We start from the raw sequence: 72,089 nt of genomic DNA, 5'->3' as shown, positions 1-72,089 counted from the left end.
CGTACTGATGTGCCCCAAAACTGAACACAATACTTGATGTGTGGCCTCACCAATGCCGAGTACAGGGTCAGGATGACTTCCCTAGTCCTGCTCACCACACCATTCTTGATACAAGCCAGGATGCCATTGGCCTTCTCGGCCACCTGGGCACACTGCTGGCTCACTCATTTCATTCAGCTCCAGGCCTGCATTTTGTTTTCCAACCATTGGTGGTTTTTTGTTTTTTTTCTTTGTTCAAATCTCAAATCCTTTCCCAAGACACTAGTTCTGCATTTTTTTTATAGTGAGTTATTGTAATAGATAAATCATAAAACCTGGGTGGCTCCACACAAAGATAAACACAAGTAAATCAAATTAGCCATAGCCAGATGGTCAGTTAGAAAAATTGCTGCTGCAGCAAAACCAAATGTGACAAAGCTGTAGACAGGTCTGAAAAAGCTCATACGGAGCAATACCCAGTCATAAGCCTTGCAAACTCACTATAAAGCCCATGCTCTGTCATAAGAAATGGCAATACATATGGCATTGCAATACATGCAGTGTTTCAGATTAACCACATTGTCAACATAGATGAAGTTTGGCATACTTTACTGGAAAAGCTGGAAGATATGCATGGGTTAAATCACGTGACAAAATTTGGAAATTACACTCATATACGCTAAGAATAAAACGCTTGTTTGTAAAAGCTGGGACTTTGCCAGTCGCTTTGGGAAGAACAGATGAAGGGAAGGGATTTTGAGTAATAGTTATTAACAGGAAGAAAGCCACCTGCAAAAGGCATATGTGATATGCTGCACATGCTAACTTCAGTAGGGTTAAGAAAAATAAGCATTGCTGCTCATTGATGGAACTTCATCTGAAATTGCCTGTTTTGTTCTGGATGGTCTTGTTGAGAAGAAAATGTGCTCTTATTGGAGCAGGAGAGGAAAGTTGTTATTGTAAAATTAGATCAGGAGGCAGTGAGGGATTTGGAATGGAGGCTCAAGCTCCACTCAGAAGGTCTTTTAAAATTGCAGATACTGTGTGATTTTTCTTTGGCTCTTTCAGGTGCTCAGTATAGGTATTTTGATCCCGCCTCCACCCTTTTTCTGAATTTTTCTTTATTTTTTTTTTCTTCCAAGCAGAGATTGATTGTGAAATCATCTGTAAGATAGAAGTAATTCCTGTGCCTCAGTATTGTTGGGAGAAGTCATTTGCTACAGCGCATCTCAGCTGGACTTCAGTTCTCACCTCATTACACACTTCATGTTTTCCTAATGTCTTCTTTTTCAGTGTTTAACTCTCATTAACCATTTATCTCTTTTCTCATTCTTGTTTTAGTGCTCTTTTCATGGTTTTAGTGGTGTCATTTCTTATTTATTCTCTTTTTCTGATCTTGTTCCAAGTCATCATTTAAACTGTCCCGAACTCTCTCTACCCTTTCTTTCCCTTGATTCTGCAGCTCCTTCTACCCCAAATGTCTCATTTCTTTCTTTCTCTTTTAATTTTGACTCTTCCTATTGTCTGTATATATCACTACCATTTGCTTATATTTTGCTATTTGTTCTGTTTAGGGCCTGTCGTATAGATTTCTAGAAATACTTCCCCTTAATGAAGGTACTTTCCCTTACAGATCCTTCACTGGGTCTGTAGTTTCCACTGGTATAAATGGAAGTTTCATTATGAAAATCAAAACATCAAAAGTGAATCAATTTGCTAGAAGAATTTTTGGAACTTCTTTAAATCAAATGTTGAATTGGAAATATTAACACAGAATCTAATGAAAAAGGAAAAGCTTGATATAAGAAGGAGCTATTTTCAGTGGAACATGATGTTTTCAAAATAAGTACAGATTGACAGATTTTTCTCCTCATCCTTTTAATGCACAAGTGAAATATTTGCAAGAAGAACGGAAGATTCATCTTGAATAACTATCGATGAGTGTGATTTTCTGTCTTTTTGAAGAAATACTTAATATTTAATAGATACTATATATAGGTCATAGGAGATACTTGTAATTTGATGGGCGTATGTGCCCTTGCTGATCTATCATGTATAAAACAATGATGTAATTTGCTGTAGTCTCACACATTACATCAGATTCTGTGTGTTTGTGTAGTGTGAAATGAGGCATCATTCTGTTCAACACCATTTTCCACTTCCTTGTAATTAATAGCAAAGGCACTTCAGGGAACAGCCTGTCTCTCTGCCAGAGAGATACACATATCTGTGGGTTCAGTGTTTCCTTAAACAAATTGGCAAGGATTTCAGTTGCAGAGGAACCTGGAGTCTTTGGCAAATATGCTACACTGGGGCTTCATAGGGTTTTGTTTATAAGGCTTGGGGAATTTTTCAGACTCTACAAAGTAGGTATTTTTCCTGCCAGTTTTGTGGAAAATAATACTGATGAAATTCGAATTTTAGTCTCTGGGATGTCTCTCTATAGCCTCTCTATAGGGAAGGCATCTACCCTATAAAAAGATATTTACAACTCTTGGTTTTTCTTGCAGCATAAAAGGTTTTGTGTTACCACTTCCGAAGTCCCTGGGGCTAGCAGCAGTGATGTAGGAGGGAGCTCTTTGCCTCCCTGGCACATGCCTCTCTGGCATGTGGTGGCATCCTGTGGTACAAAGCCCCTGTGCTACCTTGCTTCATCATCTGATTGGTCTTGAGATTACAGACCTGTTTGTCCTTTCCTATGCGTTTCCACATGAGCTGTTAATACTCCAACTAGGGAGTTGCTTATTTGGAAGAGAGGAAGTGAGAAATTGTAGTGGAAATGGGATGAAAGGTGAGATGTAGTGCTACTGATGATGAAGTTTCTCCAAGGAATAATGGCTGAAGGGAGAAAGTTGAAGTCAAGGATCAGTATGTGTCCAGGCTCTGTTTGAGTTCCCCGGTCCTTTCTTTGTGATAGGACTTGTTATTTTCTGAAGTAAACCAATCTGGTGTTAGTAACAGCTACTTCAGGCATCTGAGTGCCAGGTATCTTGCAGTTTTCATGTGAAATTAACTTAAATAAAACAATTACATTTTCTCATTTGGCTTCGAGCATGATATTAAAGCTGTGTACTTAAAAACTTAAGTCCTTGTGCAATGGATTCCACTCCTGTTGTTCATGTCATTTACAATTATGTTGCTTTTGAACAAGATTTTTTGCCAGCAGGGAATACTGAAAAGTGCCAAATTAAATTTCTGATGCATTTTGTCTTTAGTTCATGGTGAGAATTATTTCTCCCATAAATTTACTATGCTTCGCTGAATGAACTCATATTTCCTCTAAAATGTCTGTGGTGTCAGATTAGTTTTCAAAGCCACCATAGTGGCACTGTTGATGCCCCCTCCTATGCTGTGGCATAGCACAGGCCTTGGTTTGAAAAAAAGAAGATGGAGAAATGCTCCATCCAAGCTGTATCTATTTCACCAACTTGGAACCTGCTGCTTACTAGAGATGTCTCTGGGAAAAGGAAAGAATGATGTTTTCACATATAGAGCTGTTGTGGCCATGCTTTCAGGTAAATGATACCAAAATGTGCTAATGCAAATTACAACAAAGTGAAAAGGAAGTATGTGTGTAAGCCATTTACATCATGGTGTCTGGCTAACAACTGATGCTTCACCACTAAACAAAAAGTTTTATTTTGTTTTTATATTGGAATATGTTTTCTAAATCCAGTTTTTGGATTCATTAGAATGCTATGAATAGTCTCTGCATACTCAAGCCCTACATCTGTGCCCATTTTGCATTCCAGGAAATTAGCTTAATTGATATTAAAAAGTGACACTAGCTGTAGGGGAAGAAAATGATAGGTAGGAACATAGCAATGGCAATTATATACATCATATTTACCTATACATGTTGTTTTCACGAACAAAGCTCTTTTGTGTTGTGTTGTGTAAGCTTAATAAGAACTTGAAATCTTGCAAGGTAGACAGTGTTGGATTCTCTACTTTGTATTAATTGGTAAGATGGAATGCATGTGAAACTGTACACAATAAATCACAGCCAGATGTCATGAAAGATAAAAGAAGTTCCGGGCCCATCACAAGTCTGGATTCTCTGACAGAGAGCAATAATTACTGACTATTCTGTGGCAAAACCCATCCATAGCATCAGTGACATTATCAGGCATTTGGTGCAGGGACTGGAAAACAAATGTTAAAAATCTTTATATTTTTTTGTAAGGAGATAATTGTGTTTGACATGCACGTGTCTTCTGTCCCTGAAGCTCAGCTTCCTAAAAATGCTGTAGCTGCCATTTTGATGGGATTCCAACTTTTGCAATCTAACCAAGCCTATTTTCTTTTATCTCATTTTTCCCCAGAATGCTACATCAACAACAGCAACGTCGAATGTTCATGGCTGCTCTGCTGGCGCTTGTCTTCATTCTGGCAGCAGTGAGTACCACTGAAGCTGGAAAGAAAGAAAAGCCTGGTAAGGTCTAGTATACAGGGTTAATCCCTGAGGCAGACTGCATGTGTGGGACAATACAAAATGCTTTTGGTTTTGTTGTGAAATTCAAGGCATTCATTAACCTTTTGACATGCATGATAGGTATTTGTGGCAGTGACATTTTTTCCTGTGCTCAGTTGAAAAATAGAAATTAGTTTTCATGAAAGCTGGCAGCTTGAGAAAGAAGAGACTAAGTCCTCAGTTTATCACAGAATAGGTATTGCAAGACATCTTTCCTTAAAATTTGCAGAGAGTAGGTTCCTACTAGGCTTAGGGAGAATCACAATGAAAGCGTAGTTCTCACATTACTCATTTTGTGTGTTATATGTAATTGCGACACCAGTGCCATGAGAGTTAAAATCTTCCAGTAAAGGACTAAATGGACTCTGTGCTGAAAACAGACAACCAGACATCCAATGGTAATTTCTTTTTGCTAGTGATGAACTCAGACCCCACTGAAATAGAGAGAGGCATGGAGTAGAAAACTGACATCTATCAGATTGATTTTTGATGTTTTTTAAGAATTGCATTTTATGGTGTTTTTCTTAAGATCTTATATCTTTTAGGGTAGTGTGGTTAGGTTGCAGTTTGACTTGATGATCTTTAAGGTCTTTTCCAACCTGAGTGATTCTATGATAATTCTATGATTCTATGAGAGTTTGACTTGGCTATTAGGTGTAGTGGAACTGACTTTGAGTGATCGTGCTTTGGAGTTAAAGCTGAAGAGGTTGACATGTTTGCAGAACTGTGAATGGCATGCCAGATCTTTTGCTTGTGAAGCTGTTTTACAGACATCTTCCTTATTTTCTCTCTCAGGCGCTGTGGCTGTTCAATGAAGAGACATTTCTCTATCAGCTGTGAGTACTGACCATTTATCTTGTGTTTGCTTCCTTGTCTTCTGCCAGAGAAAAAGGCCAAGAAGTCTGACTGTGGGGAATGGCAGTGGAGTGTCTGTGTGCCCACCAATGGAGACTGCGGCCTGGGGACACGTGAGGGCACTCGCACTGGAGCAGAGTGCAAACAAACCACCAAGACTCAGAAGTGCAAGATTCCCTGCAACTGGAAGAAGCAATTTGGAGGTAAGCATCACACTTTCAAGGGACTGTTTTTTCTCTTTACTTAAGTATGATGAAGAAAGACTATATTTTCTTAGCTCTGCAAATAAGGTGCTATCTACCTCCAAATTTCAAGTTTGTTGCAACTAACAACATATGTATGGCTTTGACATCAGTGTGACCTTTCCAAAGCAATCAGTGCAGCACTTTCAGCCTTGACAAGACCATGGTTGCACATACTCTCTTGAAACTATTCAACCCTCCTCTCTTAACCTTTGTCATCACACAAATGGAGGAACAATCATACATAACTTGAACAAAGTTTTCATTTCTCTTTCTTTTTTTCTTTATTTATCTTAATAGTTCAATATATTTTCATTTTATTTACATTCTGTATTGACAATTTAAAAAATTTCTCCTGGGATTCTTTTCTCCAGTTGCACAACCCTTTTGTCTAGGAGCACCCTCTGGCTTTGATGAAAGTGGTTATAATGTTACTCGTTCCTACTGAAGTGATAACATTTTTGTTTTCACTCTCAATCCTTCTATTTTAAAAATTACCATTTATTTACTCATTGCAGCAGAGTGTAAATACCAGTTCCAGGCCTGGGGAGAATGTGACTTGAATACTGCTTTGAAAACTCGAACTGGGAATCTAAAGAGAGCTCTTCATAATGCTGACTGCCAGAAGACTGTCACAATCTCAAAGCCCTGTGGGAAGCTTACCAAACCCAAACCTCAAGGTAAATTCAATTTGCTGAAAGCTGCATACTAGTTCATTTAGTTTGTTGGAATTGTGTTGTCTCACATGCTTCAGTAGGAACAGGATATTGTACTCTCATAGCCTCTCCTGTCTCCCAGGCAGGCAATATTCCTGCATTGTATAGTAAATGAAAAGTAACAGACAAGAGGTGAAATGAAGATTAGGACTACATGTGTTGCCTCCAGTTCGTTGATGTGCAGTAGACCATCGGAGTAAAGATGTGTTGCATAACTTACTTGTCAATGAGAACATCCCAGTAATAGCATGCAAGAACATGTCTTGTTGAGATAAACATACCTTTCATATTGACACTTGGTATTGAATAATGATGAGTTGAAAAAGGAACTACTTTCCTTCTGGACACGTAGTGTTCAAGAAATGTTTTGCTCACTTCATGCTGAAAAGAGGGCATGCAGGTGTTCTGCACCTTTTGGGTTATATATTCTTTATTCAAAGACAGCAGGGATGAGTCCACCTATTGTCTTATTTAACTGAAGGCATATGCTCGTTTTGTTTCCTAGTTCTCTTAGACAAACATTTTATTTTTAGTTATTAAGGCCTTTTAATATACTCTTTCATTGGAATAACATGTTATGCGCTTAAGATGATTTTCAGTGAAAGCTAAAGCTGTGAGGTCTTGTTTAATCAACCAAAGTAATATTGTTTTATGTAAATGATACAAGCTATATTATTCTGACATTTGCTGCTGAAAACTATGTTAAAAAATTTCCAGGCTTTGAATATTTGGATAATTATAGAAATAAATGTGATTAGAGGTGTCAGGTGGAACATGGATGAGCAGTTTTCCAATTGTGGGTAGTGGTGCACCAGTGATCTATGGAGCACTCTGCCTGTGCAAACTTGCACACCTTCAGTGGAGCTACCAGATAAGTGCTGAGTCTAGAACCTGTGTAGATAATGCAAGCTGTGAAGCAGAAAGCATACAACTGGATCTCCGGAAACCAGCTGACTTGGTTGAGTTAGCAGCAATAAACATCTTCATTTGGGCGTGGAAGTGGATGAGGAGGAATAAAAGTAGGAATAAATGCAACAAGGGCTTGAAGCTGTGTAATTTTATTGCTTATTAGTTAGAAGGGAAAGATTTGATTTCTTTACTATTTTATTATTTTATTCTTTTGCAAATTTCTGTGCATTTGGGAGTTTATTGAATAAAGTTTCTTCTTGTGCTGCCAGAAGGGCTTTGTTGCTTGAGCCACCCCCAGCATTCTGCCTAGTCCTACCTATGTGAAGTCAGTGGGCTCTACTGATGGCTGCTGGAAGAGAGAGAAACAGTGTCCTAGTAGAGCAAGTGTAATTTCTGCATTGGAGTTTCTCTAATCCTGAAAGTTGGATTGTGACCACCTGCAGCAAGATAGTTGTATGCTGCTAGTTAAACAGGGAACCTGACTTCATTAATTTGAAATAGGTACAAGTGTAGATTTGTGATCATAATAAATGTGGGCAGAAATTCTGCTTTCCTGTCTTGTATTAGAAATCTTACAGCGTCTTCCTATGAACCACTTGCTCGTTCATATTCTGTTGGCATTAGGAGAAGCAGCAAGTCTAGAAGTCAAACACTTGCAGTGTGCCTGAGCCCTGAGCTGAAGAGAAGTAGTCCATATTGCAGATCAGTGTGTATGACTGCCTAGGAACTGCACTGGTCAGTGTGTTGAGAGCAGTAGGGGGAACTAGAGGAAGAAATTAGGTCAAGCAGTTGAATACTGTATAAAATGTTGTGCCCTACTGAACTTCATTACTGAGTTAAACTCTGAGTGCTGAAATGAAGAATATTTCGTTTTGCTTCCTGAGGTGAGGGAAATTCCAGGCTGGAGGTAAGACCCTATCTGTATCTCGATAAAGGAAAAAATAAACTGTATGCAAGCTATAGTTAGAATAGAATAAATTTAATTCTTCAGAACCAATAAATAAGATCTAGGTACTGCTTGAGCACTTGAAATGGGCTACAGATACGTATTAGGCTCCCTTTTCTTCCGTAGCTTCACATGAGCAACTCAGGACTACAAGCGAAGAAAGCATATAATACATTATTTGGAAGCAGCAATCTTTTTCTTGAGGTATAGTGTTGTTCGAAGTCTGTATTCATATGCTGCTAAACCTGTAAATGCTGCTCAGCTGCCATCAGTTGCCACTGTGATTTTCTGGAGTAGAAAGGCAGTGGTTCCACAGCATTTGTGGGCATTGACAGCAGAATTGTAAGTGAGGGTCCCATAGATGAAAGAAATCTGTTCTACTGCTAAACTGTTACGTTTTGGATTAGTGCAGGCTTCAAGAACTTCATCATTGAGAACATCTATGACATTGGTAGGCTGGGAATACCAGAATTGGATGCGAGATGACTGATATTATTTCACTGAAAAGTAGCAGTATATTCAGAAAGAAGATTTGCTTTAATAATTTTCCTGACTAGCCCTCTTTCCCGTGCCCTGATTTTTTTCCTTTTATTAGGTTGTATTTGCAACCTCTCCATTGCACTGCTTTTTTTTTCTTGTGATTTAGTGTTATTACTATGGTAAGTAAAAGCCTCCATTTAGCTTCTCCAATCAATTGCAGCTTAATGTGTCTTTTGTTATTTACTGTAATTTGTCTGCTGTTAAAACTAAAATTTCTGACGTAAGTATTTTGCTGTATAAGAATCTGTCCATGCTAAAAATGTTTTCTAATGGACTTGCCCAAATTCCTTTTATTATTACTAAATAATTTCTGAGATGAAGCGACTGTATGTATACAGCGTTTCAAGCCTGTCCTCTACAGATTTTGCTGAAAAAGAAAACAGCATTATCTGTTGTTGCTTTTCAGCTCGTGAATGTAGCAAAGCGATGCTGGTAGCATAAATCCTGTTTTTCTCTCCTCTCACCAAACTACTTTAGAAGTTGAGTGCTGTTTTCAGGGAGTTTGAGTGATGTTCAACAGACAAATGTATATATATACATACAGAAAAATCTGAAGGGTTGTTTGTCAGATTCACTGACAAAAGTATGGGTTTTTTTTTTTGTTTTTTTTGTTTGTTTGTTTTTGTTTTTTTGTTTGTTTGTTTGTTTTGAGGAAGTTCTTTGGTCTGCAGGAAGACTTCTGCTAAATTAAGTCAGGATATTCTCATTAGCATTAGAATTACTGATAAAATGTTGATCTAAGAATTCTCATGGGTTTATCATTAGCCAGCATTCATGGAAAAGCCTTAAAAGCTTTTTGAATCTTTTGAAGTTTGGAAAATAACCTAACTTCCTGGATATTTTTTCCTTTAACTTTTGTATGTTTTCCTTATTAGCAATTCCTCTGTCTCAGTGTTTTTCTTCTGAACAGCTGACTCTAAGAATGGATTGTAGTCTTAGAAATCACTGCTTGCAAGAGGAGAATTATTAGAGAACCTCTAATTTTTTTTCAAGAGGGAGAGCAGATGATGAATTAGGAATCTGAATTTTATCTGGATTTCTAATGAGTTCTTTTTTTTCCCCATAGTTTTGATGAGATGCTCTTGGATTGGATGACAATAGCTTGGTCTTGGGCTGCTGCACTGAAATAGTGAAAACTGGTGTACATTCTTGAATGGTATCAGTTTTGACAGAGAGATTGTCAGTGCTGTGACAGTGATATCCCAGACACCAGGGTTTGTTTATTTAGTACACAAATGAAGTTATGAGTAAGCCTGTCACAAAGGCTGGAAAGGATGAAACAATAATTTTTATCACAGGATTTTGGCAGAAGCAGACACATCTCCTCTAATACATACGACTGCATATTCTAATCAGTGTCTGAAGTGCCAGGGATGTTCAAGTTCGCTCTAAACTATCTTGATGGATGCAAAAGAACTTTTGTTGAGCAGCTGCTCTGATGGCCAGCTTGCACAGAAGAGTAGAAATCACATCTGACAAACTCCATCTGGCCTACTTCACGGCCACCCAAACATGATTGTTGATTGTTCAGGTTCCAGCCAGCCAGAGAGGAAAAGAATGGGATATTGTCAGGATTCAGGAAACATTTTGGTTATACTGCTGAGAGAGAAGGAATTTATTTTTACTCCTCTGGGTAGCCTGGTCAGTTTTCTTTCTTTTTTTTTCACTCAGGCTTTCTGTCACTCTCATTTTTCCTGTCTCTCTCTCCCCATAATTCCTGTACTTTGAACAACTTATAACTTTGATAAAGATAAAACTGAATAGGATAAGCAGTTTACCTGGACACTTAGGAAAACAATTTTACTAAAGCACGCAAACATTAATACTGCTTATGCAACTGTTGTCTTTAATAACTGGAGTGTTATCTAAAGACCGTGTTATCCACTACCCATGTTTTTAAAGACTGTTCAGAAGAGGGCAAGACTTGCAATAGATTATAATGGCTACAATGTCTTTTCTGTAATGAATCAGGTGTAGCATTAGACTGTAGCAGTACATCAGAGCATTGCCTGTCTGTGGTGGTGTATGAGCTCCTACAGTGATTTTACTAATTTCCTGTTGTTTGAAGAGCTTTATTTAAGAGTTAATAGCAACATAAATAATCTGTACTACATTACTTTTTCTATCTAGGAAACTTTATGGGAAGAATTTCCAGAAAATGATCAGGTAATCCTACTATAGCTCCATAGAGCTGTGGAAGTACAATGTAAACAATAATAATTATTGAAAGTCAGAAAGGTTAAATGATTTTTCAGGGTCATACAGTTACAGTAGCAGGTGCACATGCTCAATTAGGAGCTGTTAACTCCTGGCTGCATGTTTTTACTAGCAGCAATTGCTCCCTTTTTTCCCCTGTCTGCAGTTATATGAATGTGACAATTTACTTCAGGGTGTCTGAACTACCATATTTAACTCAGGTCTCATTTTGGTGTTATCTCAGTGGATTTATGACAGTGTTTGATATTAACTTACTATGTGTCTTCTTAGGAGAGCTTGCTGTCAAAACATAGAGCTGGGCTTTTGTTAATGAGCAGATATATTCCTGTACCAACTTCGTTGCCAGAAACAGAAATGCAACATGTGGTTTCTGGGCACTACAGCTTTGATTCCTACCTGCAGAGAGGACATCTGACTAACAGCATTGCCAGGGCAGACTGTCTGCACTTTGGCAGAATGACTTGGCTGTTGGTTGTTGCAAGGAGCTCACAGTGACAATTTCTGAATGAATTGCTCACCTGATATGCAGCTACTTGTTGCTCAGACTGTGTGCAGCACTGAAAAAGAGGACTGGCTGTTTGTGACCCACTTTGTTTTACAGGGTGGGCAATCAGCTTTTTCCATAGTGCCCTCCCTCAAGTTTGCCTTTGAGCAGCAAAAAAAATAGCCTTCTTCTGAAGAGTAGCTGGAAGAAGTGTAAGGGGAGAACAAGTGATTTGTTAGGACTGTGATTTTGTTTTATTTGAAAGATGCTGATGTGTCCTGTTTTGGCATCATTCTCTTCTTGTATTTCTTTCTGAAGGTTGCAGAACTCCCTGTCTTTAATGTAACTCGTTAGTCATGCAGGCATGCAGCTAGCGTAATAATTAGTATTACAGAAGGCAGAATAATAGGATCTACTTAAACTAATTAGATATAAAAATGAGGGATTTTCTTATATTAGGCAACAGCTGCTATAGTTAAACAAAAACCTGAAAGGTAAATTGGAAAGTTTCTCTCTTCTTATGAAGGCATGAGGCAGCCTCATTCAAGAGTGTTCCCTGGCACTGAGTAGGAGCCTGCAGTGAAGTACAGTGATCTGAGCTCTGTGGGACAGACACTGGCAGTGGATGCCCAGCGGGAACAGCATGACTGACTGTTATTATTGTTGCTATCATCATGATTATTTGTATTGCATGAGTGCCCAGAGGCCCCAGTTGAAAAAGGGTGCCATTGTACTAAGGACTGCATTGTGAGAGGCAGTTTTTCCATGAATAATTTATGTCTCATGGAGCTGAGAAATGTGAAAACCAAGAGGAGAAATGGTGGTCCAGAGGGGTGAGACTGGATATTAAATTCTTGGTAGTATTTCCCTTAGTCTGAGGATGAGGCTTGTTATTTCAAGATGAAGTAAAACTCAACGAGAACTCTGTGAGTGTCTGAGATACATTTCTGTGTCTTGGCTCCTTGCTACTGTAACATGAGGAAATAAGATTTTTCTCATTAATTTAAGTGTGAACAAGAGTAAGCCATATAAGAAAAATAAAACATGATAGTGCCTGTGGCGTGGATCAGCCTCAAGCTGCTAGAAAGCTGCCATTGCAGGCCTAAGCAAATGAAATTCTGATGTCTTCAAATGGAAGTGTTGGGTTTTTTTTTTTGTTCAGTTTCCTCCCTTATGCTTCTTGAGAGCTTTCTCCTGTAGCATCTCTCAAGACTGCTTTTGTACCTTTGGAAAATGAGTTTCTGGATGAATAATTTGAGCATTTCATCCAGTTGTACTCTCATTCTGATTCACACATCCGTGATTCCAGGGAGCAGTAAATGCATGTAGGAGAAAAAGAAAGATAAAGATATTTTTAAAAGAAGTATTTTTCAATTTTTAGTTGTTCTGCAGATTTAACAGGTGATTTTGAAAAGAACACAGGGAAATTTCATGGGAAACCTGACCCTCCATGTTTTCTGACCTTCTGGTTTATATTCCAGATGACTTTTTTCTGTGTTAGCACTCAAGACGAAAAACTGGATGTGACAAATGTTCTTGTTTAACCCTCTTGTGCCTGCAGAAGTTTCTTTTAGTACTTAATACTGACCTTTTGGGGAGGAAGTTTAAATAGCCCAGTGTGCCAATTCTCTTACATGCTCATTGTCTCACTTTCCTGGTTTGGAGGAGCCGGCCAGCCTCCTTGGCATTAGTCACTGCCATTGAGCTGTGGAAATGCCTAAAGCTGTGGGACTTACTGTGATAAAAGATATGCCATCAGCAAATGTTTACACTCATTACTGTTCCCAGCAGTGAAACAGAGAGAGAGCTCTGTTCCTTCCTTTTTGTCCTCTCCTTTTCTAGTTCTTCACTTCCTTTCCTTTCAAGTTTTATTTTCCTTCTTTCTTCCTCCATCTCATTTTCCACATCACCTTCCCTATATCTGTTCTCCTATCTGGACTTACTGCAAAAGTTTTGTAGGCGACTCCTCTGCTTGGAACACTGGCCAAAGCAAAGGCTGTACCTTTTGCCCTGAGGGTAGACTAGGCTGGGGCAGATGCACAGAGCACACTGAGAAATGTGCATGTCTGCTTTTCAAAAGCCAACTACACTAAATGAGGTTTATATTCACGGTACATAGCAAATAATTTTCTGTAAATAGCTGTTTACTGCTCTCAGTTTGACGTACGAACTGCTGCAATGTAGCATTTTACTTCTCTGTAGACGTAGGGAAATGCAGCTCCAAAGAGCTTATTACTACATTTTCTTTTCAGCAGTCTCCAGCAGTCATGTGAATGCAGAGAGTAAACTCTGAGTGTATCACTCTATTCCTGCACCTGTCTCATGAGTATTAAGATGGATCTTGTGTACCACTGAGACAGACAGCTGAAGAGCCAGCCGAGATGGGGTTGTGTTGATTGTAGAACATGACAAAGAACAGTAAGAATGTCCTTTCCCTAAATCAGCAAAGTGAATACACCAGATGATAAGAAGCAAACAGAAGAGCAAAGTGACCCACTTCTGGAAACCATCTTCCAGTTAGACAGACCTCTTCAGCAGGCTCCAAGTGCAAAATAGACGTTGCTTGAAAAGTTTAGCAGTAACAGTCTTCTGAATAACTTAATGGATTTAGTGCATGTGATTCGGACTAAAAGAAAATGAGAAGAAAATTAGAGATCCATTTTCCACAAATGACACTCTTGTCCATTTCTTTTTTGGATATATTGTTTGTAACAATCATGAATCTAGCTGTTCCCCTATAGATATCACATTGTACACTATCCTTCTGGCATGTGTCTGCAGCTTAGCCTTTCAGTTTGAATGTGTTCAGCTGTGTTCAGCTGGGAACAAATACAGGGATATCCTGAATTTAAGTTGAGAAAGTGGGAATCAGAACAAAACCTGCTTGGAGAAGAGTGACGTGGAAAACCTGAGCAACACAAGTCAAGAAAAGGCAGTGATTAAACAACGCAGAGCTTACATGCAGGGGATACTGTCAGTTGTAATACATTAAAAAAATAAAAATCACATAAAGGTCATTAATTCATTGGAGAGTTACTTTCTATGGTGTTTTAGTTAGTGGAGTATTGCTTTTGCTTCTATCCAGTACAACTCTGTTATGTTCAAAGAGCATCTTAAGAAGAATTCATTTTGGAACAAAATTGCCATCATAGGTATTTTTAATGTTTGTTTATTTCTTTCTTTGTTTGTTTTTACTTAAACTGATTTGGAATAAGTAAATGCTTCTCTTTCTATAGCAGTAGAAGAAATACCATGTTTAAGTGATATTTCAGAATCAGCAGATTTTCACCTGTAATCGTGGAAACCATGAGGTTTCTACTGCTTCTGAGAAACTACTGCTTCTGTTCCTATGGAGCAGGGTGAAGCCCTGTACAGTGATACCTGTATTGTGGGTTTTTATTTTTACCAAGGGACAAAATCCTTGGTTTCATCAAAGTTGAGAACTGCCTCACACCCCCATTCCCAATGACCACTACCACAGCAATCAAGTGCTCTGAGATACATCTCCCAGTGTGAGAGGGAGAGCCCTTTAGGAAACCTGTCTTCCTTGTACTGTGTGGGACACATCACTAATTTCTGTGTCCCGAACACGTGGTGCTGAAATGCTTTGCTCTAAATGCTTTTGAAATTTTGAACGGGTTTTTACAACTTCTGGGGGCACTGTTTGATCTTGTGTATAGGAAAGTTCAGCAATCCATGAGTGAATTTTTACCTTCTTCAGAACAAAGGAAAATAAATGCATGCAAGTCCTGGCTTTCTGTGCTTGGCTCCCATTAAAATGCAATTACTTACTTTTTGTACCTTATTCATTAATAGTGGCTTCACAACGTACGTGGCTTCTGTTCAATATAATTACTTTCCTTTACTGCAGGCGCAGTAAGAATGAAGCTTCAGAATGAAGACAGTTATTTAAGGAGAATTGCTGCCGTTTCAAATTGCTTATCAGATTAATTTGTTTACTCAGTAAAGTCCTCACCTTAAATTTGCTGCATTTTTGTTCTTGATCTTCATGCAGATTTGGGCCCGTGACAATGCAGCTTTTAATCCTATCAACAGTTCTTAAAAATAAGGCTGTTCACGTTGCTGAATGATTACAAAATCAAATTTGCGTGCATCAACACAGCTGGCTCTTGCAGGGCTATTTGTACTACACTACGTGGGTGTTTTTATCTCACTAGAAGTGCTCTGAGTTCTGGGGGGTGCACGATGTCTGTGCAGTGCTTGATTGCTGCTCTCTGCAGGAACAGACAAGTATTCTGAATTTGCTCTTTGCATTTGCCCAGTACCAAGATTCTAGCCTCCAGCTGTGCAAGAGCTCTCTCACTGTGAGACAGAGAGAAGGGGGAGGGACAGCAGAAAGCACATGCAATAAAACAGACACAAAAACTGAGGATGGTTTTTACAATTCTCATTAATATTCTGGACTATGCATAACTCACTCTCCTGGTCCATTTGTTTTGCTGCAAGGATATATAGGGGTGGTAAAGCTAAAGCTAAGAATTTCCTTAGTGTGAAGGAAGCCTGGATGGGTTATAGCTAACTGTTGCTTTCTTCAGAGTGGTTGTGTGCTAAGCCATGCCAAAAGTGCAAGGATAGTATGGCTGGGGCAATATCTCATAGTGCCCTCTGTGCAACTGAGTGTGTCCTTCCTGCTTTCTGCCTTGTTCCCTCCTCTATTGCATCCTGAATTCCCCAGAGGTAGCTCATAAAGACACCTCCAGTAAATGTCTGACTCGGTACTAAATGTTTCAAACTTTTGAAGCAGGTAATACAGTGTGGAGATTCAGATTAAAATTAGAATTTCAGATAAAATATTTAGTATGCTCTGGTATGAACCTAGGTTTCATCAGTTTTGATCACCACATTTTAGTGACTGCATATTCTTGGTAACACCTGTCTGTAGCAAATACATTTTCTGTAGCTAATACATGGCCAATGCACAGAGTCATAGCTTTGTCTTCACAGATTTTACTTTAACTAGGTTGGTAAGGTGAAGGGTTCTAGCAGATGGTAGTGTTTTGCTCAAGGTAGGCTTTGTTCACTGTGTTTCTTTTCTTGCTTCCTTCTACCTCAGCCTCGAATCATTGAAATCAAACTGCCTTGTGATGTCAGTGTGATGTAGAAAGTGGCATTGTGGCTTTCCTATCATAAAGTCTATTTTCAGTGTGCATAGCTTGAGAAGTTACTGCAGATTCTGACAGCGGGCAGTGATCAGATTGAAAAACCTGAAATGAAATTTCTGGGGTGGTCTTGCATTCAGTCTGTGCTAAAGTGAAGTTAATTTAGGTAATTTACTTTTATGGAATAGGAATCTGAGTTGGATTATTGGTGGTGGTGTATCTTGGAGATCTTTCCCCCCCTTAGCTGGTAGATGCCTATAGCAGGAGTATGGGACTGTTGAGCTTTGAGGTAACTGGCACTGAACTCTGAACTGCTCAGGGCTTCCAAGCATGTTGTCAGGGCTGGCACTGCTGGCAAGCGGACCCTTTCAGTATGAGTGGCTGGCATCCCTGGAAAGAGAAATGCTGGCAAAGTGATCAGGGTAATATAGATCCCAGTGTGGCTTGTGAGGTGACTTTAAAGCATATAAAAGTTGAGACAGCAGTCTAGGGTGAACAAAAATGAGGACAGTGAAAGTCTAAGTAACACAAATGTTAGCGTAGATCTGAGCAGTGAGAAAACATGAACAAAATATGTCTTAAAAGCAACTTTCTGCAGTCACATACTGTTGTCTATAGCCTGAATGCGCAGTCAAAGCAGGTGGAGGGTAGCTGTGAGCAGAGTTGTTCAAGACATTATGAACAACAACATTTTGATACATAATTGAATGGGTATTGAAGTACAGGATATAGTTTTTAAACAAGCCTAAGGACTGGGAAATATTTGAGCTGTTTTCTTTTTTATATCGCCACAACTCTGAGGTTACGTGTCATTTCATGGAGGAAGTGTGCTTTGCATCAGTACAACTTAACTGTCTGAAAGATTAAGCTCTGGCAGTGTGAGTACTTTTAGTGTGAGAGGAATTACCTCCCAGGTGGGAGCATTTTGTTATCCTGAAGCATCAAGAAGAAACAATTCCCTGTGTAAGTAGATGGATTTGGCAGTTTGTGTGATATGCAGATTGATTACCACAAGATGGACAACAGGGTGAGTTTAGTTTCTCCCTTTCACTGAGAAGTAGATACAGACATCTGGCTGGGACCTTAAGTCAAGTGCAAGATATAGTCTTTGAGGCAGGGAACTGATATGATCACATAATGACTGCTGAATAAAACCTTCTCCTCTTAATTAGTAACATCATCCCAAAAGCGAGCTGCACATTTTTTTAATTTTAATTTTAATTTTATTATTTATTTATTTATTTATTTATTTATTTATTTATTTTTGTTGGCAGGTTTGAATAGATTAATCCAAGTGCTTGTCTTGATAAAATACTGTATTGATAAAATGTTTCTTTCTTGGAATAGATACAAAAGGGAGAAAGAGGCCAATCAATACAGTGCACAATCCGGGAGGATCAGTGATATAATGGAAAATTTAGATAAAGATTTGAGTAAAAAAGATTAGAAGGGCAGACAGAAAAGTAGTAGGGGAAAAAGGAAGCTTCAGCCAAGTGCAAATTCTGTATTAACTTAATGAAAAATGGCATTTCGTAATGATAGTTTGTAAAATAACAACAGGTTCTGTGAATGGCTGCAGGCTGCAGGCATGTATACATGTACACTCACACAAACCGTCAGAGAAATAATGATAGCAATAATAATAACAATTTTCACATTTTCAGACTGAAAACAGTTACTTCTTGTTCTAAGGTATTTTAGCCTTAATCGTATCTGAAGGATATCAAAAAAGCTTCCTTGGCTTTAATGAAATACATTAGTTTTACCAGAGTTGATGGCTATTTGACTGTCCGTGTTACATGAACCAGGCAAGGAGAAATTAATCATATTCACAAAGAAGACCTCCTTAAAGACCAAATACTTACCTTTTCATTCAGGGTGATGGATGTTACTTTACCTCTTCACCTGAGATGGAGTTTCTTTTTCTTTTTTCCTCTGAGAAGGAAGGAACAAAGGCATAATTCAAAGGTGGCAAGTGTCTATCAGTGAAACCCATGTTAAGGCAAACATGAGTCTACTGCTTACTGTTTTCTTTTCAGACAACTAATTCACAGAAACTCAGTTTCCATCTCTTTGTAGTACCCGTTTTTCTACATTTCACAGCAATATTCAGAGGATTTATTCATTCTCACGGAGTTGTTAACTGCCCTATTACAGGATTGTAAGTGGGACAAAAGTATCTGACCCCCTTAATTTCTTATTCATTTTTTTAGGCTTCCTTGTTTATTTCTTCTCCCTGTAGAACGCAGCATTAACACTTACTGTGGTGAAAGTTACTGTAGATAACTGTTGGTACAACATGCACACTTTCTCTTGTATTTTCACATCATTCCCTTACACACTACACATTAGTTAGAGCAGCAAATGCTCTCTTTTCCCTTCCCAATCCTATTGGTACTAACCAGCAGAACAGTTTACGCCAAACTTCTGCTGCCTATCAACTGTGCATAGGTGTTTGTCCCAAACAAATGGGGAAGGGCTGGCAATGGAGAAGCTGAAGAAACCAGTGAGCTCTCTCACCATGCTCTGGAGTTGCCTTCATATTCAGAGAAAGCCAAAGATAAACAATGAAATAGAAAGGAAGCAAGGGAGGGGTTTGTGTGTGGGTAGTGTGTGCAGAGCTTTATTCCAGCTCTCTGCTGAGCCATGACCTGGTTTCTCCAGGAGCCACTTGCTGCTTTCTTGTTTTTGGAACAAGTTCCAGACACAGTGCTCTGCATGCCAAATAGGGTCGGTGCTCAGATAGGAAAGAACTGAATTAGACGTGCACCCCGTTCCCATCCTCTCCAGCTTCTCAGTTGTTCGTTTTATATTCATTTCATTCAGTTTCCTCTTTCCCTGCTCAGGAAACAAAATCTGTTCTTATGTGTATAGAGAAATAAAGGGGAACTTTCAGGGATATTGGATGAAGTTTATTACTGGGACTTTTAGATGCTGACTGTTTGTGGTTATTGTCTTGACAGAATCCAAGAAGAAGAAAAAGGAAGGCAAGAAACAAGAGAAGATGCTGGATTAATGGAGCCAACTTGGGCAATGTGAGAAAGGGACATCAGCAAACATGATCGGTTAACAGTTTCATTTATACCTAGGCATTCTATCCTAAAATTATTTATAGCTTAATGGTACAATAGAAGGAAACAAGCAAACACAGACAAAAAAATATTCTTTTTTATTTACTTTAGTATTTTTGATGTATAACCCTAACAACAATTTTTAGAGGCCTGTGATAAAGGACTCCAAACTCATTTAGAAAATTCTGTCTATTGCATACTGAACAGTGTAGAAGTTTTTAAAATATTTTTTTTCTCAAGTCTTGCTGTAGGTCTCAGCCTTGTAACTACTCCATGCAAGCAGAATCTGAACCTGTGTAGAGCCCTGCTGAACCCAGTGGTACCCTGTGTGGATACAGGAGTCTGGTTGGACTCCTGCATTAGGACTGTATGTCTGAAACAACAAACAAATACTGTTTCTTAAGTTGTAACATCTGGATAACTGAAGTTATTTGTTTAAGGAGAGGATGGGGACATTTTGTTGAGCATTTGCAGGCAAAGAATTTTTTTCTGTGTGTGGAGAATGTTCATTCCAAACTGTTATAGACTGTATGAAAAACAGTAGCATTTGTATCTTGGTTCCTGGCAGTAAAAATTGTAAGATCATTCAGTGGTTTGATGTAGCAGGGTCTTCAGTTTTTAGGATTTTATAGAAAAGAGATTTTCTACAAAAATATCTAAGTGGAAGGATAGCAAAACTCTTTTTCCTCTTTTACTATGCTGACATTGGTGAATGATAATGTTTTACTTACAAAAGCTCTTTTTTTCTTTTCTTTTCTTTTCTTCCCCCCCCCCCCGAATGGAGAATATCTTTTTCACAAAAATCTAATTTAAATTGTTGCTATTCTGCCTGACCCAACTCTCTTTTTTATAGTGGGAATCTTCCTGTTGATTTTAACTATAGCTGGTTGAAAATAGAAATTATGCCTATGGGAAGTAACAGAACGATTCAGTTTGGAAACTGTCTAAGATGGCTCATATTTCTGACCAAAAAAGGGACATTTTATGAGACTTGAAATAAATAGGAATGAAATTATTTTTTAGGTTTATTTGTCTATCGGTAAAGTAGAATTGAAATATCAAGATGGTACCTTTCACTTTCTTCCATTTTTAAATAATTAAAAACACCTTGGAAAATCTTAGCCATAAAGGTAGATTTTTCTTTTAACTTCATTTTTGTTTTTAACTCAAAAAGGGAAAAGAAAATATAAAACCTGTTGGTTTTTCTGTATGTTTGATTTTACATATATCAAATGATAATGAGTCCTCAGAAAAGTCACAAAGGAGAAAAAAGATCTTGCAATGAGTTGGTATATCCTCAGGTAAAAGATTTTTTTACAAGCCAAACAACATTTAGACCAGATAAATTAGAAGAAACCTATGGCATTTCAGCTTTCAAATTCTTTTAAAAAACACCATTTAAAAATTATAAAAAATTGGTAAACAAGAAGTAAGCTTCACCCAGGCTTTGCCTGCTGGTCAACAGGAAGTCTCCCATAGTTTCTCTTTTGCACTTGCAGATACTCATTGACTTTAGTGAAGCTGCATCAGGGTGCAGTCATCTGGGTAAATCACAATGCTCTTTTGGAATTAGCTTATAGAAATGCAGAGTCTTTTACTGGTCTATCTATCTTCTCACTTCCCTTTTCTAAGCAGAAAATAAAAATTAAAAAAAGCAGAGCTTGTCCTCTTTTATTCTCTCACATGTGGACTTTAGCTGATCTGAACTTACAGTGAGGCAAGTCCTTCTGTAGACATTCCCAAACCCTTCTGAAGCCAGGCTGCATGTAGCTCAAGATAGACTAGTCACAAGTATTTCTCAGACTATTTTGGTGTGTTTTGCAGTCTTTGTTGATGTCCTTGTAATTTTAACTATACTGTTAGACATACCTGAGACAGTGATATAATTAATGTTCCATATATGGTGGATGTGCAATGACCAAACCCAAAATGATAAGTTGCAATTCAAAAAGGCATTTATTCGGGTGATGCTGGGTGCTATTTTTTTTTTTCCATTTTGTTTTTTGTTTTGTTTTATTTTATGATCTGATCAGGTCTGCCTATGCTTATGCCTCAGACTTGAACTAATGAATTGGTAGATCTGATTGACGACAAAGGAAGGAAGAAACTTTTTCACTCACCAAAGGTTTGTCTGTTTAAATGCTGCATCAGTTCACTTGAAGTGGTTCAACTTTGAGTGTAGACACTGTTGCACCATTTTCTTCTGTGAGCTAATCTCATCCACATTTCAGAGGGAGCTGGCAGGATTTGGGATTGATGCTGAGACTTACAGTATGACTCTCCATTAGCAAACTGTAGATATGACTTCTGTTTTTTACTTTTGTGAGTAAAAAGAAAACAAATTTTCTATGATTCCTCCATCACCTTTTGTCCCTTACAATTAGCTGCCCATCTGGATTGTAAAAGAAACATTCCTGACAGTTTTTGAAGGAGGTCAGTCAAATTTCCATTGTTACAGTGGTAGTGTATGGCCTCCATGGAGAGAGTTTACAGAAATCAAAGAATCAAACAAATATAATATCATGCTAGGACAAGCAGAAAGTACAACAGTCCTGTGAGCAAAGGGTGTGAAATAGGAAGACTTCCTCTGTACTTCTCAACAACACACATCTGGGTCTATATTTGCATCTTATTGTTAGCATGTGTACATCATACTTTACTCAAATGGCAACCATTTTCTGGGAGATCTAAGTGCTCAGAAAAGAGAGGTGAGTTGCTGAACACCAGAAAAGGGTGATTCTGCATCCAGTCTCTGGATTTCAGCAAGTTTAAATTTAGGGTAGTTTGAGTATAGCTCCCACTATTTCCTCTATGTAAGCTGAGCCATGCTTCCAAGCAATTAGGCCTGTCTCTATCTTGATTTAAATCAGTATTTGAGGACTGGAGCTTTTTAACACTTTGGCATGTCTCCTGGCAGAAGTGCCACTATTGAAAGAGAATCATTGCTTGTCAGCCTGGCGTATTTCACAGACTATTAAGTGCAACAAGACTATAGCATAAATTATGTTTTAGAGTAAGGCCCCAGCAGGGGAAGACATTTGCTGTACATTCAGGTAAATACTAATTTCTGGTTTTCATCTTCTAATTATACTACTACTTGTACTGTTTTTTCAAAGGAGAAAAATAAGCAGAAATACAGGAGTGATAATTATAAAACATATCAACAGACAGTGTAGCATTGATCACAGGGCCTATGTCAAGAAGAAGGAAATACCATCAGAAGCATTTTATGCAAACTTCTTTTTCTTGCTTCTTTGTTGATTAGAGAAGGCAGGATTACTTGGTGTCACATTTGCTTTTCGGCTTTGCTTTATTTGTGCCTTAATGAAAACTAGGCGACTATAGGGTGTTACTGAAAATATGGAGGATTCCCACTCCATCCTTAAAAGAAGGCATCCATGAGGAGGCAGTCTGGCTTTTCTTCAGTCTAGGAATTTGTTATTTCTTCCTAGGCATGAATATATTTTTTGTACTCAGTTGCTATTGAAATTGCACTGCAACAACATTAACAATGTAAAACTTCCGATTTTCCAAAGCTAAATATTGTTCAGGTACACCATTCTGACATGACACAATACTAATTTACATCTCCCAGATTCTCATGCTAACGGGAAGCATGTGAATGAGGGTAGACATCTCTTATTCAATCTTTTAAAACTCTCTAGGAGAGCATCCTATGCAAAATTCTGACTATATACTGTCCTGTATGGGGACAGATTGCACCTATTGCTGCCCTCCACCACTCACCCCTGATTTTGATATTATTAGTAGGTTTTCCAACAGATTTGCTAAGGAAATCTACCTCCCACCTAACCTCTGCAGACATTTTTGATCTTTCCTAATGCTAAAGGATACATTCTTCACTACTTGCTGACTAGTTGTAAAACAGTCCCAGCAAGCCCCTACCATCAGATACCTCTTATTGTGATCTTCTAACACAAAAAATAAATGAAACAGTGAATATGTGTTCATCAGAAGATGGCAGTGAACAAAGAAATATAAGAATGAGCAAATCAATTCTATCTGTTGGGAGGGTGGTTTGCTCTGTCATAGACCAACCTGAGTGAGGCTTCTTATGGAAAAGAAATGCATCACATACAGTGAAGAGTAGAGAGTGATGAAAGAATGGCTACTCTCAAACAGAAGAGCCCCTGAGATACGTAAGCAGAGCAAGAAGTTGGATCATTTCCTAATGCATTCTCTTATACCTTTTGGTTAAAATGAAGAAACATGGTGCATCGATCTTCATGTATAGGGAGTGCTGTCTGAGCAAATTAGAGTGTGGAAGGACCCTCTTATAATCCATGGATAATTGAATTTGGAGAAGGTCTAGATAGTGTTTTTCATAGAAACAGAAATGTTCATGTACTTTTGGATCAAAACTAAACAATGAGGTGTAATAATTCTTCTAATGCTCCCCTTCTGCCACTCTTCTGCCTTGTGGTCCCATCACTCTGACCTGAGAAGAAATGAGATATTTCAGGGAAAACATGAGAACTCAGCTATATTCTTTTTCATAACATTGGTAGGTCTGTGCAAGCCCTCTATAATTTCCAGAGTTTTCCATTTGAATGTGGAGTGTCTTGACATCATAAGTTGCTAAAAATAAGTACATATCTGAAATCACAATGAAACTGAAAGCATGAGTCCAATGTGTGATTTTTTCTGATGGAACAAAATAGAGACTCTCCAAGTATTCCTATTTTGGAAAGTTGTTCAAAGTTAAAGACCGTACAAAAGCTTTACTATTGAACACTGTGATGTAAAGCTAGGAAAATGAATAGCCTCTGCAGTGCTGTCTCACCCCTAGCCAACTTCATTTAATTAATTACACTGTTTGAATTCCCACAGCCTAATCTACTTGGCAACAAGACACTATCTAACTATTCTCAATGGGTGATTGATTACACTTCCTATATTATAATTATATAGTTCATCTAGGTTATTACAGCTGAAGAAAGTGGCTCTGGTAGTCCAGATTCTGTGGTGGTCACTGAAGGGATTTGCAGCAGATGCAGGCTACTACTGCTGCTTCTTGGAGCTAGGAACCACCTCATCAGGATGTTAGTCAAACTCAGCATCTTCAAATATACACTCATATATATTGAATATGTATGAAGATCCATATACAATGAAGCAAAAGTATATTTAAAAAGTGCATCCATAACTCAAAATGTGACTCGCAACTAGTGCTGCCATGTTTTAAAGCTAAAGCAGAAGTGAGAGAACTTTTGGCCTGTGTTCTGGTTTTGTTTTTGTTTTTAAAATAAAAGTGTAGTATATAGGTTGGAGAGTCATGTTTCTTCTCTTCCCCAGCATATTATTTTAAGGACAGCTGTGCCCAAGGAAAATGCAAACACCCACCAACAAACTGGCCAATAGGACTTAGTATCAAAGTGACATTCTCTTCTGTCACAGTAAATACATGGAAGGGCTTTATTCAAAGCTTCAAAGTTGAAGAACTGATTAAGTGTGAACATAAAAACCCAAGAAGAAAAAGGCTTTTTCTTTGCAAAGAAAAAGTGAGGAAAAAATAAAGAAATGAAAAAAAAAAAAATTAAAAATAAATAAAACAGAAATCCTCTTGATACCTGCGGTTTGGGTGCTAAGTAAGAGAAGAAATGAAAGTCAAAAAAAAACACAAAAAAACAAACAAATTAAAGCCTGAGTATTGTGTTCAATGGATTTCTAATACTGTATATATCTATTAAACCAGTTCTATATATCTTCTCATGGATTATGTTCTTTATGCTGTTCTTTTTCTTTTTTTCTTTTATTTTTTCCAGTTTGTATATTGATTTTGTAAGCTAGTAGTGTGTTACCTTTTCAATTTTTTAAAACTTGTATGAAAGCCATATATCCATATTATAGAATGAAAGCATTAATCCTGTAACATCCGTAATGTTTCCTTTAGCTCTGTGGGATTGTGGGAGGTTCTAGCGAATGTATATGTTTACCAATTGTATCAACATAATTTACTTGCTCTTAGTGGCGATAAAAAATTAAATAAACTAATACACAGGAACACGGTGTCATCATTTGGTTGTTGCACTCGTCATTTCTATAAAATCAGAAAGAGTTCAAATCTATAGGAAGAAATCTGCCAGCAACCAGTTCTAGCAGAAAATGTCTCTTTGATTTGGGAGTACTGAAAGCTGTCTGCCCCAAACTCACATGAGGTACCATTTCTATAAATGATTTTATTTTTTTTTTTTTTCACTATAGCTGTTTCATTTGGTATAACATAGGCAAAATAATGGGTTACATATATAAGGAGTTTGGAATCATTTAGTTTATAATTATTCTACCAGATAAGTGGTGGGAAAACTGTTCTCAGCCTCGTTGTGCTCAGCTGTTTAACAGTGGTTTTAATGACTGTACATTTAGTTAGAGATGATTAAACCTCAGGAGTAGAGCAAAGATATTAAATTATATTAATGGACTACAATAAGTGATGAGGAAACTCAGGTAATGTTCATTGTGTGATAATTTCTTCTCTTTTATTTTTTTATTTTAATATCCTTGGTTTTTGTGTATTTTTGTTTTTTTCCCAAATCTCATTTCATTTCTTTTCCATATCTCTTGCTGTCTTTTATTGATGTGTTATTGATATGTTGAAGCATTAGTTAAAATTTCAAAAGAACAAAATTTTCCTTATAAAGCTTTCTGTCACTCACTGTCAAAAGAGGGAGATGCTCCATAGCACTTACAAGCCTGGAGATTTACACAATCTTCAGAAATTGTTTGGGGGAAAGTAGGCTTTTATAAGATACAAAAACTGATAGAGCATCCTTCAAACCATTAATGGACTCAACAACATAAACCCCACCTTTGGAAAGAAGGCTGAGTGTTGTTGTTTAATTACAAAAGGAAAATCTGAATTCCCTTTTTATATTCTATGCTCTTTTTCTTAATTGAGAGCTATCTGGATCTTGTCAGTAAGTCAGAGCTGCTTGAAGACTATCTCAAGTCTTCCTCAGCTTTCCAGAGCTCCACCACACAGAATGCACAGGTCTCCGAATTTTCATGTCCTTACTTCCTAAATACCGACTAAGCCTTAAACAAGTTTTGCAAAGAGCTTTTGAGTCAGCTGTTTTCTGGTGGGTTGCCTTAGTTGCTTCTGGTGGGTCTTAGAAGGCCATCTCTGTCATAACATAGCCTATTTTTGTTATGTTTGGGGTACATGAATGGAAAAGATTTCAGGTAGAAGACAGTCAACTTCTGATGCTACCACTCTGTGCCCCAAACTTCTGGGAGTGGTGGTTCATTAAGTGGTTCTATGGATGCAAGGAGGAGCATCGGCGATGAGTGGGAGAAGATATGCCTTCAAAAGTACCGCTGGCAGAGTGGAAGCCTCTTTGAGAGTTGTAAAACCATAAGAGCTCAACTTATGTGCTACTACAGCTGAAGTAATGAGTTTTCAATTTGTTGTCCTTCTGGTGCTATACAGGGTAGAACTGTGATTAAAACTTTAATGCATAATATTCATATGTACACACACATAGATACAGTTCATCCATTGCCTTTTAAATGACAGAACAGCACCTGATTTTTGCACAGAATGGAGATTTTGACCAATAAAGTGTTCACACTCAAGATGAAGCTTTCCCACAGCTTAATTCATCTCTTTCCCTTTGTCCTCTGTCATGGTGATAAGGGAAGCCACCTTTGAAGATTTATTCACTCAGATTATCTTACCCATTAGCCTATACTTATCATCACTAGAAAAATCCAAACGAAAGACAGAACTCTTTAGTTTTATAGCAAAACACAAATCTGTTATAAATTCTCATTTTCTAAGAAGTTCCCTTTAAAAAGACCGCTATATGTGACCTGCTCCTAAACAAGATTTTACATAAATTACAAATATACATGTGCACATGCATGAACACTTTTGCATGCAAGAATACACACAAAAATGTATATGCACGCACACAGTCTCTTATACAGTGGCAAAAAATAGCTCTGGAGTTATAGATGGTCTTATTGCTATATAATCACCATGGAAACTATTGTCTCCATTGGCAAAGAATATTTTTGTTTGCATTTATTCTGTCTCTTCTTATTAGTTGCACTGTAATTCTTTTAATTTTCTGCTTCCTTCTGTTCCTACCCCAGGAGCAAAAGATGGTAGCTTGGATCTGAAAAGGTCAGTAACAATTTTTTTTGTTCCTGTTTAATAGATAATACTTCTCAAGACCACTTACTTTCCCTCTCAAATAAACAATAAAATAAGAAACTATATACTGTTAAACATTTTTAGTTCATTGATAGCTATATAGTAGTTATTAAGTGTTACTGGGGGCTCTAGAGAGAGAGTAAAAGAGAAAAGCAGTATGCTAGGGATGGAGGAGAGTGAAAAGATCTTTCCATAACAGTGATAATTAATTTGCATACTGTGGCATTTTCAAATACATGCTGATTTTAGAAATATATTTTTAACCCCTTTGTACAACTTCAGAAGCCTGTTATTAATAATTGAAGACTTCTGCGCCCATGTAATTCTATATTAAACATACATTTCTTTTTCATTTGTTAAGGTCTGGCTTTTTTACTACATTAGTTCTTGTATTGCTGTTATTAATTAGTAGCACCACAGGTGCTCATGGGGCTCAGCATAACTCAAGTATGGTTGGTGCTACTTTGGGGTGCGCTGTGGACTTCAGTCCAATGAGGCAGCTGTGTGGGGATGCAAAGGGAATCTCCAGCCTGAAGGAATGGACCCACTTGCACTTTCTTTTCACAGCACTTAAGGTCAATCTCATTCCAATTGGACTTTCTTCCTCTTTTTCTTTCTTTGTTTTTTTTTGTTGTTGTTGTTGTTTTTTTTTTTTTCTTTCTTTCCTTCTCTCTCTGTCTCACATTTTTTTTTCCCATCCTCCCAATTTGCACCTTCTTTCTTTTATAAATGTATATTGTATAATTCTTTCTATCTCTTTCCCATGTTTATCTCTGCTTTTCCTCCTATCTCTATAACTGTATGCCTTTCTTTCCTCCCTCCTTCAACAAACTAGGTATGCATGCCAGAGATAAAAAATGAAAAAGAGCCCATACTAAGTTGCATAAGCACCTTGTTTCCAAAGCAGAGTTACCTGTCAGGGGATTGAATAGGCTGAAAGAAAAGCCAGGGATTCTTTCTTTCATCTTGAGGTAAGATATTAAAAAAGGTTTGTGTCAAATTCAAGACTTGGTTTTGGATATGCTCTGAATGTGAGGCTGCTAATTTCCAGCTTGGAGTCCTGACATTCATGATATAGCAAATATCCTCAACCATATAAAATCTCAGTCCTGTAACAATTTATGAAGTTCTGCACTTTATGTGCTGCAGATAGTCCTACTGATTCCACAGGACACTTTCCAGCATAAAAAGACAAGGACAGGACCAGAATCATTTGTCCTTAACTAAACTGAAGTACAAAACTGGTTGCTTTGCCATTGCCCTCCCTTGATGACATGGATCCAACAAGCTGCCTGCACAAGTGAGTGTCAAGAAGACAAAACATACTCTTGTGATAAAGACTGTTTTGTAAGTAGTTGAATTAGGGCTGCGCCTGTGTATCATCAGTGCTACTTGCTGTCTTATCAGGAAAGCTCCCTAAATAATCCACCCTTTTATCTATCAACATGAGAAGGAAAAGACAAGTATATTATATTTCAGTCCTGCAACCTTAATAACAGGGTCACAATAAAATGGCACAAAAAAGAACAAACATGGAGAGGAAAAAAACAAATGGAACAAAAAATTGAAAAGACAGCCACCTTCCTGCTTTGTAGGATTTATGCTACAAGTCCCTGAAGCAGATGGAGAGATAGAAAACACTCTAACCTTAAAACCACAAATACACATCTGTGTTAGTAGAAGAAGCAATGATTTTACAACAATAAAAAACAATAATTTTAACAGACGTTACTCCGCTTTGTACAGTACTTTAGTAATATGTTCTCAGCTAGCACCTTCAATTCAAAAACTTCTAAGCAGTTTGTCAATGCAAGGTACCCACCAACACTGTGTACAAGGTGGAGAGTTAATCTCTCAGGTTGTGTATAGGCTCCCCCTGTAGTCAATGGAGCATGACAAGTATGTTCAGAAGGTGATTCCAAGTGGTAGGCTAATTTAACAAATCTGAAAGATGTCATGAAGAGCCTCCCTCTATGCTAGCTTTGGAAGGAGCTTAGGGAAATTAAGGATATTAAGCTGATCTGAGGTTTACCTGTAGTTTTCCCTTCCATTAAGACAGCAAGCTGCAACACTCAAGGCCAGCACTACAAACAAATTTAGGAATTTTAAAAAGAAGAGGTGTTAACTATGGTAACAGAGGCCAAAAAGTATAAGGCAAATGAACTAAAATCTTGTATTGTGGCAGTAAATGTCCCAGTGTGATTCTTTCTTGTCACAGATTGTGGAGGTAGGACTGCCCAGGTAACATAACTCTGAATGGGGCTGGAATGCAGGAAAGAGGTAAAACAGGAGATCTCAGCACCTCCTTCTTGGCCCTGGTGATGGCAGTGAGGCAGAGAGAAAGCCTCAGCTTTTGTTCAGTGGTTTGGCTCAGGAGCAGGGTGGAGGCTGGGTGAAGGCTCTGCCTCCTGTGGAGCTGGGGGAGCTGAGCCCTTGCTGTGCTCTGTGGCCTTTGTGAGACACAGCAGGTGTGATGGGAAGCTTCTCTCCCCAGATGAATGCACATGAGTATGCTGATGCCCCCACTTCTTTCATGGCTGTTCTGGGAACCAGAGCAAAGCCACATTTCTCAACAGCAGGCCAATAATTCCTGGAAACAAGCATGAAGGAACAGGCTGTGGAGTGAGAAGTGGATGGCTGGGGAATAGCTCTGCAGAATGACTGCTTATCTAGAATCACCCACTGAGGGATTTAAGGCTTCATCCCACAACACGTTCAGCATCTCCTGAGAGACCTAAAACTGGTATCCTAACAACTTTTTTTTTTTTGTGTGTGTGTGTGTGAAAGATTGATCTGGACCAAAAATCTCTCTAAATACTTCAGCTGAATTGGACTACGTAAGATTTTTATGAAATTATCACAGTATACACAGGCCCCTCTTATTGACATCCACATCACAGTTGCTTGCTTGTTCTCTGTTCAGCACAGGCGAATTCTTGTCAGCCAGGCATTCTTCCCCATATACCCATATCAGCTGCTGACATGATAGGAGCTCCAAGCCAAATGCCTGGCATGTGGGAGCTTCTGCCAGGACAAAACCATGTATTTATATCTATGCTTTTAGTGACAGGTGGGAGGTGTGAGCATTAAGAGGATGGAAGCTGAAGGCTGTGACTGGCAGGCTGTGCTGTTGCTCTGGGGCAGCAGACACTGTCAGAGGGGCTTCAGAAAATCAGAACTGAGCACAGGAGTCAGAGCTGATGGGTAGGGGTGATAAATTTGACACATTTTTCTTGACATGTCTCAATTTGGCAATGTTTTTGTCTCAAAGCCAAATCATGTCTTTTCTGAAAGGAAAGGCTAAGTTTGTTTTAAATTACTATTATTATTTTTAATAATAGTCTGTAGTAGCCTAAGAATATTAAAAGAAAACCAAAACCAAAACCAATCTCCTCCTCTTTTCTGCAATAGGCGCAGTATACTGGCTAGGATAACTACTGCCGCTAGGGACCGAACTGCCTACTAGTGGAACTGAAGCATGTGCTGAATTAAGGGACTGACTTCCCAGTTGTGTTGAAGAAGCCATGACTGAATCCATACAACCTTAGCATTCCCAGTTTCCCTGAGAATATTCCCTGCTGGCTGGGCACTTCTGAGGTTTTAGAGCAAGTGAATTAGAAATATCAGACTCTGAACTTTAAGCTAGAGCTAGAGTAGGTGAGCTGTACCCTCAATACAAAACCCTGAGAAACTTTCAGCTTCGGATCAGGAGGCAATTTAGAATCACATTATGTATGCCCCCAGATAACTTAGAAAATGTAAATCGAAACCTGAAAATCTGTACAGACTTGTGGTTTTTGCGAATCAGATGCCAGTGAAAATAGCAAGCTCTGCCTTCCACTACAAACGAGGTAAAGAAACTTATTCTCCAGCCTTTTGCTTTATAGATATCTATCTGAGCTTTTTAGAGATCTGAGACAGAATTTGACCTATTTATTTGTTTTTTTGTTTTTTATTATTTTTTTATTTTCTGCCAGGATCTTTGTCAATTAGTGCTGAAAGTTCTTGGAAATGGTGAAATGTGGCCAAGAAGCAGAACAGCAGTAATCTTTTCAGTTGCACAGATCTAAACCTCTGTAGTCAGTTGATTGGTATGGTATTTGATGTGGGAATCAGAGCTGGTAGCATCTGGTGTGGGCTTCATCAATCAGTAGTTTTCAAGAGATGTGGCTTGTTTGAAGAAGTGGGGAGGCCTAGGCAGTTGGCAAACTTCTAATCATGTCATTCATTTCTCTTCCTTTCTTTAGAAGCGACTCACTGTGGAATAGAGTAATTTAAAAATGTTTCAGTTTTCGTGTGTGAATTGCAAATTCCCATGAACTATAATTTCTGTTGGTGCAGCTTTTGCTTTTTTGATACAACACTTTCACCTGTGGAGAGGTTTTATGAGTAAAATTGGTTGAATCTTTCTAGAAACTGTGAAATGGGGATTCTCTGAGCAAACAGCTCATTGAAATATAAAGCACAAGAGGTGAGACAGAGAGGTTAAGCCAAAAGGAAATGAGAAATCATAAAGCAAACAAATGTTCCATCACTGTAATGTGTTTTGGAAAAAGCACCTGGTTTTCAGCATTTGGTCTGGCTCAGTCAGTGATGGAAGAACTCTTTTACTGAATGTATTTGAAGCTTTCAATCTGTGGTGGGAGAAAACCAAGGAAAACAGAAGAACATACTTTATCCTTAAAGATAATAGCAGGAATTGTAGATTATTTTGTGCGCAAGTGAGCAGGAAACTGGAAACGTAATTACATAAATTTATTCAAGCAATTTTGTCATCATAATCCAAAGAGTACCATGCACCTGAAGCATGATCATAATGTGGTTACAGACTTGCAGTGCCGCTTTCCTCAGGGATGGCAAGCCTGATCTCTAGCACAGCATGTAATGGTACCTTTGTAAGCTAACTGTTGCCTCAGTGAGGGACTTGCATACAGAAATCAAGCAACAAGAACAAATTAAGGCTGCTAATTGTCTTCTTATCAAGATCTCATACAAAAGACTGCATTCTTGAGTGATGCTAAGTCTCTGTGGAAATACTTTTTTGTATATAGTTCAAAAAAAGCATAGCTTATGATTCCTGTGAGATGTCTGAATTTCAACCTCTGTCTTCACAAGTGTGAAAAAGTGGCTTGGCTTCTATCCTATGAAATCAGCAGGTCTCCCCAGCTCTCTGACAGGAGTAGGCAGTTCAGATTTTCAGAACTCCAGGAGAATGACTTTTCTCTGTGACCTTTCCTGCTTCCTCTTACATTGTCAGATGGCAGAAAGAAGAGACACTTGAAACCAATGGTAGAAGCATATGGAGATCGAGAAAGTGATAGGAAAAAGACATCATATGCAGATTTCTACCAGCAATAGATAGTGCAGAATATAAAGCTGCCTTTAAACCTGAAAGCACACTTCACACCATATCTGTGGAAAGAGAAACAATTCTATGTGTAAGAATCTGGATTTCTATAGTGTCAACCAGCTTGTCATTTGGGAAGTACCAAAGTGACGTTCCTAGAAATCACAGCTATCTGTTCACAGAAAAGAGCCTTGAACCCCAGCCATGTGGTAGTAATGGAGTTGGGCAGTCTGTGGATATGGTTGGTGTAGTCATTCCACTGCAGTGACAAAAGCGATAACCCGCGGCTGAGTAATGGAGAAAGCTGAGAACTTCTGAATGAACATTACGTGAGAGAAATGACAAATTCACAGCAATACATGCAATGAAAATGAAGCAAAAGAAAACTAAGCTTTCAGGCTTAGTCCACAGTTTCAAAGACATTTCTCCAGGCAAGCTGTATAGATACAGGATATGTATTCTTCCTATACTTATATAGTGCTTGTAATGCACTGCCAGTGAAAGCAAATTTTTCTGAGAAGTTTGTTTTTTATATAGTCTGCCAGGTAGTCTCACTAAATAGAACTCATAAAATTAGACAGGCTACTGCTCAAAACAGTTAATAGCTCTGCATCCAGAGACTTTAATGGGCAAGAAAATGAATTGCAGATACCTTTTGGCTTGGAACACAGAGCTGAAATAAACTCTACTTCTTTAGTACCATTTGTATGTGTAAACATCCAGGGAAGGCTTGAACGTGTCAGGCTCACACTGTACCGAGAGCTTAGGGAATTTAACTCGCTGTTCTTTGGTGGGATAACTCTGCTCCAATGCTCTGCTCTCTGTCATAACATATCACGCTTCCTCAAGCTACTTGCAGTCTATTTCACCTCACCAGGAGAGGCTGCTCCATGAAACATATTCAGTAGTCGCAGGATGGAGCTAGAAGCTCTTCTTCATTCTCTTCATCTGTATGAACTCTAAATTAAAAATTTCCGTACTCCCCTTTAACTGCTTGTGTTGAAATATTTTAGAAGGAAAACTATTATTATTATTATTATCATTATCATTATCATTATCATTATTATTATTTTCCATTTGACTGAAAGAAAACATGACTCACAAAGAACTGATGTTAATTGTCTTTCTGGGAAGTTGGTATGGAAGAGCCCTAAGCAATGCTTCAGACAGCTTGATGCATAATGCTCTCTGGAAAATGCTTGGATTTGACCTAATCAGGGATATTCCTTTACCCAACTACAGCATCCCATGGGAAGGCTTCTCTGTAAGTGACATAGTGTTTACAAGCATCATTTGGCACAGCTTTTTTCTCCATTTAAAGAGCAGACTGTTATGAGATGAAGTAGTGTGGTGAAGAGAAATACAGCTAATATTTTCAGTCTGCAATCTCTATTCTTTCTCTATTCTGATTTAGAGGTCTTTTCACTGCCAGTAGGAGACTGTGGGGATGTGGTATAAGATCCCAAAGATATACCTGTGGAAATGCTTAATTTCTTTATCAGATATTTGTGATAATGATATCTCAGAAAGTCCATTCACTAACTGGCACAAGTGGAGACTGTGCTGGAGACGTCTGTTTTACATACAGCATATGCAAGCAATATTTTTTCATATATTCAGTGTACAAAGTGTAGAATACTGTTATTGACTTTGCTCCGTATGTATAACTACCACCTAGACAAAGAAGCCAGTTGGAAACCTATCCCAGTTGGAAACCTGTTCCAGAGGAAACCTAACCTAGTAGCTCCAGTGCAAGAGCTGTCAGATGCACATAAAGGGTAAATCTAAAACAAAGTGGAGAAATGCAGCAGGAGCCATCAGCACAGCTTTTGTGTACATAGAAGCAGGAGAAAAATATATTGGAGAGAAGGTAACAGTGAGAAGTGTCTTTACAGAGTTGGGGTTTGTGAATGAGTGGCAGGAGATCCGCAGGAAACTCAGGGCTTCTGTTCCACAAACTGGTCAACATGCTAAGCACTGTGCTATATGAGACATGCTGAAATGATCTAAAGTGAGCTACTCATGCACATTTAAAGCTGCTATTATTTGTGACTTAGGAAGTCTGCAAGGTGTAGTTGATGAGTTCACATTAGATGCAATCTAGGGATGGACACTGCCTTATGTGCCCTGTTCTAATTCTTTCATTAGGTTCTGTTGGTCACTGCCTCACTGACATCTTTTTAGCTGGTTAATGCTCGATTTCTAACAGTAATAAACAGTCCTGTTGTCTTCAGGACAGAAAAAGGCAAAATGTATTAGCTATAGCAGGGGGACTAACAGGCAAAGACCTAACAGAAAGCAAGGAGAGCACAAAGAGTTTTGGCTAGATGGAAGCAGCATGACGAGCTAGCTGGACTCCAGCTCTTTCATGGTTATTTGTTATCAGGTTTTTTGTAATATTTCTGGTGTTAATAATAAACCCATTGAATCTCTTATCTTTTTAAAATGCATTGTCATTCACTTTCCCTCCAACAACAATCTAATGTCAGGGAGAAAGTGCTCAAGGGGAGCCAATAAAACAGACAGCCCAGACCTGTGCCTGGAGACATACATGGGGAACCAAGCAGTGTGCCCTGCTGCTGCAAAGAATAAAGGTGAGGACTGCTCCAACCTCTCAGCATCTTCCTCTTACCCTGCTCTCTTCTAAGCCTGAGGGAGAACCTTGCCACTGGCATGGTGAAACATCACGTATCAGCCTTACACCAGTTTTCAAGCTGTTATATTTATAGCTACTTGACAAAGATTTTTTGAGGCAGATAATCCTCATATAATATTTTTTGTTGTTGTTCTACTCTTCTGTATCTCTGTTATTCTTAAATGACTCCTACACACTATTCTGCATGGGAGGGATTCCTCATTAAAGTTGATTATAAGCACCTTCCCGTGGGGATTTAAGTGAAATCTTGTCCTGCACAGCCTGTTTTTCAGCTGGATGCCTGCAGTTTGGCATGAGCTGTGTCTCTATCCCTAAATGATTCTGTAAAACTATTAGAATTGCCTAAATGGCAGGAATTACAACATTTTCAGATTCCAAATTTGACATAAATGAGCTATTTATTTTGATTTCCTTGCCAGCAAGCCACACTGTTTCCAGAAAGGAAACAGAAAAAGGGCATCTGTGCATTCAGAGTGATTCTATTTATAATCTGAATTTGTATCAGTGGAAGGCATTTCACACTTGATTTACTGAGAGTTCTCCCTCTCTCTCTCTCTTTTTTTTCCCCCCTCTGAGTCTCCCTGACTTTTTCATATGGCTGAATTTCCACAGAGCTACATGGAAATCTGAGCTACACAGGAGGCTGACAACCAGAAGAATTGAGCTATCATGCCCTCAGGTATTTTGATCATTTATGGAATGCTTTATTTCAGTTCTAGTAAGCTGGGAAGTTTCAGAAACAATTGAACACTCCCTGCACAGTGAACTGCTTTGCCTACTCTGAAATATAATACAGAGAACTGCCTTTCTGCCCAAGGAATGTGCTTTTCTTATTTCTTTTTTAAAAATTTTATATAGTGTGTTTAAAATTTGAACTTGTGTTGATTTTATAAAGTGAAAGCGAGTACTGTGAGAGCAAACCAATGACTGCTGAAAGGGTCTGGCATGTACTGTGAACACATGAGCAAACAATAAAATTTTACTACTGTGTCTATATATTGCTGAAGAGAACATGAGCTTTCTGAGAAAGTGGAAAAATTCAGGTGCTTTTGTTAGACTTGTAGTAAACTGAAGCATTCAAATTTGGTCACTGCTAAAAAAATACAGTTGTCCTTCCATACATATGGATAAGATCAAAGAACATATTTATATCTGATTGTGAAATGATTTGTCTCTGTGTATTTCATGGAAAATCATAGCATCGTAGAATTGCTAGAGTTGGAAGTGACCCTTAAAAGCCAACTGGTCCAACCCCCTGCAATGAACAGGGACACCCACAGCTTGATCAGGGTGCTCAGAGCCCCTCCAGCCTGACCTTTAGTGCCTCCATGGATGGGGCATCCACCATCTCTCTGGGCAACCTGTGCCCCTCTCAGTCTCATAGCCATGCTTTCCCCAGCTTTCAGCAGTAAGCACAAGGCTGGCTGTGTCTCCCAGTCACAAGAAAATGTTTAGATGCCACCTAGGCACAATACAGTTTCTATTTTTATTTTTTTTCCAAAGAGAATCTGACACACTGCACAATGCTTTGCAGGTCCTTGCTCAGGGCCGTCTCTGGCTGAGGCACCTTCTTGCTCTGTTTTATCCCTTCCGGTACTCTCTGATCCTGAGCTCTCCCTCCCAGAATTCCCTGTTTCACTTGCCATCAGGTTTCTTCTAGCCTATTTTTGCCTTTGGCACTGTCCTTTCCCTTTCTGAAAAATCAAGTGAGGACTGAGACAATGTTCAGGAAAAAATATCACTGCCAGTCATTATATCGTGCTTATAAAGCCTTAGGTGAGTTGGCAAATTTACATTATTTTCTAAGTAAAGCAAATACATAACCATTCTAGGCACTTTATTTTATTCAACATCCTTTTCCCATTTCAGTGTAATTTAATTCTGATACTCATACCATGGAATAACCAAAAAGCTTTCTCTGTGTATATACCTCCATAAACTGACATCCAGTATGGGCAGTTAAGTAGAAAAGCATTCAGATTGCCTTGGAATCCTAATTAATACGTAGCATTTACTGACACTACATCACATCAGAGCCAATTACATTTATATTGTGCTCAGCCACTTTACCCATTTCTGTGTATGTGTCTGTTGAATCCTGTCCATATTTAATTTAGGAATGGATTAGCTAATGAGATGGTAGCAACAGTGACTAGCCTGGCAGTAAGACAATGAAAGCTATCCAGAAAACACATTCTGATTTTAAAGTTTTCAGTGAAGGGCAGTAAAGAAAAAATACACTCCAGCAGAACTTCCCTATAAATCCAACTTCCCTTAGGACTGATCTGACCAGAGTTCTGTCTTGCTGTGAATGATTTTCTTCTCTCCTGTGATAGTGTGAGTGATTGACAATAATGGTTACTGAAAAAATAACCCAAACTTTTGTGCAATAACTATTCCAGAGTGAAGGACAATCTTAAATCTGCATGAACTGACTCCAGACGAGTGCAGTTTGCTGAAATAATAAGTATCCAAGGATAAATGTGATGCTCCAGAAATATGTTAGCCAGTGGAATTATTCCAGAATTCTAACACATTGTCTTATTTTGCAGCTTTTTCTCTGCAAAGTTTTTCTTTGATGGTGCAGGTGAAGGAGAACTGAAGCATGAAAATACTTCAGCAAAACCTCTTCAGGCTCTCTTTCTCTGCTGAGCTCCAGGTTCACAAACCATTTTGTGCAGTGCTCCAGGAGCCAGCTGCTTCACTTCAATTGAACACAGCACAGTTTCAGGGTAACTAAAACAAAATAAAGAAAAGGAAATGCCTCTCCTCCAAAGTAGCTTACATAAAAACATTGGAAAAAAGGCCTAATTCTTCCATCAGGTAAATATTTGTCATTTAGACCTGAAAATAATGCACTTTTCTGCTGAGAAAACTGTTTAGTGAGATGTGTAGAGTGCTCTCAGATCCATCTGGCCAAGTTTCACATGGCAGTGCCTCTGTTTTTCATTGCTGTTCGTGTCATTTTTACATGGGGCAGAAGTAAAGCTTCCAGCGCTTGTAGCCAAGCAGTGCTAAGTGGCATCAAGCAGACTCATGTCCAACTTTACGGAAAAGTGCATGGGAATTAAAAATGGAGCTCTGAGGATCAAGCAGGGAGATGAACTGGGAATCTGTTAGGGAATAAAGGATAATCTATGCTATCAGAGAGAGTCCAGCTGATACAAAGAGTAGAAGAGGTGCTCCCATCACAGCAGATCAGCTCTGAAGGCCACATGGTGCCTTGGGTACATGGTTTGAAGAGAACAAGAGCAGTTGAGTGTACATCTCAAACGATGTCAATGCTGTCTCTCCATGAGTAGGGCCAACAGTGGGCAGGCTCAGGAGGGCATGTGGGTTTGTAGCAGGTGAAAGTAGCAGTGCTGTGGAAAGCTGCAGTGTGGACCAGTTTCATAGAGTCATAGAATAGAATCACAATTTTTTTTTTGGAAAGGACATTTAAAGATCACCTAAGCCAGCTCCCCTGCAATGAACAGAGGTACCTACAGCTACATCAAGTGCTCAGAGTCCCCTCCAGCCTGACCTTGAAAGTTTCCAGGGACAGACGGTGTAAGTTTGGACTGGCGTTGCTTCATGAATCAATGAAACCAAGCACACTTGAAAAAAGTTGGCTGTATATAAGCCAACAAGTACTGTAGGGCTTTTCTCTCATAAATCTGTGTGTAGTTAAGAAGATACTTGAAAATACTTGAATGTAGTGAATTTAGAGAATCTGAGTTTTGACAGCAATGATAGAAATTCCTTGGATAGAGAGGGGGAAGAAAGACAAAAGTGCTTGTTCTGTTACTTCAGCATTTTGTTGGCTGCTTGGTGTAACTTTTAGACAGTTCTTGTGCCAGGTGTTGGTGCCAGGTGTTTTGAACAGCAACAACTGTTAGGTACAGCTGTATCCACCATGCAAAGTAAAGAAATGAGATAGTGCTCTGCTTTTTCAAAAAGGACAACAGATGTTAATATCTTGTAACTTTTGATTGTGAAGGGAAGAGTAAACAAAACCTTTTCTACTAACAATGTTTAAACAAGTTCTAAGGCAGGCTGCTTTATCCTTCCTACAGTCAAGATAAAATAAACCAGACCAGACTGACCAAAGAAGGGAAGAATGAGAAAGATTTTTTTTTTCCAACCCAGCTTCTTCCCTCCCCTTCTCCACCCCTATTCTCTGCAACAAAAAAAAAGTGGATCGAATCATGAAAGTTGGGAAATTTAGCATTGTAGACTACAAGAAATGCAGCTTGTCTTTCTTCATTGGGAGACAGAGATTTCTCTTAGTCACTGCTTCAGCCAGTCCTTTTTAGAGCCCTGTTAACAGCAATCTGGCTGAGCATGGCAGTTTGACAGGACTGGGATGATTCTTATTGTTTTGCTATTGCCTTTCAGTCAAGCTGCTGCCATTCTGCTGTTTGGCTACTTTGACTGATAGTGTGCAAGGGCTGTGTTTCTGACTTGGGGACCTTTCTGTGGTCAAGTTGCGTGCAACTTTGCAGATGAGAATTTAAATGAGTAGAAGTCACAAAATTAAGACATTGAAATTACAGCCCCCACACCAGTGTGCAGTCAACCACAAATTCAAAGCATGGTGTAGAATGCTGGGAAGAGCAATGTGAGAATCATTTCAGCACAGAGCTTGGCTCCGTATGTTTTTCATGCAGTGAAATCTGTATTTTGCTTTATACATTGGACAAAACTTGCTGAGGGGTGACTATCTTCTGTTTTATATTTTGAGTCCTTTAACTGTGCAGAATTTTTGTTTTATTTCAGAATAAGGTGCATGGGAAGGAGTGTGTATGTGTATACGTGTGCTGCCTCTCAGTAAACTACTGTTATTTTTACTTTGCATGTTGCAGGTATCACATAGATGCCTGAAACTGTTTAATCACAGTATCTCATGATCTGGTCATAGAATCATGAAGCTCTTCAGTTACTCTCCCGCACAGACTAGTCTCAGTTTATAATTGTAGAATCATGTAGTTGCTTGAGTTGGAAGGGATCCTCAAAACCCCTCCAGCCTGACTGTCTCCAAGTGGCTTCCACCACCTCTCTGGGCTACCTGTTCCAGTGCCTCGCCATCCTGACTGTAAAATGTTTTTGTTTTTTTTTCTTATATCTGGTCTAAATCTCCCCTCTTTTAATTAGAAACCATTTTCCCTTCTCCTATCAGAACAGATCCTACTAAAGAATTTGTCCCCTTCTTTCTTATGGACCACCTTTAGTTTCTGACAGGAATAATAATGAGACTGTTTCCAGTATCTGGACTATATATTTAAGAGATTATCTGAGCTAGGTTAAAGTCCATGCTGGTGTAGACATGCACTAAATGGTAAATGACTGAATTACATTATGGTAATAGCCAACAAAAGCAGTGATAAAAGGATTTGGCTATAGGAGCAAAAAAAAGATGATGATGTGAGTTTTGGATACTGCAAAGGTTTCTAAGATGCTGGTGAAATGGCAGTCATGTCTACTAGCAGCAATCTAAATACAAAACTGTAGGAGTGAGAAAAGAGGAGACAACACAAAAGCTTCTACTATTATTAGTCACTATGTAGAAGGTTTGCTGTTCAGAACAGAGAAGACAAGGAATCTGGGATCTGACTTGTTAGACTTGAGTGCATGGAGGAACTTGGAGCTGTGACAATCTCTGAGGACACCCTGCCACAGAGTGTGCCTTACACTTTGCCCTTCCAAGGTCATATTTAAAGCTCTAGTGAATGCATATATTTACCAGAAAGCCAATGAGATTTAAAGACAGTCTAAAAACATTTGGGTTACCCTCAGCCCTGTGTCAGAATAGCTGCTGTGCTCAGCACATCACCAAGCAACTCAGAGGGGTACACAGGGGTTTTTAATGCCTGACACTTTAACACAGTCCAAAGACTCTCTCATGACACATGCCAGTAGTGATTCACTGCCTCTCAGCTGCCACGTGATTAACCCGTCTCTCATTCATTCTCTATAATTATTACTTAAAAATAATAATAATAAAAAATCTTCATGTTCTCATCTTTTTCCACATAAAAATGTCAACTTGTCAAGAAAGAGAGGAGCTGGAAAAAATTCCTCTCCTTTTCACCTTGTCTGGCTTCTTTAAAACCAAGCTATGCAAAGCTCTAGTGCAGCCTGACAAGACCTAACTGCTGAGATTTCACAGGCACCGGGGAAATGGAGGTGGGAGGGAATGGGGGAATTGTTCCTGTAAGGGCTCTGCCACAAGCTACTGCATCTGCAGGGTCTCTCACAGACACCTCAGGGTTGAAAGAGGGCATCTGAAATGGAGCAGAGGGAACCACATTCAACAGGAAAGTAAGAGGCATAGGAATAGAAAAATATGATGATAAATCTGTTTCAGTGTAAGAAAAGCTGCTGAGTTAAACAGCTAGGAAAAGTGGAAACTTGTTTCTGTGATAGAACATGCCCCTGGAAAGGAAGCAGAGCATCCTGAGTCATTATTTGGTACATTTTATTTTGACACAGAGAACTTTACAGCCTGAAAATGGGTTGAAGGATTTCTGTGCTATAAGCAGGCCATCTGTTCACGACTGTATTAGACGTGATAATGTTCTTTTCTTCACAACTATTAATATCATGGCTCCATTTGTCCTGCTCTTCTGCCTGGATCTGGCTGGCAAACAGGTGGTGTAAGACACTGCTATATTCCTAAAACAAAAATACTGTTTTGAAGAAAAAATGTGCACTATGGAGTTAGTGAAATGAAGGGAGCTTCTCTTTTTCTTGATGCACATTTCTGGTAATCAGAAAGTGTGGTAAGTCAGTGCTCAGTGGCAGATCTGGATCTCTTCACAGTGGTGGAGTCGCTTTGACATTCACCACAGGACCATGGCATTAGACCAGGACAGAGCCTTGTTCTTACTTTATCCTTTCATATCATTCAGATGATTCTTGGTGGGAAAATGTTCTTGCACAATCACTCCTGATTTGTTACTTTCTCCCATAGGTTTCTAGTCCCCTCCCAGAAGCAGTTATAAATTTTGGAATATTTAGGGAGAAAGATAATATTTTACACATTACAGTAGTAAGGTATGGGGGGTGCTAGGCATGATAATATCTGAAGGAAACAACCAACTTGTTTGCAGCTTTGATTGCAGTTTGTTTGTTTGTTTGTTGTTTTGTTTTTTGTTTTAAACAGGAGGAAGTGAGTTGTAAGTAGCAGATAAGCATCTCAGTATACACAGGGATGCAAATACTCTGTGATCCTACTGTGACTTTCTTCTGCCACCATCTGGAACAGCAATTGAGTTTACAGATGGAAAAATCTCTCTCTCCAAGTCTTTTCTTTCTCCTCAGTTGTTACTTTACCAGAAGGCCAAGTTTCTCTTCAACAGTCTTCAAACCCTATTTCTTATTCAGAAGCTGCTGTGGGGGCTGCTTGTGTCAGACTCACTGTCCTTTAGGAGGTAGCAGTTCATTCAGGAGCTACTCTTTTCAGATCTTTTGCAGTTTTCTTATAGTCATGTACCTAATTCCTAGTTATTGGATGAGTAGCCACCAGATGCATTGATTATAGCTCTTCACCATGTAGAGTTCACTCCTCTGGGTTTGGTTCCCCAGATGAAAGCCAGATTCCCTTCTTTTGTACATTCAGTATGTTCCTTCCCTAGTGGCAGGGACAGGCTAGTGGAAGAAAATTCTTACATCAGCATCTCAGAACAAGGGGTGTTTCTCCTGGCAGCCATTCACCTCCTGCAAGCTGAAAATACCAGAATGGTCACAGGCTTAGGCTCTTTCTTCTGTTTCCATTTGAATCATAAAGCTTAATTAAGAGCTCTGAGCAGGAAGAAGTGATCACAGTAATCAGGACACTGGGATCCCTTTTCAGACTGCCAGGAAGCATGAGAGGCTTTGAGTACTCTGACATGCAGAGGAAGGTATGGAAAAGGTTCATAGGGCACCATGGAATTGCCTATGCTTCCTCTATTGACTCCACAGTGAGCTTTCTCATTTCCACATACCCAAAGTCTAAACAGTTGTTCACTTTTCAAGAGATTGAATCTGTCAGCTCTGCAGTATATTCTTCAGTGCTAGTACTTCATTTCATACAGTCCTTGGTAGTCTCAGCTCAGGAATATGCTCATAGTCTATGTTAATATCAGAGGTGTGCAGAAAAGCAAACCTATGTGTGGGAAAGACAGACCTAACTCTTGTGCTGAGCTACGGCTGAGTAGATCCATACTCCTCGCAGCCCCCATGAAAGCACAGAATGGAGGCAGGAGCTGAGACTGGCTGACCAGAAAAGTTGTACAAGAAGGACTGGGACTTGACTTGGTGGGAGCAGTGGCTAAACCAACCTTCTGGGAGAAATTCCAAGGGTAGGGAGAGCAACTGATACCTTGAGGAGGCATTTGGAGGCAGGCATCATGGGGATGAAAAACAAAGTAAAAAAGAGAACACCAGAGCCTGTAACTCAAGCCTTGTGTGGTTTGTGCCTTCTTGCTCCCTTCTGCTGGGCCATTGTATTCAGTGAAGAGATTCACACTCCTCTAGCTCATAAATTGTGAGACACCCCACAGTGCAGGTTGTCTCAATCCAGAGGAAGTGCAGTTACACAATTACAGAGGGTGCAGCGTAGTCATAAAAATTTTGAAAGAATGTTCTTTGGACATAATGGCAGCATTTTGCCAATATTCTGTAACTCAATAAACAAGCAGTAGAGCATTGATTCAGTGCTAGTGGAAAAAAGAATCACAATTCCCACTAATAACATTTCTCATTTCTTATTTGACAATAGCTGATGGCAGCTTTTATAGACCAACCTCTGCTGAGCACACAGCTGCAAGGAAATGAACCCATGCGTTAATGTGCAACACTGTACTGCATAGACTTAGCTGAGAAATAATTTGTACAAATTACAGATGGAAACCAAATCTAAAGAAAGAAGCCTGCTACGATTGTTGCTTGGGAGGGACAAATCTAGAGGGGTAAGTGCACTTTGGGCACAAGGTGCCCTGATTTTCCAGCTGAGACTGGATCCAAATTCAAATGTAACCCCATCCTTTGCTCTGGGTAGTGAGTTCTCCCTAACATGTGTGATGTGCATGTGTAATTTGCATCTGAATGAATGTTCCTTAACTGCAAGGAAGAAGTGAACAGTTTAGTTTTAGGTTAAGAAAGAAGATGGAGAAAAATGAGTGAAAACACTGGGAAATCAAGGGAACGTGTAATCCTGGAGCCAAAAGAGAATTTCTTAGATTCTCCTTGACTCAGGATTTCAGGTCAAATCATCACTTTGATGAGAGCTACTTTTTGCTGGAGCTGCTCTTCATGGTAAAATGTTTTGCAGTTTGGTTTCTGATGAGGAATGAGTGATGCTGATGCTGTAGGCTTGTCAGGGCTTTTTATGTAAAGCCAAAGTTTACAGTGAAGGGCTAAGTTGCTTTTATAGCTCAGTATACATTTAAATTCAGGTGAAAAGCATCCTTAATCACTTTGTACCTCTTGTCCCTCCAGGTGCTCACTGGATCTTTTGGCACTGTCTGAGAGGAAATGCTTCACAAAATGTATCTTCACAAAATATATCACAAGGTTTATCTCCAGTTATCAAACAAAAACAGTTCCAGGTGATTTATAACACTAGTGTATGCAAGTCCTATGTTATCTCACTTGAGAGCAGAGACTGAGCATATTATTTGTAGAGAATTAGTCTTGAGAAGACTGTCTGTAACTGTGCAGTTTATGTGGATTTACAATATAATAGTGCAAGGAGGGCTGACTATACCACTGCATTGAGCTCATACGTGTAGTACGATTGGCCTATGCTGAAAGCTCCATGAAAACAGCAAAATGTGGGAAAAGATTCAGTGCTGTGCCATTGGAAGAACAGAATGTCCTTCCTCAGTGGTTCTTTAGAGAACTGAGTAATGCAGTGTGAAGCAGACTGATTTTCATGTCATAGGATTTTTTAAGGAACGCATGGGAGCCTCTTAGTGGAAAAACTGTGTATTTTCTGGCAGAATTTCCCACAATTTCAAGAATGGTGGTCAGGATCAAAATACTCCTTGGTAAAATTGATCACCAAACTAGTCCTTATTTAGGCTTGATGAACTTACTTCATAGGTGCTTTTATTTCTCTTTCAGGAGAAAAAAAAAAAGCACGAGTTCTGGTTTTGGAAATATGTAAATTCTCAGTCATATCATAATAACATAGAAACTGTCCTCCTTTGGAGTTCAGATGTTCTTTCCCTTGCCATGGCCAACTTACAGTGAAGAGGCGTTATAATATGAACACTGAAGTTTTCCTTTCCTGAGAATTGATTGTATGTAGAAGGAAAGGTCAACAAAAAAGGACATCTGTTCTAACTCAGTGAGGTGCAATACCTTGTGCTCAAGTGAAAATAGCCTACTTGATACCTTCCTTTCCTGCCCATTTTTAATTTTTTTTTTTTTTTTAAAGGAGAAAGTTACTCTACAAAAACATTAGTCAGTTCATGGACAGAAATGGTAGCTTGTTTTCTTTTCTTTCTTTTCTTTCTTTCTTTCTTTCTTTCTTTCTTTCTTTCTTTCTTTCTTTCTTTCTTTTTTCCTTTTGTGAAATTTGAGCTTGACTCCTAGAAAGCTACATTTTATCCCACAAGATATTTTCAGTTCTGACTCACCTAGAAAAATATTCTCCAGGCACAGAAAAAATGATTCTTTAACTGTAAGGAGGAACCCGTGGTGAAAAGAACTGAGACTGTGAAGCCCTGTTTTGAGTTTCTACTTTCGAGGTATCTCCAAGGAATATTAGTCACTGGAGAGGGTAAATTCACAGTGAAGAATTCAAATGTTTGCATATAAAACCCATACAGACTCATAGTCTGCTAGAATACAAATGCTGTAGACCAGATAAAAATGTTAAATATTATTCACCTTGCCACTTCTTATCCACATTTTATTAGCCAGTGTCTATGTTCTACTCTTATTAATTCTTCTAGAGTATGTTTTTTTATCCCTTTTTTTCCCGCACTTATCTTGAGCATTCTGTGCTACAAGCAAGAACTTTTCAGCAGATGTTTCTGCCTTGTGGACTCTGACACTCCATACTTATTCTTTCCTGACAACTAGAAATCCTGACTGAGATGTTTCATTCTTCTCACTTGAGTTTTGGGAGCACTATGGAATAACAACTAATCAGTACTAATTCCTGTAGCTTGCATTAATATTAATTACTCAACACTAGAGACAGAATGTACCCTTAGCAAATTTGCAGATGATGCTAAACTAAGGGAATACCTAACATGCTGAACAGCTGAGCTATGTTCCAATAAATCTTGAGCCAAGAGACAGCTCATGAAGTGCAGAAAGAGGAATCCAAATCTGAGGAGGAGCAGGAGCAGGGGCCAACAGGTTGAGGACAGAATGTCCAAACAGCTGCCAGTTGAACAAGAGCTGGGGTCACAGTGGATGCTGAGTGTAAGAGCTAGTAGCTGTTTTCCTTGCAAATACCACCAAAAGCATGGCAGAAATCTTAGCGGTGGTTAATAGAGATGGTCAAGTTGAGGACTTGATGATCAGGGTCTACTCTACTGGACTACTTAGCCTACTGAGACTAAGTAAAAGCATCAAGCTTCTTGGACAGGAGTTACAGAAGAGCCTCAGATAAATTCTTAGCAGTAGTAGCAGATGTATAGCAAAGGTCAGTAGTCACACTTTGCAGCTGTGTGGTTCAGGCTAAACATCAGGGCAAAAAATTCCTCACTGGGAGGATGTTGCAGTATTGGAACATGTTACCCAGACAGGTCAGAGACTCTTCATCCCTGGAGGCTTTAAGAACTCAGAAGCAACATCTGATCTAATCTTAAGCTGGCCATAGTCCTGATTCTTAAGTGATATGGGCCCAGATGTACCAGTGATCACTTCCAGCCAGCACACCCATGGCTTTGAATCTGGAGGATATGGTAAGCCAATCAAAAGAATCCTATTGCAGTCAGATTTTTATTGAACAGCCTGTAGTTATGAAGTGTTACTGAAAAGTGAAATAAGTGTACGTTGTGGAAACTATTCTCCTGAATCGTGTTTTACATGTTATAAAGTTGCTGCAGAATACATGACTCCCAAATGAGCTGAACACAAGACAACATTTCCTACTAGCCCAAACCCGCTTTCTGGAAGACTTTTGGCACCTGTCAATGTTTAAGCAAGTATGAACTTTGTTTTAAACCTTTGCATCTATATATTTTTGGATTAGTCCAGGAGTATGTGAATAGTTATTTGATGGATCAAAGCATTTGAGAAGCCTGAGCTGGCCTCTGGTCATTGTTCTATTCCTGAGTTACCTTGGCTGTGGTTCTCTTTGAAGAACTGATTCAGACAAATTGAATATATGTTTTACATCTGTGTCCCATATTCAAGTTACCAGTACCCAAAATAGGTAATCTGTCTTCCAAGTTAAACTTCCACGAAAATACAAGCTGCTCCCATGTCTTTATGAGTGCAGTTCTTTCCAGAAGAAAACCTCCTCAACATTTGCAGACGAAATTGCAGTGAAAGTGTGTCCATGCAAAACAGTGTAGGAGCAGTTTTTAAAGTAAAGTAGAACTTGCAAGAAGTCCACGCCATTCTTTATTACTTCATCAGGTTCTTTGTTTGCCACACGAAAGACAGGAATGTTATCTCCGTGGTCAGATCATTATTCACAGAACTGACAAATTTTCTTTCACATAGCCAAATATATTTTTTCAAAGTACCTAGTGTCAGTACGAGTGAAAACTGTAGGGCTTGCATTCAAAACCTGTGGAAACCTTTGCTAAGGCTCTATTTTGAGAGTCTCTGTAGAAAGCCATGGAAAATACTGTATGGTGAGACATTCTTGTTTGACAACAGCATTTGGATAATGTACATACCAATAAAATGTATAGTCATGTGGATTTAGGGCTCTTCAAACCCCAGATGCCCTCAGGGAATTCCAAGGTACTTTTCAGAACTGTTTTGTGTTTCTCTGCTTGTTTTCATAATTATTTTTTCGTGTTCTTTTTGATATGCTTGCAACATGGAGGTAATTATACCTAGCATAAAGTTACCTGTTGCTGTATTCAGTCCATTATAATGCCAATATTTATTCTGTCTGATAGTCTTGAAAGAGTCACAGGACATCAATTCCAACTAAATGCCATTAGATTAGTGAATCTCCCATTTATCAGAAGCCTTTATCGAAGACTTTACATGCATGTAACATGAAGTGAAGTTACAGGGCCCTGCCAGCAGCACTTGTCTGTTGACTTTTTTTAGAAATTATATTAGCTGGGGGTTAAAAGTTTCATGCTTTGGAAGTCATCTTCAGAAAAATATAACTGCATACGTTTTATTAATGAAAAAATCTTCTGCAAATCATTTGGCTAGCATCTTGTTGCCCAGTATTGTTTTTAGTATCTGAAATTGATATTTGCTTAGTGTTAACAGAGTTTGCATTACTGTAATACAAATTATTTGGTTCAGGAAAGGAAGAACAACATAGTTCAAGCACTGTGACTTTCAGTTTGATTTCCACTCATGCTTTAATTTTCATATTAATTATGTATTATAGGAAGCCAGAAACAGAATTAGTGTCAAGAAAACCCAGAAAGAAAATATTGCCTGAACATGCAAGGTTCTCCAGAGTCAGCTCATTCTGCTATTATACTAAATGCATTTGTACAAGATTCTCATTGTCTCAACATTTTATCCTGAAGCTGTGATTTAGTCAAATAAAATAATGGAAAAGTACCTCTATAAAGATGTAAATGTCATTATGGACATGTGTAAATGCCATTATGGACATGTGTACAAAGCACTCATTAGCATCTTCTCTGAAACTATTATATTGTTCTGTTCTCAGCCCACTGGACCAGTTATGGGGCCTGGAGACTGTTCTGCACCTCTGCATTGTGACAGTGTTCTTTCTCACCTTTTCTGCTCATAGAATACAAATGTCCCATCTGCAAGAGAAGTGACATGAAAACGAGCAACATCTGCAACAGTTGTATGTATTCATATCTAACTCTTGAGAGGACTCATGGCTGGACTCTTTAGAAAGGTTCTGATGTTTTGTGAAACAGCAAGCAATTAAGAAAAAAATATGTTTGACTATAGGCTCCCATTGAGTATTGCTTTTAATATCTGTCAAGTTGGTGTTCTTAAAAGACAGTCACTGAATTATTATCAAGTTGTATGCAGATATAATTAAGAGACTGCTGTATGAAATGCATCTTTTTAAAATGGTCCCTTATTACTAACATGAATATTTGATTCTAAAGATTCTGTTTAGTGGAGGCTAAGCAAAAAAAAAACAAACTCATAAGCAAATCTCCATGTGAGTTGAGTGCATAAACACTCATTCTGGTCAAAGAAGTATCAGTGTGTGCAGGTGTTGTTGGGTTTTTGTTTCTTTGGTTTTCTTTTTAATTAGCTGGTTCTAACTGTTATTGATAGTGATCCAAAATCTGAGTTCGTTATCTGTGTTAACAGTTGTACAACTGTAGCTCTTCCGAGCACTGACAGAGCTCAAGGCACACATTCATGAAAGTTCTCGGCTTTTCTTCACACTGAAGAGTGACTTCTTGCAGGAACTGTCATTTTGGTGACTAACTAGGCTAGTCTGGGATATATAAGAATGATCGTAAGTATTTCTCAGGTTTCGTTAGTTAGGGTAGGACCTTTTGTTTGACCACTTAGATAAATGCCCTGAGTGTAGACCCCATGCAGATATGTGATCTCCTGAGAAACAGTTATGTCCTACACTGATGTGGACGCACAAGGTTCTCCAGTTCTTTGCTATTTGCAAAGAGCACAATGCCTGTACTCTGCTCAAAAGTTGTTTTTCCCAGGAATTCTAAATGTTAAAAGATTCTTACATGCTGATAAAAAAAAATAAAAATAAAAAAAAAAAATTCTCTCCAACTGTGCAAAAGACTCACGGACCTAGAGAAAACAATGAAACATCTGAGCTTCTACCCTAGCACTGTGTTCTTTGGAGTTATGCCAGATGGTTTAGGTTCCTTATAATTTCTCATACGCAAAAGTCTTTTGTGCAGCCTGGTGTTAATGCAGCATCCTGGTATTTGCACTGCTTATTTAAATGCTAAATGCATTCCAAGAGTTACTGAAGAAGACAACATCTTCATGCTGAGAAAGGGTACATGTGAGGCACCCAGTACAGTTCAGCCTGTTAGGTAATAATAGGTAATAGTCTCGTGTGGGTTGGAAGGGACCTTAGAGATCATTGAGTCCAACCCCCCGGATTCGAGACTCCTGTGCTGCAGAGCGGCACTTCTACCACTTGCGCCACAGGGGGGATTCGAACCCGGGCCCTGGTGTTGCAAGGCAGCATTCCTACCACTGCGCCACTGGGGCACACTGTTCCCAGTCCTCCCCTTGAAGAACACTGTGTTAAATTTCCTGTTTAGAGAAGCTTTCAGAATTACACTAATTTCATCAAAGTGATAATGATATATAGTTACTGCAAGCCTGGCTATGATCAGATAGTTTAAAATAGCCCATTAGACAGGACTAACAAATGTAAAGAATTATCAAGCAAACCCTATTTTGGCCCTCCCATTTCAATACTGGTATTTTCATCCTACCTGCTGTGCTGTGAGTTTGTTTTGTTCTTCTTTCTTTTTTTTCCCAGAAAATTACCTTGCAGCAGATGACCATATTATTTGGGGTGAAAAAGTGAGTGGGCAGAAACTGCAATCTGGACATTTTTAAAGGGAGATTGAATTACACAGCTTGCTGTAAGAAGTACAAGCAAATTTTAGTCTGGACAGTGCTTATCTATTTTTGCAAGTACATCACTTTGGAAAGTGTTTTGCTCAGCTAATCTATATAGCTGTCATAGAAATGTAATTTTTCCCTCCTTCAAACCAACAGCGGACACCTGGCAAGCTTACTTGCGCACCCATGCATTCAAGTCTGCCGGTTTCCATGGGAACCCATCAAACTGTCGCATCAGTTTTCTAACATGCTGCCACTTCACAAAGACAGGACAAGCTGTTTTGCACAGTATTCCTGTATAATGCTGTTTTGCTTTCTCTCTGAAGACAATTCAGTAAGATTCAGTGCTTGCAGACTGCAAGAATTGCTTTTTATTTTCTTTAAATCAGCACATATATACAAAAAAATATAGGATGGAGCTTTTACAAACTTACTGAAAAAGAAATTTTAAGCTATGAAACTCCCTATCTTGAGATGAGAGGCGTGAATAATTCCTTTAAGTAAATAAATTCATGTTATTATTTCATTAATACACTACATCTGTCTTTTGTTCCCTCCTGGGAAGATTCTTCAGTTCCAAACTCAAGATGTGACACATAGGTGCTTCTTTTGAGAGTCTCACATGGTAACTTTTATGTTAAAATTTGAGCAATTTGTTCAGTGAGTTAAAGACATGGTCTCTTGGGAAGCAGGAGATTCAGTGATCCAGGAGTTCTTGTTGACTGTATGGCTTAAAGTTAATCTGGTGACAGTGAAACCAAGGCTTCTTTCATTACAAATAAATGAGATTTCAAGCTTTATCCTCTCATACCCAAAAACAAGGCTTTGGAGGAACTTCAGATTATCAAGCAGACAGAGGAGTGTGATAATTTTTCATTAAGACTATCCAAATATTTAGCTTTCAGATATGGTCCCCCACAAATAGTTTTTTCCTGTAAGCTTTCAGTTGAGTAAAATTCATGGCATGAACCCCACTCAGCATGCAATTGAACTGCTATCTGTCATTCAGCTAGTGACAAGGATTTCCAGTAAAGATAAATCTTTTGATATGAGCACTTTTTGCTTCATTTAAAGCTCACTGCTAAGAAGTTTCTGGAATCTTAGAAGCTGCTAGTTCTTATAACTTAGAAATGTGCTCTGGCACTGCATGTCTTTTTAAAATATAAAACCCTTTTCTACATTTGTTTCTTCCCAATACAGCACAATTTTATTGATATCAGCAGTTGGTCCTCATTTAAATTGGGGAAGTATCAAACCCCATGAATTCATCTTATGGAATAGCAAAAAATAACTAATGATATGTGCATGAGATGAAGCTCAAAGAAAAGGCTCAAGGAAAAGGACAGTTAGTTGGCAGGATGCATAGAATAAATGCACAGTAAAATTTACAAGAATGTCTTATCCACTGAATATTTATAATAGGAATCACATGGAACTGAAAGTTAAAGAGGCATAAACAAGATAAACGCCTATTTATTGAGAAGCATCTTCCATCTGAGGGAACCTAAGACTGAATGCCCCATGCTGTAAAAAACTGACTACACTTAATATTGGCTTGCTTAATGGAAAGGTTTGTTTATGTCATTTAGCACTAATTTAATGCTAATGTGCACATTTAATAATAACTGATAGTAAACAGTTTCCCATTTAATGTTAATTCAAAATCACTGGTGTCCTATTCCAGATTGTACTTAGTGTCACTTATTTCAATTAGTGAGGAAAAAAAAATGCTGTTTTATTTTTATATAAAACTTTACCGGAAATCTGAGATACAGGAAGCACAATTTAGCCACTAGCATCTAATTTTATCATGTTAATTGTTAAAATAGTGATCATGAAAGCCATGGAAAAATAATTAGATCTTGCTAAACACAAAGAATGCATCCAGATGACACATGAATGTCTGTTAACATATAAATGTAAATTATGTATATATATATTTCTGTTTGAGCATGGGCAAAAAGAGATTGTACTGAAGAGAGGGGTTCTGGTTTGATCATCTCCATTTCCAGAGTAAAGCCGTAGTACTCATCTTCTGGTTTTCCAGGGCAGCTGTCCCTGGGATAACAACAAAAACTGGTGACATAATTCCCCACCAAAGAAGTTCAGCAAAGCTGTGAATGATCTGGAGCAAAAATCCTGTGGGAGCAGCTGAGAGAACTTGAATTGTTCATTCTGGAAAAGAGGAGGCTCAGGGGAGACCTTATCACTCTCTACAACGATCTGAAAGGAGGTTGTGCCAAGGTGCAGATTTGGCCTCTTCTCCTGGGTGACATTGATAGGATGAGGGGTAATGGCCTCATGTAGCACCAGGGGAGGTTCAGACTGGATACTAGAAAAAGTTTGTCTCTGAAAGAGTGGTGATACATTCGAACAGGCTGCCCAGATCTCATTACTTGTATCATGTGGACTATGTGTGTAGTCATTTAATAAATCAGCTTTTTCTCTTCCCTTATGTACGTACATGTGCAGACTAAAGAGTGTGTGTAATTCCTGAATGTAGGTTCATAAAGTGAAATAATATTATATGCAATGTTTAATGCAGCTGCATCATTATTTACATGTGGTCTGCCAGTCTAGCTATCTAATCTGTCAGTTATGTCAGTGTCTTGTTAGTCTTGACCTGAGTCTTGATATATTACTTAGCTACTCTTTCATTCTCTGGGATTTGTGACTCCAGTATCATAATTATGTTTTCTGTACATTGTCTGAATGGTTTATTTCAAACAGTGCAATGAGTCAATTATACTATTGCCTGTATTCTGAGTGCTGGAAAAAAACACTGATTGCTTTCTGTCAGTTGAATCAGGCATGGCTATTCCCTGAGTATTTTCTCTTTGCCAGTAGGATAACGTCCCACTGAGAATATTGCCTCCTTATTGTGAAAACTTTTGCATTTTGGTGGCTCACAATTAATAACAGTGATGTTATTAATTTCCAATGCATTTTATAACTTTGAAAGCAACAAAAAGACTAACTTATAATGTTAAAGAATAAAATTATGGCCTACTCCTTCCCTAATGGGAAATAGGTTTCCTGCACAATTTGCATTTCTTTCCTGCAGTGAATATAACCTGTAGCATGCTCTTAGAAGGAAAGCTAATTGTAGAGAAGTGGGAGGCATTACAGATAGGTTTACTGATTGTTCTTGAATAGAAAAAAAACTAAGATGCAGTTGAGAGTAAGCTGATGGTAATGGGTCCTTTTTGAACAGGAGCTAGAGGTCCATTCTGAGCACAACTGACATATCATCCTTGTTTCTGATTCTGTTGATACGAAAATGTCTATGTATCCAAAACTCAGGCACTGTACACATCAAACTGTTGCTCTTCCAGTGTTTGCATTGATAATCCATCTTCTGCACTAAAAATATGACAAGCATAAAACTTTGAAAAGGCCAAGTTTGGCATCTCTTGAGATTATTTTTGACCTCAACTTTGACAGCAAATCAAGGAAATCATGAGCTGTATGCATTTTCCAAGTCCATTAAGCAACTGAGTTCTGGCAAGTTGCTATTATTAGTAGAAGTGTTAGCAACATTTCTATAGTTAACGAAAGCCTTGATATTAGGGGCTTGGCAATCATGGAAAGGCTTGTGTCTGCTGGGGCAGAGTACATACATGCATGTGATCCACTGTGGCACTCTGTGAACAAGTAGGTTCTTTCAAAAAATGAAAATAAAGTTACTTAGAAAGCATATGACCATATTCTGGTTGAGTCCTCTATCTGTCTTCAGAAGGAGACACTGAATATTTGATAAAGATTGTTGTACATACTTCTTAGTGGTGACTTAACATCTCTGAAATCCAAATTGCTGTTGTATTCTACTAGAACAGAAAAGCAATCCCCATCTGAACATCACTTGGCATCGTCAGATTCAAAGATATGGTGTGGTATTCCTAACCAACTTTTGCCTGAACAGCCTCATGTCCAAAGATAGTAGTAGGAAGGAAATACTCCTACAGAAGAGAAATTTAACAGTGGGCTCACTCCCTCAATTTACTCCTAAGTTTGCAGAAGCGCTGTAATTTAACACCTTTTTAAAGCAACATTTACCTGTGCAAAATGCTGTCTTTTTTCTTTACAAGCCTCATTTGTCTGTCACTACATCTTCATTCCAAAAGTTTTTCTTTGCAATGAGGATGAGGCAGTGCCAGTGATGGAACTTCTTAAACGGCATAGATATCACAGTCTACTTTGATAATGTGTATCACAGCAATAAATTTCAGTTATTAAAAGTTCAGAAAAATAATGGAGCTGTATAGTAGGAAATGATAATACCAGGTAAAGCAACCACTCAGAAATTAACAATATAAATGTGGGTAGTATTCATCTTTCCAAAATTTACCTCTTTGACATTAGACTTCATGCAATAATAGAAAGAAGATTGAGGAACGACTCTAGTAGAAATATTGTTAATTTAGCATTCATGAAAGAGCTCTGAGCTCTCCCCTTGTTTTGAGGGCAACAGAAAAGAAAAAAAGACAGCAAAAATAAGAGAGGCATTTTAACAGATGCATATTCCAGTTTAGCAGAGAATAGAAGACACAGAGGTGAAAGCTGGCTGAGAAAATATATATACTGCAAAACAGCTTTGAAATGTGTAGTTCCATTGCATCTTGTTTATTATCTTTTCTCTTTGATTACAGCCATATTTTAAAATAATTATTTTGTTATTCTTCAAGTGAAGTGATAAAATTGTCTCTGAGTAATTGGATTTGTCACTGGGCATTTCATTCCTAAAAGTGTGGTGGCCATGAAACCCCTTTGGCATATCAAGAATATTTAAATTCCTTTGCTGTCTTTCACTGCTCCTATAATAACAGTATCCTCTTCTACCTGATTTGCACACACTGAGTGAACAAAGATGCCTGTCAGTTCCACCTTTTGCCTTATGCTTATGTTTCCAAATAACAAAAGCATTAGACCTGATAGGCAAAATTGCCAAAGCTAGCTCAACAAAAATTTATATAATGCTTCCTCCAACAAACTACAGAACTGTTGTAGACTTTATCTAAACTGTTCCATTTTATTAAGTCTTACTTTCATGGAACAGAGCAGGTTTCACTTTCTTCAAGATCATTTATTTCTCTTTTGATTTACTGTATTTAGAAGGAGTAAATAATTTGGAATGTAAAGACAATATAAAAAGGGAAAAATAATTGGAGCTGGTGAAGGTATACAGCCTAACTGACATCTTGGTGCAAATTTGACTTTGCAGCCCAATATCAATGCAAGTCCACTCTGCTGCAACTGGAGAAAGGCAAGGAGAGTGGATAAGGAACTTCATTTCTGAGTCACAGAAAACCAACTCAAATTTCATTTCCAAAAGAAACAAAACAAAGTGATTTAGTGTCTGTTAGGAAAAAAAGCAACTTCAGGGCAATTCGGAAAGATGCTTCTGGTTCTGCTGGCAGCGTGTTCCCATTTTGTTCTCTACTCAATTTTCTGTTTTGGCTGTACAATATGTCAGTTTATTTTTTATTTATAATTGTTTTTAAACACTTGAACAGCACAACCAGCTGAGCCAAATGAGTTCATATTTTGAAACAAGCTGTAATTCATTATGGATTACTGTGTATTATGTAAAATACTGCAGTCTTATGCATGTGTGCCTTTTTCATGCCCTATGGCATGCAGAGTGCAGTGGTAGACCTTTCATACCTTTAAGGTAATGGTCTTCTGTACTATCCCAAAATTCTCCAGACTTAACCAGCAGTGAATTTGGCTTGTGGTTTGAAGAAATGAATGAAAACAAGCAGGAAAGGACAGGGATTAGAAGACAAGATGCAGAGAAAATATTTGGTGATGATGAAGTAGCTATATTTAGGGAGAAAAAAAGATGAAACCAATTCTTTTTTAGAGGTGAAATAATCCAGCCTTAGAATATATTGTGAGCATATCATCCTTTGGAGGACCCATCATCTATGAATAACTGTCTGATGACAGGAGCCATGGAAATTTGCCTTAATATTACAGAGCAATATGAAAGGGCAGTTTAGAAAAGAGCCATGACTTGGATAACCCAGTTGATGTCTCAAGATCTGTTTGCTAAGATCCATTTCTTAAGACATCAGGTAGATTCTCTTGGAAATTATCTTGAGTGTATGCTGTATTTTTACTTTAGCACAGGCTTGATCCCTGGTAAAGCCTTCTAGTGAATACATTTTGTTGATCTAAGGTGATTTACGGTCACGATCAGTGTGCAAACATTTTATGCTCACTTTAGGTAGAGTAGGACTGTTGGTAAACAGAACTGTTACCTCCTGTCTGTCCTCTCTGCACATGGAGAAATGCTGGTTCAACTGAGAGGGTCCTTCTCTGTCCAGGAAAAGTGATGTGAATGATGGAAGCAATGTGAAAATGCTACAAATACCTGACATGACATTCCAGATCTGAGGCTTTAAGGCAATACATCAGCTACAATTTATGATTTTATTGTTGTTAGTAAGAACCGTCAGTGACAGTGGGAGGTGGCAAAAGAAAACCTTCGGACTGATTTACACTAAATTTACTTTACTGGCAAAAATTTCTGCTGGTATCTTGGAGTGTATTACAAAGAACATGGCCTGCAGGTTGAGGGAGGAGATCCTTCTCTCTGCCCTGCTAAGGCCACATCTGGAGTCCTGTGTCCAGTTCTGGGCTCCTCAGTTCTAGAAATACAGGGAATTTCTAGAGAGAGCTAATCAAAGACCTCTGAGGAGGAGTAGCCTGGAGCATCTCCCTTATGAGGAATGGCAGAGAGTCCTGTGACTGTTCAGCCTGGGGAAGAAATGGATGAGGTGTTTTGTTGTTGTTTTCTTTTTAAGAACACATATGAATATCTGAACTGTGGTTGTCAAGTGGATGAGACCACACTTTTTTTTCAGTTGTGACCAGTGACAGGACAAGGGACAGTGCTCACAAACTGGAACACAGGTGGTTCCATGTGAGCGTGAGAAAGAACTTTACTTTGAGGGTAACAAAGCACTAGAATTGGCTGCTCAGAAAGGTGGTTGAGTCTGCTTCTTTGAAGATACTCAAGACTTGCCTGGATGTTTTCCTGTGGAACTCACTGTAGGGAACATGCTTTAACAGGTGGTTGGATTAGATGAATGTCGAAGATCTCCAACCACTATGATTCTGTGAATCTGATTCTTTGATTTCATATTTAAAATATTTATGAAATATTCACTTTCCACATTTTTTCCATATTGAAAAAAGTATATTTCTCCGTAATTGGTGAAGAAGCATGAATAACATCCCACTTTTAAGAGCATAAATAGACTTTAAGAAAAGCATCTTTCAGTGGGAAAGTGTGTGGTTTTCTTCTTAATTTGGAAAGTAAAATACTAAAAAATTGTCTTTTTTTTTTTATTTTTATTTTTTTTTCCTTTTTATTTTTGTCTGAAATATTTACATATAGTAGCGGTTCTTTCATGTTTTTCAGTGACAAAAAAAATCAAACGTAATTGATTAAATTTAGTATATATTTTACATAGTATATGAATATAAGCCATGTAAATATACAAATTCCTTCTAAAATAGATGGACAGAGCTGATATTGTGTAGTTTCATTAATTTAGCACATATATAAGAGGTGCAAAAATGTATGTGCCAGACAGTAGGACCAAGGGCCGCACTAGAAACTGAAATGTTTGCTCTTTTTTAAATTCATAAGTCATAAACAGTTTTTTCTTATTAATTGTATAGATATTTGCAATTAAATTGGATCTTGTCTCCTCTGAGACCATCTCCTCCTTTGACTGTGTAAACAGCTTCTAGTGAAGGAAAATTACGCTGAGCTTGTGACATCCATAGCAATGTATTATCTTGACATCAAATGCAGGGTCAAACCAGGGTAGATGCCTTATTGCAAGACTAAGCTTTTCCAGGAAGCCTGCCCAGTGAAGTAAACATTCCCATCACTCCAGGTTCCTTCAGGGGAGTGTTAGCCGGCATACATTTGTTGTTATCAGTCCCAAATGGTGCAAAAGCCTCCAGTAGAGATAAAGCAAATACACTATGTGCTTCTGCAACACACTGCAAATAGATAGAAGGTCAAGAGGAGTTACTTTTTTCATATTTTTTAATAAATAACATCATAAAGAAAAGGTATTTGGGGAAAACAGCATGCTCTGTCTTACAGAAAGATTACTTGGATTTTTTTTCCCTGAACTTGAAGCCATCTATTACTCTACATATGTCAAGTAACATTCCTGAGAGACAGTTCCTTAAAACACAAAGCATATTTTACTCGGTACAGATAGCTGATCCTGGAAGATTTTCTTCTGAATTGTGATATGTTCTCCATTCACTAAAACTGTTAAATTAAAAGTTGTTATTCTTCTATATAGGATACACTTATCCAAAGAGAAAAAATCCTTCTTGAAAGCTGCATGATCGGAGTAGCACTGAGCAGGCCTAACTAGACAGTCAGGGTGGTAGTCTGGGATTATTTATGGAAGTGTCTATGAGTCTCTGCTTGCTGTGTACTTACTTACACTCTTGATTTTCTTTCAAGGAGAAGAGAATTTTTCACCAATTACTTTTTCTTTTTTTTCTTTCTTTTTTTTTTTTTTTTTTTTTCCTTTTTTTTTTATTCCTTATTATTCAGCATTTAAGAGAAATGTTACTACAACTTGTGTGGAAAAACTTTTGGCTTCATGTATTCCTTCAGATATCTAGCTACTAGACAGGAGCACAGATGAGATAGAGAAAGCTGTATTCAAGGGCTATCCCAGCCTGCTAGGCATACTTGGGCTGATACGTACCCCTGGATGTTGACTGTGCTGGCAGTGTGACAGCTCCAGTCTGAGCAAAAAAACAGGCACAGACAACAGGAAAGGCACACACCATTTTCAAACGGTGAGGGAAAATTGTATTGCTGTTTTCAGCTCTGGGGATTTAATTCCTTTGACCTCCAGAAAAAGCAACTACTCAGAGAGGCAAGAGCTGGCTGCAAGTAGAGCAAGGGCTAGGAAGGCAAGTGAATTGTCGGGCAGCCCAAGATTCCCCTCCCGATGCCAAGAACAAACTGGAGCTGTGAAAAATCCTCAGTCCTGATCCTGAAGGCTCACCTTCTACAGTGTGAGGAGGGGAGCTATCACCTTTCAACCAGCTCTTTCCTGGGCTGACTTGGAGTAAAGAAGCACACAGACTCCTTAGCTGTATTTACATTTGCTTACGTAGCCCTGCAGAGAAATGTCTTAGTTTAAATTACTGCAGTGCGCATCTGGGTTGGTCTAAAACTGAGCTTTTCGTGACTAAGAGTTGAGATGGATCTATGAAATCCTTCTGTTCTTCTTTACATCCCAAAATTTTGCATGAGCCAGTTCCCTTGCCTGCTTGGGGTATTTTTGGTTGAGGAATGATTGCAATGAAAGCATAACTTCTTTGTTAATGTTAATTTATAAGCTCTTATGACTAGAGCATTTAAACTGTTGCTGTTAAAGGTGAACATATATGGCAGGAGTTTATTTATGCATATTCAGAAAGAGCATGAGGGTGAACCCAGTGGAAAAATAAATACTGGCATGTACTGAAATCTTGAAGTGAAAAAATGCTATGACTAAACCAATGATGATGCCTGCTTTATGTAATGTCTCCTTTAGTGAAAAGTAAGCAGGACACACATTCATACTATAATTACTTTTGCCTTCACTACTGGCCTTTTTGTCAGGGAGCTGGGCAATTTTCTTTTTTTCCAGAAAATGTTGCTGTTTTATTTTATTTTATTTTATTTGGTTGTTTTTTTGTTTTTCCTTTTCCAAATTTTCAATACTTTGCAGAAAAGCAAAAATTTGCCGTGAATATTTGCACCTCTGGTTTGCTGGATCTGTAAATTGGTGGCCATAACAGTCATTCTTTTATCATCTACTTACATATTTCCCTCCCACAAAAGGTAAAGAATTTGAATTTCCCCTCCCAAATAAATATAAAATTTAGATATTTAAATAAATAAGAACATTTTGAAGGTTTTGTTGAGCAAATATCTTTTTTAATAATACTTTAGCTAAAGCAGAGATGGAGAAAGAAAGAAAACAGAATAGGAAAATAGAACAAAGACTAGCTATCCATCACCTATTTCTGTCTATCTTATTTTAGAATTCTCTAGTTTAAGCTAATTTTTGCATTGATTTCAAGTTTTTGATATCAGAAATTCTTATTCAGTCTTGCCAGTAGTGTTGTAATCACCATTTGTGATCTTTTACAAGGCAGCATGGCATATTATTACATTAAAAGTGAATAGTTAATGAGAGATATGTCACAACATCCTAGGTGCTGTCAATCTCTATGGAAATCCCTTCCTGAAACTGTTGCACTGCAACAGTTGTGAGAAAGGGTAATAACAAGTCAAATAGGCTTCAAATATCCTTGTTATATACTGATGTGTTAGTCTCTAGTAGGCATACTGAGAAATTCATCTTTAAATCTAATTAAATTAGAACTGACGTATCTCAGATGTGATATAAGGAGGCTGTGAAGGAACCTATATGCAGTACAGGTAGCCAAGAAGAATGAGATGAATTTCAGGCATGCTATATAATTTTAACTGATAATATTCAGATAATTCCACCTTATTATTTTCTGTCTGTCTCTCAAGGAAGTTGAAGTTCCTGCAGCCTTAGCAAGGCAAAAACAAATATAGTTAATTTGTCAACATGTCATTTACGATTGCAGAATAACCTGTAGAGGAGCTACAAGTTCCAGATTTATTTCTCTGGTGAATCAGTGGAAGTGGTTTTATTGCAGATAAACTGACACTGGAAACAATTTCTCCCTTTCCCTCGTAGCACTCCTATGGGCAGCAGCACTTTGCCTGTGAAAAACAGATGAGACTGTGGGAGCCTCTAAAGGATTGTGTATGACCGAGAGTTCAGAGCACAACAGATAAACACTCACCAACTATCAGATACATTTCCTGTGTTGCAAAAGTAAGCCAAGCATGCACACTCACACACTTACATGGGCATAAGCCTGTGTCTGTACATGTGTTTATGTAAACATATGTCATATATAAACATATATAATACATATTGAAACATAGACTCATACCTCCCAGCTTGTTTAAGATAAAGCATATGTTCTTCTGTCCACTGTAACCCATGAATGTGCAAAAGCTTATTATGTACTCACCTTCAGAACTTAATATTCACAGAGGGAAGAATGATTAATCAAGAGTTAGCTTCATACTTTTACCATGTCAGTATTAGGGGCAAACTTATTAACCTCAAGAGAGGATTAAACAGGGGGTTATTACATTATATAGAACTTGACAATTCCCCAGAGAGACAGAAAGTGAGAAAGGCTTAGCAAGCCTTTTCCTGGTAGATCTCTGTATTCATGATCTCTGGGAATGCAGAGGTAGGGAGAAGCTAGGATTTTGGGATCTCGTTCTTTTTCCCACGTGGCACGTCATCCTCACGATAAGAGCAGTTGAAATTCTCTCAATTGCCTGAGGACCGGGTTGTTTATCAGGAACAAATTGTTTTCCTGTGAGGAACAAACTTTCCCATTCTTCCTACACTTGGTTAGAGTAAGAGGTGCTCTTACTAATTCAACAGACGACAACTCACTCAGTTTAAAGAGATTTTTTATTTTCCTTTTCAAGAACTTTCTTTGTTGGTACCATACCTTTGAGACTATCCACAGAGTAACAGCATGGTAACTGTTTTGTAAGATTTTTTCTGAATTTCTTTAGATTTGCTGGATTCTGTAACAAGATACAACAAATTATTTGAGATTCATAAGTGTGCTTATTTTTTCTGAAATTTATTTTCCCCTCTTTTTTTGGATAGAGTTAATATTTGTTTTGTGTGCCTTGTGGAAGTATTAGAAGGTTAAAAGCATATTTTGAGGGAGACGACTACATTTAATTATTGACTCTGTGTATGTAAAGAACTATTATCAATTTCTTCCTGAAATCACAAGTAAAAGAAAAATTAAAAGGTAGGAAGGAAGTGGTGGTGGTTGGAAATCTTCCTAATTAAAGGGCCACAAAAGAATTATCAAATTATTAATTTGATCTCAACAAGTTTCCATGACACAGATGCAGTTCAAACAGAAGACAGCTGATTTTTCTAATCTTGATTTACTATTTATCCATGTCCCTCTCCCAGCATGCAAACAAAATGAAAAATGAAGCAGAACCAGATACCATCCCTGGGATCCAAGACACAAAGTAAAAATTTGAGTTCAATTTCTATTTTTATGCTCCAATTAAGCCAGCAAGAGGTCTTTAGGCTTAATGTGTTGCATTCTGAAATGTAGTTTAGTTATAGCAGTTCAAAAGGAATGCAGAAAGGACCCTATTTACACAGAGCAGTAATTACATATGCCTAGTATAGACCTGATAGCAAGTTTAGTTTAAAACAGAGGTGAGCAGCTGCTTTTCTTCCAGGGAAGTGGGACCTTGTTCTATCTGCCTGGGGACACTGGAAGTTGGACTCTTCTCTGCACTTGCACTGGGATATAGTCCATGACAAAATAGGGCATGTTCTCAGACAGGTGATTCTCTATCAGTTCATTAATTGATAAAGAGCTGATCTCTTAAGCAAAACTGAGCTTCTAAGATTTTAATTATTGCTTAATGGCAGGGAAAAAAGAAAAGCCTGCCAAAGCCTGTTGGCTATTTGAGATACGAATATGCATAAATTTCTATTCACAGTTAATGCAGCACTGCATTCTGGATGAAGAGCAAAGTCGCAGGTCCTCCATAAAGTGAATTTTAGATGACTTAGAAGCATTCTGTTTTGTTCTTTGATTGTCTACTGAGGACAACAGAAACCCCAAGGAATCCTTTATGCGAGTTTAGAGTGAAACTCTCCTGGCTACTGATTAGAAGCATTTGTTAAATAGTAATTTGTTTTTTAAAAAAATGGTGCTATTTCTGTGTTTTTACTTTAAACCAAAGCCTCATTATAAATGAATGTGGAATTTTTTAAGCATTTACAAATTTTAGGACTAGACTTTGGAAGACAGTCCTTCCATAACAGATATATATGTATTGTTAGTAGAGCTATTGCTCAATTCTAAGTCTTAAGTAAGTATAAATGTAATGTTTTACATAAAACACTGTAGATAGTAGTGCCTGGTAACTATTAGGAATGGAATAAGATAAGAATGAGGATAACAATTTTGCCTAGATAAGTAACAACAGAGACAGCTCATGCCATCTTGACTTTAATTCATACATCAAGAAGCTAGATCACTGAGAAACTTTAGAGACAGGTCAGAAGAATTTGATTTGATCACAAAGCAGTGGGTAGACATATTTCATTACTTAGATTAAGACAAAGCTGTACCTTAATATTTGATTACCCTATGTATAATGAGACAATTTTATGCAAATAATTAAAACAGGATAAAGGCTGTAATGGAGAAGGTGTTCTTCCAATAAGCTTGTGCTTGTTGATAATTCATTATATTCTCATTATATTCTCATTTGTTGATATTTCAGAAGTACCCTTTGTGACTTTAGTTAGTGGTTACAGATAAACTGGGTATTATTTTCTGCCTTACTAAGCCAGTTTCTTTGAAATGAACTTTACATTCAGTTTGGACATTCCTTCATATCTTATGCTCTTTATTGCATTTTCTCTCAGAAATGTGGTTCTTGGCTCTGTTCAAAAGGATGTGTGTGAAACACTGTTTATTTATTTAGGCATTACATTGTGTCTTTACAGTTATAAACAAAAATTCTTTTTATCCACCGCTGTAGCTTGGGGTGAGTTGCTTGAACTCTCTCGATTCTCAACTAATGTCAGCATGTGAAAACGGCAGAACCTGTCTGGTTTATGTTCTCTTTTACTCAAAACTTCTGTTTCGTATGTATAAAGAATGTGCAGAATTGCCAAATGGATAGCCTGATGTATACTGACATTAAACCTTGCTGTGCTTGGTACAAAGCAAATTTCATAGCAGCAGGGACCTGAACTTGGGTTCTCTCTGTCCTGTTTCAGTCTTTGAGTACAGTCTGTCTGATTTTACTGGTTATCTCTAAGAAGTCATCAATGCAGGAGAAAACCAAAAGAAAAACTTCATATGTATTTTCTCATAATACAGTTTTATTTGATCTTAATCTAGTCCTATGTATTCTGGTGATCAGGAGAGCATTGCTGGAGGAAATGAGCTACCACCAGGCTGAATTCCACCCTTTCCTTTGCTCAGTCTGCCTAATAATTTCTATAATGCTTATAAACAGTTGCCAAGAGCTGCTTCAAATGGAAGTAGATCTATATTCATATTGCTAGTAAAAATCCATCACAGTTTTTCCTAAGCCACCAGCTGTTTTCTGTGAAAGCTCGAAAAAAGCTGCTGGCATTCATTGATTTACCTCTGTTGGAGGGCGCCATTCTATTGTCATTCTCCACACAGATCATAATAGCTGCATGAAGGTAAGCTACTTGAGTAGCTCTGTATGACTACTTCCACTTCTCTCTGCATCTCAGCTATCACGGGATTACCAGTATTTTGCCCATGTACTGTGTTTACTATAACTCATACACTGAGGTTCATTTCTCTCAGTAGCTTTGTTTCTAAGAAGTTACACAAAGGAGTTCACAAGCAGCACCTCGATTTATATTTCCTTCTGCTCTAGAAGTTGATAACTGAGGCAAAAAAAGATGTTCACTTGTTGGGAGGTGGGTGGGGAGCACTTCCCTTTGGCCTAGAATAGTCTTCATGCTACCCTTTGAAGATTTACATCATCTGGGGATTGTCTCTCCTCTTTCCTCTGGAGCCTGACTCAGAGCTGTTTGCCCTTGAAGGCTGCTTCTGGTTAGCAGGAGTTGTCCTCCCACACACTTGGCAACTGCTCCTGGTGAGGACGAGTGAATTAGAAAAAATAGAAAAAAGAAAAAACTGGAAATATCAGAAATATTATGGTAATCAAGAAAGTCCCCACCCTGTAAATGGAAGGGGGTTTATGTTCACTTGCTGTGGCACTGATTGTTTTCCCAGTGTGTAATGATGTTGAGCCTGTACAGCTGTGTTACAGCTGCCACAACTTGTGCCATCTCACTGCTGGGCCTTGAGGCTCAGAGGCCTCAAGAGAAATGGGTTACAGAATGCTTCTGTTGTCTCATGCAAGTTGTGTAGGTGTCTTCTATGGACATTGTCTTATGGACTGCAGCTTTGTCTCCACTGGCAGAGAAGTTCTCTGCATTTTCCTTTTGCATTTACCATAGTTTGTGAGAGCAGGAAGATATCAGTTTTTAAAACAGGTGATCAGAGTTAATGAGAGTCTTCCTGTTGAAATATATTTTAATGGGCATGTTAACACTCTCCCTCAAATATTGCTTTCATAAAATCTGACTGCTTTCCTTGGGAATTGTATTGGTTTATGTTTAGAAAGCTTAAAAAGCAACAGACAGTACTTTCATTATTGTTAAAGGATGAGAGCTTTGAGCAGTTTGGGACTTAAAATTTGTAATTGTGGGATTTTCAAAATTTTTCCCAAACATCACTTTGAAATGTGGACTGTACAACTAACCAGGAGCTTATTTCAATGAGAAGTGGAGCCATTTCATTAGTAGAGAGTGGGAGAGCTTGGATTAACTTTTGTTCACAACACCTGTATGTACTAAACTCAGAGTCTTAATTATGCATACTATGTTCTTTCCTGTTTTGTTCATTTGGGTCATGCTCTCTGGACCCTAGAAGGTCAATGGAATTTGAGAAATGAATGAAGAGAAAGATTACTTCTAGATGGAAAAAATTGATCTTTTAGGAGGATGCATGTCCAAGAAGTTTGTGTGTGTGTGTTTCTCTGTGAATCAAAAACACGCAGGAAGTTGTCTTCTCATTTGAAGGTACAATTCAGGAGCCTTGAGTGCACAGTGAAGGGTTCAGGGATCTCTCTCTCATGAAAATCGAGTTTATTGTCTTAAGGAAAAAGTGGAGATATGAATGAATTCTTTATGTATCCTGAGGTAAACAGGAAAAATCAACACTGATGAGAAGAATCCACTTAACATGATAAACTACAAATAATCTACTCTGTGCGAATGTATTGAAAAGGTAAATTCTTAAGATAAACTTGCACATATAAGGCATAGTCCTATACAACTGCTTACATGATTCTTTGATAAGCAATACGTTCTGCAGACTGAGCTGGGAATACTGTTTCATAGGGGACAAGCCAAAAAGAAGATTCATTTTCATACTCACGTTGCCTGGGCAGAGACAGTTACTTCACCAGCTCCTATCCTGGAAAATTGTTATGCATTAGAAAGCTAGAGCAAGTGTTAAAAGCACCTTGTTGGTTAGTCATTAAGGACAAAAAAAAAAAAAAAAAAAAAAAAAAAAAAAAAAAAAAGAAAAAAAGAAAACTAAAATCTAAAATAATATTAAATTCCACCCTGAATAACATTAAATTCAACCCCATGCTACAGAAAAATAAAATAACAGCTTGATTCCCACACATTCTTGGGCCTGCAACATCTCAGAGATGAATAATCCCTTTACGTGGAAGAGTTATGCAGGAACTGTGCATAACTGTGCTGTGAAGCTGAGTGCCTGCAGGCACAGACTTTTTCTCTGTCCCTTTTCTTCTTTGCCTGAGGCCCAGTAGTTATCTCTGTATTTTGGGAAAACACAGATTTACCCCCACACAGACACACAAAATCTCCCATCTCAACTGCTTTTACTTCTTGGCACAAAGTGGGAGAAGGGCATGACTAGCTATCAAATCTGGTTGCCTGTATGAGGAACTGAAGCAGTGGGAGTCATAAAATGCCAGTTTGCAGAGTCAGAGAAGGCTGCAGAAAATGTTGGATGCTACACTTTTCTCGGACTTGTTTTCCTAAACTGAAGAGATAGTTGGTAGGTGCTTAGAGACTAGAAATCTTTTTGCTTCTGTTTGCTAAGTTGCCTTCCTATATTCAGTAAGAGTGAATCTTCCAGCTTTCCTGTTTTCATACTCCTCATTTTTGAACCTTTCCCTTTGTTCAGCTCCATCAGACACATCTGCTAGTGGACATCTTGGCTCTTTCTGGAAGTGCGAGGCAGATGGAGACTTTCCAAAGGTGTATGTTGATGATAGTGTAGGAGGTTCAGCTGAACAACAAACATTTTAATATGACATCATTGATATAGGAATGAAAATTGTAGGTCATACTTTCATAAGGAGAAGGTTATAGTTTGAAAAGCATTACTGGGATAAAGGACTGATGGTCAGGGTGGATAATCTCAGCAACATGAACTCTCAGGATGATGCAGTGGCAATACAAGTTTATGCAGACTTTTACTGCATAAACAGAGAAAAATTAGTTAGAAGAAGAGGTTCTGTGATCATCACATGTGACGTGACTATATAGTCACTATATGCCTGTATATACAGATCTTGTATTTAAACCAAGAAAGTATATAAAGCAGGAATTCTGTTTTTCAGATATTTCAAAGTGTCCATTCTATTTAGCCCAGAAAAACTGAAATAATTTTATTGCATGAAAGTGAGGGAACACAAAGAGAACAAGATAGCTGCCCTGGTTTCAGCTGGGACTGAGTTGATTTTCTTTATAGTTAGTGTCAGATATGATGCTATGTTTTGGCTTTAGGAGAAAAACAATGTTGACAATACACCAACATTTAAGTTCTTCCTGAGCAGTGCTGTACAGAGCCAAGGAAATTTCTGTTTTTCAGCTTCTCATTCTGTCCTGCTAATGAGGGGCCTAGGAGCAAGCAAGGAGCTGAGAGGGGACAGAATAAGGACAGCTGAACTCAACAGGGCAAAGGCATATTCCATACCACATGGTATAGTGCATAAAAGCATAAAACTGGGAGGATCTGGCCAGGAGAGGGCTGCTGCTGCCCAGGGACTGACTAGCCATTGGTTGGCAAGTGGTGAGCAGCTGAACTATGCATCACTTGTTATCTAAAATTATATTATTATCATTACTATTACTTCTCTCTTTAATTGCTGTCTTAGTATATAGTTTGTTTGTTTTTTCTTCCCCTCAATATATACTTCTACTTTTTACCCTCCCTCTCTTTGGGATAGGGAGAGTGAACAAATGGCTGTGGATGTTTAGCTGGATTTGAACCTGAGATTTTCATGCCAGCAGTAGTGCCAGAAGAAGGTTCTCACAGCACATTACAGACCACTGTTTTTCTCAGTTTAGTTCTGCTGAGATTCAGTTAGTTACAAAACTGGAATAGCTTCAACTGGAAGCAATCAACACAGAGCACCAGTATCTCAGTATCTTAGATCAATATCTTGGATTATGTGAGGTAAAGATTCAGGATGTCTGCTTTAAAATGGGATGATTTGAACATATGTCTGCCATGACCCTAGAGGATTATTCATATTCATATTCATAGAGGAATATTCATATGAATATTCATTATTCATGTAGCACTGAGGTGGTTCAGAAATCTCCAGTAAATCAATGGGTTTTCATGAAAAGCTTTGCCTTTCATTGAGAAAAGTTGATTCAAGTAGAACAGTATTCCCCACTTGCTGTATATCACAATTGATAAAACATAATGGCAAAATGAAATGTCCTGAGAATTGCTACAAAAACTGTTGGAGTTCTGGAGAATCTTCTTTACTACAAAGACTCACGACTTTCAGTCTATTTATTTTATCTTTAAGGATAAATGGTTTCTGTACATGGTAGATAAGTACCTATATGAGGAGCAGATTTACTAGGAGACAACATTTTAACCTTCTGAAGGCATAAAATACTACAAAAAGACTCTTACGGCTAGAAGATGAAGCTACAAAAATTCAGAACAGAAATAAATGGCAAATACTTAAGATAAAAGTAATCAATCATTGAAACTCATTTTAGAGAAGTGGGTTATATCTGCCAGAAACGGCAGTCCTTAAACCAGAATTATTTTGATACTGTCTCAAGACTCACTTAAAAGTTTTTCTATGAAATAAATTCTAATTCAAATGAAATTTCAAAACTTACTGTACAAAACATTTGGTGATATTCCATGATCTGTTTTGAGCAGAAGATGAGATTAGTTATTTTTTGTTTTTTTTCTAGATGTTCATTTTTTTCTAGATTCGCTTTTTCTGGCTCAAAAGATACAATGAATTATAATAGTAATAATAATTTAAAAAAACTAGGTAAAACAAGATTATTTCTTGCTAGATTTCCTGTCAAAATCAAAGCAAAGCTTTTCCATAAATTTTTCACTTACTAAAGAAGAAATTTAGGTGACTTTTCAAAAATATTGCTTTCTTTTGACATTTTCATCAAAATATTTAAAATATACTTTATCTTCCTACTTTTCCAGATAAAACTTCACGCAAATAGCCTTTATTTATATACTGAAAGTTTTGTGCTTTGCTGTCTTATGTTTAAATACAAGATTTTAAGAAAAGACCTGAACTCGGTCTTTGGTAGTTTTCCCCTTTACTGCAGGATGTACAGTCCCTGGACTTATAAATCAGTTTTCTCCCTTGAAGATTTGCTAAGTAGTAGTCTTAATTCTGGAGAGATGATGAGATGCTGCAGGAAAAAAGAAAAAAGATTCTTGTTTGCATGGATGGTTGTTTAATACAGAGTATTGAGATGACATGATGAATGAAGATAAAATGCCTGACAGAGCAAATAAGTTGTCATGGTTTTGTGAATTATGATACCAGTATTCCACATCATGGCATCTTGTAGTGCACCAGGAGTTAAAGATTTAATGCCGTGGTCCCATTGATTGTCAATATATCCTGTCCCAGAAGTAAACAACTACAGCTTCCAGAAGACTTCACTGTTCCATTTCCATTTTCTGTTCAGAGGGAAAGATAAAACTGCTCAGGAGTCACAAGACTGCATTTCTTCTTTCTGCTTGTCTCTGTGGTGTGTGCTCCCTAGTTATCTTGCCTTCAGCATCAGAGTAAGGCCTTCAGTTCTTGGTCCTTCTCTCATTTTATTTGATTTACTAGACTCAATTCCAATTACATTGTATTATATTGTGACTTCTTGCATTCCACTATCATATTTAGTAAATTAGTTTTCTCCCTTAGCTCATTGCCACTGTTTTGTTTTTAGGCCCATCTCCCTATCTTTCTCCTTCCCCCTTCCCCCTTTTAATGTAGGTCCCTCCATCCCTTAGTCATAGTACCAGGCCAAGCCAGGATCAAACCATGACATAGGTATCACCTGTTTTACATAAGTGCCTCACTGCTGGATAAAGTTAAATTTGGCTGAAAACTTTCCCCAAAAAGTGAAAGAGAAGGGTTATGGAAAGAGTCAGCATTCTGAAACAGCAACCCCTACACTTTCTTAACGCATCATGAATTTAATCCCAGTTTAAAAATATATTTCTTTTGATCATTCTCTCATTTAGTGTAAAATTCAATGCTTACAGATTGCTAAAGCTTCAAAGAAGGATCAGCATGTGCTTCAGATTATCTGAGCCTCTGCCAGAACTGTTATTTCTAAAATAAATAATGTTATCTAAATAAACACATCTCAGCTAGAAGACCACAGTTATCACTTAATCTCATTATTTCAGAAGTGACTTTAGAAGAGAAAAAGGGTACAGAAACTGCCTCCTGTGATTTTTTTTGTTATCCCATTTCACGTAGTCTTAAAGATGAACAAGAATAAAATGAACCCAGAAACATGATTTGGGTAAGGTTGCTTTCTAGAATGACATGTGTTCACATTCAAATGTAGCCTTTGACACAATGAAAACATCAGCACTGGCATCTCCATGACTCCAGAAGGCTTTGTC

The 72,089-nt window shown here is 38.2% G+C and overlaps 1 protein-coding gene and 1 long non-coding RNA gene across 5 annotated transcripts in view; both read left to right on the top strand.

The window, feature by feature from the left end:
- The window catches only part of PTN (pleiotrophin), a 67,032-nt gene extending 41,441 nt beyond the window's left edge, over positions 1-25,591 (top strand). For both annotated transcript variants that reach the window (XM_015866610.2, XM_015866621.2), the window contains exons 2-5: positions 4,305-4,414; positions 5,338-5,511; positions 6,069-6,230; positions 19,446-25,591. In XM_015866610.2, the coding sequence (XP_015722096.1) occupies positions 4,306-4,414; positions 5,338-5,511; positions 6,069-6,230; positions 19,446-19,498 (498 nt within the window). In that variant the 5' untranslated portion in view covers position 4,305 and the 3' untranslated portion in view covers positions 19,499-25,591. The remainder of the gene's footprint in view (positions 1-4,304; positions 4,415-5,337; positions 5,512-6,068; positions 6,231-19,445) is intronic.
- Positions 25,592-36,261: 10,670 nt separating this feature from the next.
- LOC107315826 lies at positions 36,262-50,957 on the top strand. 3 transcript variants are annotated; one of them, XR_001556079.2, is made up of 5 exons: positions 36,262-36,414; positions 44,603-44,668; positions 45,198-45,307; positions 47,461-47,623; positions 49,540-50,957. It is a non-coding gene; the product is annotated as an uncharacterized LOC107315826 (long non-coding RNA). The 3 variants fall into 3 exon arrangements; XR_001556078.2 differs by having other exon boundaries at positions 44,479-44,668; XR_004307827.1 differs by lacking the exon at positions 49,540-50,957 and adding an exon at positions 49,249-49,533 and having other exon boundaries at positions 44,479-44,668.
- The last annotated feature ends 21,132 nt before the right edge of the window (positions 50,958-72,089 follow it).

The sequence above is a fragment of the Coturnix japonica genome, chromosome 1 (genome assembly GCF_001577835.2).
Source record: "Coturnix japonica isolate 7356 chromosome 1, Coturnix japonica 2.1, whole genome shotgun sequence".
Lineage (NCBI taxonomy): Eukaryota > Metazoa > Chordata > Aves > Galliformes > Phasianidae > Coturnix > Coturnix japonica.
Note: the sequence above shows the minus strand (reverse complement) of the source record. Positions and strands in the feature narration are given on the sequence as shown.